We start from the raw sequence: 72,089 nt of genomic DNA, 5'->3' as shown, positions 1-72,089 counted from the left end.
CTCTAGATGGAGAAGAGAGCACCACAAGTGTGCTAGCACTCCCAAGGGCTCTCGGATGAGATTGGAAGAAGAAAGGAGAGAAAAAGAAGAAGAGGATTCTCATACACTTCTCTAAACTCTCTATGTGACTTTCACTTACCCTTTCTTCTTGGATTAAACTCACTCACCTTCACCCTTCTTGCTTGGAACTGTCGGCCAAGAGGAGAATGAGAACAAGAAGGAGCTAAAGAGGAAGAAGACCACACCACACCAAATCAATGCCAATGAATCTCATATTCATTTGGCTAGCTACACATGGAATTTCAATAAATTACATTCAATGTTAATAAATCTTGCATTCATATGGCCGGCCACACATGAAATGCCAATAAATTACATTCAATGTCAATGAATCTTGCATTCATATGGCCGACCACACATGGACATTCCATGCCTCTTGCTCTCCCTTGATGATGTGGAGATGATGTGTCAAGAATGTATTTGTTGGCCATGCCATGTAGGATGAGTCATCCTTCATGAAGTGACATTTAGTCAAGTCAAACTTGATGTTTCAATTTCCCATTTGGTCAAGTCAAACTTGACCACACATCTTCCTTGTTGAGTTAAATCCAATCTTTGATTCAAGTCAATTTCAATTTAATGAATCACAATTCATTAATATAAATTGACTCAATGAATCAACTCTAAATTAGACTTATTCAACAATTGAATCCAATTGAGTCTAACCCAATAAGTCTAATTCGGATTACTCTTAATCCAATTTTGGTTCATATGAACCTAATCTAATTGGTTCATCATATGAACCTAATCTCCATCCACTCGTTCTTTGTGTGTGACCCAATAGGTTCTTGTAATGTTGGCAATGTTTCTAAATCTTATTTAGAAACAAAAACAATGGGCGACATCTAGCAATACATCATTGCTACCCAAGTTACAAGAATGTTGAGATCCAACATCACCTTTGTGACTATTAATTGTGACTCTTCACAATATATGACAATGTCCTTCTATCCTTGACACCTAGATTGATCAATGTGAGGCTAGACCGTGTCATCCTCTAATCAATCTAAATCTTAAACTCCAAGTAGACTCACTCTAATCAAATGAGCTCAATATCTCATATTGACTCACTTGGGCATGACCATGCACTTAGTGGTCTCACTCTATCAAGAATAACGATGTCACTCCCGTTATATAGGAGGGATAGATCTCATCTATATCACTCACATCCCTTCGCATAATTTGTTACATACCAGGTAATCGCCTTTATAGTCCACCCAGTTACGGGTGACGTTTGACGAAGCCAAAGTATGTAACTCCTTATGTAGAGAACCATGGTGATTTCAGGTCCAAGGACTAATAGTCATACTAATAGCCACATGAGAAAGTATATGACACTCATATAACGATCCATGATACTTTTTCATAGTGGGTCATTCAGTATATATTCTCCAATGCATACCCATGTGTCAACTTGATATCTCTATATCCATGACTTGTGAGATCAAGTCATCGAGTTGACCTACATGCTAGTCTCGTCGCATTAACATTGTCCCTGAATGTTAATACTTGACTAGGAATGATTAAGAGTAGTGTTCTCTATATTATCTCACTATCGATTCAATCAATCGATTGATATAGATAAGAACCTTCTACTCAAGGACATTATTATACTTAGTTATTTGGCACCAATACAAGTAAGTATAATAACCAAAAATCAAATGCCTTTATAAACATATAGGAATATGATACATCGAGTCTATACAACAATCATCATATGATTGGCTCTAGGGCTCTAACTAATAACTAGACCTAGCTTTTTAGCCTCCTCCATCAGCCTTGCGTCCTTCGGATGCCTCATCATTTTTTACGTCTTGCTTTATGGAGCTTCCATCGGCCCTGTCATTGTTGTCGGGTCTTCCTTTGCCAAGTGGTTGCGCCTCTAGGACTTCATCCATTGCCAAGTCACACTTGGACTTACGTTGCCAAGACTACATGCTTGGACTTACACCGCCAAGACGCACTTTTGGACTTTCCTCCTTTGCCAAGATCACCCATAGACTTTCTTTGTTGTACTTGTATCCTACACACTCACAATGCATATCAAATACAACAATAAATCTAACTTAAACCTTTGCCCAAACATCAAAACCTAGGGTATCCAGATTGTGATAAACTTCAAGTAGTTAGTTCATGAGAATGAATTGACCCCTGACTATTACGTCAAAAATGTCATGCACTCACTATTTGTGCTACGCCCTAGTGGCCAATCCTCACCACTTTAGGAAAATGTAGATCCGCTATATTAACAGCCCCTCTAGTGTCGGCCCCACGGATATGAACAGAGTAAATGTTGTTAGAGTGTATACTGAAAGCCTAAGCTTTTGTAAACATTTATTTTGAATAAAGAATCACATTTGGTCAAATCATCTACATTTGTTGTAGTTGTTCAATTAATTTATATTGTAGATAACATAGTATGTGGTGTCACATACAGAAGATGATGTTATCAGTACCTTATAAATTATAAACAGTAGCTCACGACCAAAATGGAAAGGAACAAGTCATTGGAAAGTCGTAGTGTAATTTGGTATTAGTTTATCTTAACTATATAATTATACTAGTACACTTAGAGTGTATTGAGTAGGACCATCAGAGGTCGTTTTCTTTTATACTGACTTTATAAAGGAACAAAGACCTCAGTTATTATGGAAATGTGTGCTCTTAATCCTGATATAATAACAAGCACATATATTTGATATTTATTTCTTTAATTTATCAATGGGTGAGATTTAGTTCGATGAATCAATAAGCCCGATAAGTTGAGAAATGATATCACTTATAGTGTGTGTTGTTGATTATAGAAGGAAACTGTGTCCTAGTAATCTAGGTTGATAATGTCCCCAAGATGAGCTCACAAAGATTGTCATGTTAAACCCTATAGGTGGACTTAGTCCGACATGACGATAAGGTTAAAATATAATTTATTGGAGAGAATTAAAATTAAAATATCTCTTCTACAAAAGATTAAGAAAAGATATTAGATCTCTTTCCTTATTTATAGATAGGAAAGATATTTTATTTTTTCTCTTTGTAAATTATTCACATGTTGAAAAATTAAAATTATAGAAATTTCTTTTTATCAACCATGAAGGGATTTTAAAGGGAAATTTTATTTTTTAAAATTTCCGAAGACAAATAAGGAATTTTTAATTGTTGATTGAAAATTGTCTTGTTTGATCTCCATGAGGTGGCCGGCCATTACAAGGTTAATTGGGAAAATTTATTTTATTTTTCTCAATTAATTCATGTCAAGGAAAGTTAAGGAAATTTTATTATAATTAAATTTCCTTATTTGCCAAAGCCAAGGAATATAAAAGAAGGGGTTGGGGTGCCTTCATGTGACACAACTTCTATTATTCTCTCCCTCTTTTCCTTGGTGTTGTGGTCGGCCAACCTCTCTTCCTCTCTTCCTCTTTGTGGTGGCCGAAACTCTTCCATTGATTGGATCTTTTGTGGTGGCCGGATACTATTTGGAGAAGAAGAAGAAGAAGAAGGAGAGAAAGCTTGCATCCCTTGGAGTTTTGGTTGGTGTTTTCTCTTCATCCTTGGTGAAGCTCTTGATTTGGCCGAACCTAGCAAGGAGGAGAAGAAGGTGTGTTGGTGGTTTCTCATCTCGGAAGATCGTTGCCCACACAACGTCCGAGGTTAGAAGAGGAATACGGTAGAAGATCAAGAGGTTTTTCTAAAAGGTATAACTAGTATTTTTCCTTTCCGCATCATACTAGTTATTTTTGGAAATAATACCAAATACAAGAGGCATGCGATTCTAGTATTTCGAATATGTTTTTCGATGTTGTGTTCTTTTGTTTTTTCTTTTCCTTGTGATTTGATTGTTCCTTTCGGTTAACCTAAAGTTATTTTAGGAAATTAAATATTAGCTTTCCTTAAAAGGTTTTGTCTAGTCGGTGGTGGTTGCTCCCATATCCAAGAAGGCCATGTGCATCGCCACGTCAGTACTGGGAACCAATTTTGGAAATTAATATTTAATGGAATTAATAACTTAGGTGATTTGGATCAAACGTATAAAGTTCCGCAGGAGATCCAAGTCAAAACCTAAAAGAACAAATAGATTAAGTTTTGGATCAAACGTGTTAAGTTCCGCAGACGATCCAAAATTTAATTTAAAAGAACACATGGTAGCTAGGAAAAGGTTCAGACCTTTGTACAAAAATTTTGTACAGTGGAACCTTTAGGTTTTCCGAGTAGCAACCAACAATTGGTATCAGAGCTAGGGTTTTGCCTCTGTGTATTTGATATTAGTTTAATTATGCACATGTCATACATAATTTAGGCAGGTTAATAGTAGGTTGTGTTAACTTTGTGGATGCAGGATCCAACTATTATGGCTTATAGTTTTTATGTGTGTGATTGGACCCTTGGACCTGTCAAGGGCAATTATATGTGTGTGCATGATTGTATTATAAAATATAGCAGGAGCTGTATTTAGTTTTATTAGAATTTTATTTTTGATCTAGATACATGTACATTCCTTTTATGGAATGTAGGATCGATGGATGTAAATTTTTATTTTATGTTCGATCTAGTTTACATGTACATTCCTTCGAGGAATATAGGATCGAAAAATGTAAAATTCTATTTATGTCGCGGATCGAATCTTGCAAGGCGTGGAACCTTTTGAGGACCAGAGGCGCAGTGGAACAAGGAGCTAGACCCGGTAGCGGTGGCCAAATATGGCAGCAGCTTGGGATGCCAACACACGGAGGACAACCATAGATAAAAGCCATAATAGTTGAAAATTAGATTTTCTATTTATTGCTTTTATATTGTGCTGTGTGTGCATGTTATTGACATGTTTAGTAGGCTAGCATAGTTAAAATTCCTCATTTATAAATAACTAAGTGGGAGAGGAATTTTAAATAAATTCCACGGTCTCCATTACTGGTTTGTAAGTGATGCAAACAAGCTTGCGCGTTGGCTCTGAGTGCCTTCCTCCATATCGGATGAGCTTGTTTGTGGATCACTAGAACAAACTTCCATTTAGGATGACTATAGGAAATTAATTAAGAGCGTGTGATCTTCCCCATCGGAAGGGGCATAATCTTATTAATGGACTTAGTGTCAAGTAATGGTATACACTTAGGCACATCTAATAGTATCCTCCCCATCGGAGTCACTGCTATTATTTGTGTGACCAAAGGATACCAACTATTAATTTTATTTGTCAAAAAGTTAGGTTGACAAGATAATAAAATTAATGGGTTAAAACCCTCCTTTTACAAATGCTGAATTTGTATACGTTCACACTATCGTGGCATACAATATTCGCGGTGTTTTGAGGTGTTGGTTAATTTAAAATAGTATTGTTTGAGGAATCAATATTATTCTAAATTTAGAGTTCTGACCAAAAGTTATTTGTGATTCTTAGGATGACTTTCAACCCACTGTCCATCATACTACAACAGAATAGACTTACTGGTCCTAACTACATAGATTGGAAAAGGAACCTGGACATTGTTCTTACTGCTGAAAGCTATAAGTTTGTACTGACTGAGCCTTGTCCTGATGCACTCACTGGTAAATCTACCCAAGAGGAGATTGAATATCATAGGAAATGGGTAAAAGCAGATGAGATGGCGCGGTGTTACATTTTGACTTCAATGTCAAATGTATTGCAACATCAGCATCAAGATTTACCAACAGGCTATGATATTATGAACAATCTCAAGGAACTCTTTGGTCATCAGGATCGGGCTTCTAGGCAAGAAGCCATGAGAAAGATAATGACAGCCACCATGCAAGAGGGTACTCCTGTGAGGGATCATATCCTAAAGATGATGGCTTATCTGAACGAAATACAGATCCTTGGAGGAGAAATTGATGGGGAAACCCAGATCGATATGATCCTCCAAACACTGCCTAGAAGTTTTGAGCAATTCCGCCTGAATTACAATATGAACAAAAGGGTATATTCATTAACAGAACTTCAGGCAGCAGAAGGTTTGTTTCGTCACAATTCTCATATTCACTATGCTGAAAATGGTTCTACTTCTAAACCGAAAGGAAAGAAGAAGAAGAAACAAGTTGGTCCAGCAAAGAAAGTGAATAAATCTCAGAGTACAGGATCTAAAGCTGGAATGAAGAAGCCGAAGGGCAAGTGCTTCATCTGCAAGCAGTCAGGGCATTGGAAGGCGGACTGTCCTCTTAGGAATCAAAACAACAAAGGTATATCTCATGCTCTAATTGTTGAAACATGTTTAGCGGTGTTATCTACCAGCACCTGGTGTGTAGATACGGGAGCCACTGATCATGTCTGCAATTCCTTGCAGGGGTTTCAGGAAACCCGACGACTATCTGAAGGAGAAATTACCGTCTACATGGGCAATACTACTAAGGTGGCGGCTGTTGCAGTGGGAGACGTCTACTTATCTTTTAATAGGAATAGAAATTTGATTTTAAGAAATTGTCTTTATGTACCCAGTTTTAGAAAGAATTTAATTTCAGTTTCTAAACTATTTTTGGATGGATATTCAGTTTCCTTTAGTAACGATGTAGTTATTAAGAGAAATAAAGTGATTATCTGTTCTGGTGTATTAGTATACTTTAAATCCAATTTTTCCCACAAAGCAAAACATGGAAATTTATAACTCATCTTCTAACTCTAATAAGAGAAAAGAACCTTTGGAAATGATCAAGCATATCTTTGGCATCTCAGGCTTGGTCATATTAACTTAAGTAGGATTCAAAGGCTTATAGCCGATGGACTTTTGAGTTCATTAGAGTTAGAAAATTTTCCAACTTGTGAATCTTGCTTGGAAGGTAAAATGACCAAAAGGCCTTTCAAGGCCAAGGGGTATAGAGCCAAAGAAGTGTTAGAATTGATTTATTCTGATTTGTGTGGTCCTATGTCTGTCCAGGCAAGAGGTGGTTTTGAATATTTTGTCTCTTTCATAGATGATTATTTAAGATACGGATACATTTACCTAATGCGCCGCAAGTCCGAGTGCTTTGATAAGTTCAAAGAATACAAGGCTGATGTGGAGAAACAACTAGGTAAAAGTATCAAGACACTACGGTCTGATCGTGATGGCGAATACCTCTTAGGAGAGTTTAGAAATTACTTATCAGAGGTCGGGATTCAATCCCAACTGTCTGCACCTGGTACACCCCAACAGAATGGTGCGGCAGAACGAAGGAATATGACTCTTATGGAGATGGTTAGATCGATGATGAGTTATTCAGAATTACCAAATTCGTTTTGGGGATACGCTCTGGAAACAGCAGTGTACGTTCTGAACTTAGTACATTCTAAATCAGTTTCTTCTACTCCCACAGAATTGTGGAATGGGCGAAAGCCCAGTCTAAGACATATTCGGATTTAGGGTAGTCCAGCACATGTGCTGAAACCAGATGCTAATAAGTTAGAATCTCGTACAGAAGTTCACGTGTTTGTGGGGTATCCCAAAGGAACGAAAGGTGGTTTATTTTATAGTCCTAAAGACCAGAAGGTCATTGTTAGCACCAATGCCCAGTTTTTAGAAGAAGACTATATAATGGATCACAAGCCCAGTAGCAAAGTTGTTTTAGAAGAACTTAGAGAGGATACGTCTACTTCAGTACCAACAGTACAAGATGAAGTACCACAAGAGACTGCAACACGTGTCACACATGATACACAACCACAGACAGTGCCTCGTCGTAGTGGGAGGGTTGTAAGGCAGCCTGAAAGATTTATGTTTTTGGGAGAGTCTTCGGACTTGATCCCGGGTAAACATGAACCTGATCCCCGAACATATGACGAAGCACTCCAAGATATAGATGCAGCATCTTGGCAAAAGGCAATGAATTCTGAAATAGAGTCTATGTACACTAATAAGGTCTGGGAGCTCGTAGAACCACCTGATGGTGTAAAAACCGTTGGATGCAAGTGGATCTACAAAAGGAAAAGAGGGACAGACGGGAAGGTAGAAACCTTCAAAGCTAGGCTTGTTGCGAAAGGGTACACTCAGAAAGAGGGAATCGATTATGAGGAGACCTTTTCACCAGTAGCCATGCTTAAGTCTATCCGGATACTCTTATCCATTGCTGCTTATATGGATTATGAGATTTGGCAAATGGATGTCAAGACAGCTTTCCTTAATGGAAGTCTTGAAGAGAACATCCATATGAAGCAACCAGAAGGGTTCGTTGAAAAAGGCAAAGAGCATCTAGTGTGCAAGCTTAATCGGTCCATTTATGGACTGAAGCAAGCTTCAAGGTCTTGGAACATCCGGTTTAATGAAGTAATCCAGTCATATGGATTTATTCAGTGTCCGGATGAGTCTTGTGTATACAAGAAGTGTAACGGAAACGTGGTGGTATTTCTTGTACTATACGTAGATGATATTTTGTTAATTGGCAACAATGTCAAGGTATTATCGGACGTAAGGGTATGGTTGTCCAAACAATTTGATATGAAGGACTTAGGAGATTGTGCACACATTCTTGGGATCAAAGTTATAAGGGATCGCAAGAAAAGAATGTTGTGTCTGTCCCAAGCTTCATATATAGATACAATCCTTGCTTGTTTTAGCATGCAGGATTACAAGAAAGGTTTCTTACCTTTTAGGCATGGAGTAGCTCTATCTAAAGAGATGTCTCCGAAGACATCAAAGGAGATAGAGGACATGAAAGCAGTTCCTTATGCTTCGGCTGTAGAAAGCTTAATGTATGCAATGCTATGTACGAGACCTGATATCTGTTTTGCCATGGGCATGGTTAGCAGATATCAGAGTAATCCTGGACAAGGACATTGGACTGCGGTAAAGCATATATTAAAGTACCTGAGAAGGACTAGAGATTATATGCTAGTTTACCAAACAGACGATTTGCTCCCTGTGGGTTACATGGATTCAAATTTCCAATCAGATAGGGACAATAGTAAGTCTACATCAGGCTATGTGTTTACTTTGGGAGGTGGAGCCATTGCATGGAGGAGTGTTAAGCAGAAATGCGTTTCGGACTCAACCATGGAAGCAGAGTATGTAGCAGCCTCTGAGGCGGCTAAAGAAGCAGTATGACTCAGGAACTTTCTAATGGACTTAGATGTGATTCCTGGTTTGCCCAAAATCATCACAATTTATTGTGATAATAGCGGTGCAGTTGCAAACTCGAAGGAACCACGAGCCCATAAGGCAAGTAAACATATAGAGCGCAAGTACCACCTGATACGAGACATCGTGAAGCGAGGAGAAGTTGTCATCGCCAAGATTGCATCAGCAGATAACCTGGCAGATCCTTTCACTAAGGCCCTTCCGGCAAAAGCTTTCGATCGGCATGTGGAGGGAATGTGAATCAGATGTATGGCAAAAGATATGGCAGCTTAGTCATTAGTATAAGTGGGAGATTGTTAGAGTGTATACTGAAAGCCTAAGCTTTTGTAAACATTTATTTTGAATAAAGAATCACATTTGGTCAAATCATCTACATTTGTTGTAGTTGTTCAATTAATTTATATTGTAGATAACATAGTATGTGGTGTCACATACAGAAGATGATGTTATCAGTACCTTGTAAATTATAAACAGTAGCTCATGACCAAAATGGAAAGGAACAAGCCATTGGAAAGTCGTAGTGTAATTAGGTATTAGTTTATCTTAACTATATAATTACACTAGTACACTTAGAGTGTATTGAGTAGGACCATTAGAGGTCCTTTTCTTTTATGCTGACTTTATAAAGGAACAAAGACCTCAGTTATTATGGAAGTGTGTGCTCTTAATCCTGATATAATAACAAGCACATATATTTGATATTTATTTCTTTAATTTATCAATGGGTGAGATTTAGTTCGATGAATCAATAAGCCCGATAAGTTGGGAAATGATATCACTTTTAGTGTGTGTTGTTGATTATAGAAGGAAACTGTATCCTAGTAATCTAGGTTGATAATGTTCCCAAGATGAGCTCATAAAGATTGTCATGTTAAACCCTGCAGGTGGACTTAGTCCGACATGACGATAAGGTTGAGTGGTACTATTCTTGGATTAAGATATTAATTAAATGAGTTGTCAGTAACTCACTTAATTAGTGGACATTCGACATCTTAAACACAGGGAGACTAACACACTCATAATAAGAAGGAGCCCAAAAATGTAATTTGGGATTGGTGCGGTAGTTCAATAATAGTTCTCTAGTGGAATGAATTGTTATTGATAAAATTAAGTTGTGTGTTCGGGGCGAACACGAGATGCTTAATTTTATCAGGAGACCAAAACCAATTCCTCCTCTCGGTCCCTATCGTAGCCTCTTATTTATAGAGTACTATACCCATCTATACTCACCTTCTATACCCACCTAAAGGGGGCCGACCAAGCTAGCTTGGGAATCAAGCTAGGGCCGGCCTAAGCATGGTTTATGGGTGGCTGGCCCTAGCTTGAACCCAAGCTAGAGGGGGCCGGCCCTAATGAAATTAAAAAGAATTTTAATTTTAAAATTTTATTATGTGGAAGATATAATTTATTGGAGAGAATTAAAATTAAAATATCTCTTCTACAAAAGATTAAGAAAAGAGATTAGATCTCTTTCCTTATTTGTAGATAGGAAAGATATTTTATTTTTTTCTTTGTAAATTATTCACATGTTGAAAAATTAAAATTATAGAAATTTATTTTTATCAACCATAAAGGGATTTTAAAAGGAAATTTTATTTTTTAAAATTTCCGAAGACAAATAAGGAATTTTTAATTGTTGATTGAAAATTATCTTGTTTGATCTCCATGAGGTGGCCGGCCATTACAAGCTTAATTGAGAATTTTTTTTTATTTTTCTCAATTAATTCATGTCAAGGAAAGTTAAGGAAATTTTATTATAATTAAAATTCCTTATTTGCCAAAGCCAAGGAATATAAAAGAAGGGGTTGGGGTGCCTTCATGTGACACAACTTCTATTATTCTCTCCCTCTTTTCCTTGGTGTTGTGGTCGGCCAACCTCTCTTCCTCTTTGTGGTGGCCGAAACTCTTCCATTGATTGGATCTTTTGTGGTGGTCGGATACTACTTGGAGAAGAAGAAGAAGAAGGAGAGAAAGCTTGCATCCCTTGGAGTTTTGGTTGGTGTTTTCTCTTCATCCTTGGTGAAGCTCTTGATTTGGCCGAACCTAGCAAGGAGGAGAAGAAGGTGTGTTGGTGGTTTCTCATCTCGGAAGATCGTTGCCCACACAACGTCCGAGGTTAGAAGAGGAATACGGTAGAAGATCAAGAGGTTTTTCTAAAAGGTATAACTAGTATTTTTTCTTTCCGCACCATACTAGTTATTTTTGGAAATAATACTAAATACAAGAGGCATGCGATTCTAGTATTTCGAATATGTTTTTCGATGTTGTGTTCTTTTGTTTTTTCTTTTCCTTGTGATTTGATTGTTCCTTTCGGTTAACCTAAAGTTATTTTAGGAAATTAAATATTAGCTTTCCTTAAAAGGTTTTGTCTAGTCGGTGGTGGTTGCTCCCATATCCAAGAAGGTCATGTGCATCGCCACGTCAGTACTAGGAACCAATTTTGGAAATTAATATTTAATGGAATTAATAACTTAGGTGATTTGGATCAAACGTATAAAGTTCCGCAGGAGATCCAAGTCAAAACCTAAAAGAACAAATAGATTAAGTTTTGGATCAAACTGTTGGTTGCTACTCGGAAAACCTATAGGTTCCACTGTACAAAAATTTTGTACAAAGGTCTGAACCTTTTCCTAGCTACCATGTGTTCTTTTAAATTAAATTTTGGATCGCCTGCGGAACTTAACACGTTTGATCCAAAACTTAATCTATTTGTTCTTTTAGGTTTTGACTTGGATCTCCTGCGGAACTTAACACGTTCGACCCAAGTCTCCTTAAGTTATTAATTCCATTAAATATTAATTTCCATAAAATGTTCCCAGTACTGACGTGGCGAGGCACATGACCTTCTTGGATATGGGAGCAACCACCACCGACTAGACAAAACCTTTAATAGAAAGCTAATATTTAATTTCCTAAAATAACTTTAGGTTAACCAAAGAGAACAATCAAATCACAAGGAAAAGAAAGAAACAAAAGAACACAACTTCGAAAAACATATTCGAAATTCTAGAACGTAAGCCTCTTGTATTTGGTATTATTTCCATAAATAACTAGCATGATGCGGAAAAGGAAAAACTACTAGTTATACCTTCTAGAAAGACCTCTTGATCTTCTACCGTATTCCTCTTCTAACCTCGGACGTTGTGTGGGCAACGATCTTCCAAAATGAGAAACCACCAACCACCTTCTTCTCCTCCAAGCAAGGTTCGGCCACAAAGGAAAAACTTCACCAAGGAGAAAAACCAAAATACTAACCAAGCTCCAAGAGATGCTAGCTTCCTCTCCTTCTTCTTCTTCTTCTCCTAGTAGTATCCGGCCACCACAAGAGCTCCAAGGGAGAGGGAGAGGTTCGGCCACCACAAGAGGAAGAGAAGGAGATGATGGCCGGCCACACCAAGGAACAAAAGAGGGAGAGAAATAATAGATGTTGTGTCTCATGAAGGCACCCTCACCCCTTCTTTTATATTCCTTGGCCTAGGCAAATTAGGAAATTTAATTACAATAAAATTTCCTTAATTTTCCTTGACATGAATTAATTGAGAAAAATAAAATAAAATTTCCCAATCAACTTGTAATGGTCGGCCACAATCAAAAGGAGCAAATTAGGAGAGTTTCAATCAACAAATTAAAACTTCCTAATTTGTTTCCGGAAATTTTAAAATTTCTCTTTAAAAATCTCTTCATGGTTAATAAAAGGAAATTTCTATAATTTTAATTTTATTAACATGTGAATAATTTTAAAGAGAAAATAAAACATCTCTCCAATCTACAAATAAGGAAAGAGATCTAATCTCTTTCTTTAATCTTTTGTAGATCTTTTACAAGAGAGATATTTTAATTTTAATTCTCTTTAAATTATATCTTCCACATAATAATAAAAATAAAATTAAATTTATTTTTTAATTTAATTTGGCCGGCCCCCACTAGCTTGGGTTCAAGCTAGGGCCGGCCACCCAAAATCATACCTAGGCCGGCCCTAGCTTGGTTCCCAAGCTAGCTTGGCCGGCCCCTTATTGGTGGGTATAGAAGGTGGGTATAGGTGGGTATAGAACTCTACAAATAAGAGGCTACGATAGGGACCGAGAGGAGGAATTGGTTTGGTCTCCGATAAAATTAATCCCGTGTTCGCCCAACACACAACTTAATTTTATCAATGATAATTCATTCCACTAGAGAACTATCATTGAACTACCGCACCAATCCCAAATTATATTTTGGGCTCCTTCTTATTATGAGTGTGTTAGTCTCCGTGTTTAAGATATCGAATGTCCACTAATTAAGTGAGTTACTGACAACTCATTTAATTAATATCTAAGTCCAAGAGTAGTACCACTCAACCTTATCGTCATGTCGGACTAAGTCCACCTGCAGGGTTTAACATGACAATCCTTATGAGCTCCTCTTGGGGACATTATCAACCTAGTATCTCTAGGACACAGTTTCCTTCTATAATCAACAACACACACTATAAGTGATACCATTTCCCAACTTATCGGGTTTATTGATTCATCGAACTAAATCTCACCCATTGATAAATTAAAGAAATAAATATCAAACATATGTGCTTGTTATTATATTAGGATTAAGAGCACACACTTCCATAATAACTGAGGTCTTTGTTCCTTTATAAAGTCAGTATAAAAGAAACGACCTCTTATGGTCCTACTCAATACACTCTGAGTGTACTAGTGTAATTATATAGTCAAGATAAACTAATACCTAATTACACTACGACCTTCTAATGGTTTGTTCCTTTCCATTTTAGTCGTGAGCTACTGTTTATAATTTATAAGGTACTGATAACATCATCTTCTGTATGTGACACCACATACTATGTTATCTACAATATAAATTAAATGATCAACTACAAACAAATGTAGACAATTTGACCAAATGTGATTATTTATTCATAATGAATGTTTACAAAGCTTAGGCTTTCAGTATACACTCCAACACAAACGTGTTAAGTTCCGCAGGCGATCCAAAATTTAATTTAAAAGAACACATGGTAGCTAGGAAAATGTTCAGACCTTTGTACAAAAATTTTGTACAGTGGAACCTTTAGGTTTTCCGAGTAGCGACCAACAAATGTAAGTATGCAGGTGTTAGGCGTATGGCGGGTTAAACGTCAGGTCGTCAATTCTTGAAAATCGACCCCTAACCATTATGCCAGAGATATCATGTGTCTACTATTTACGCTATGTTCTAAAGATAAATTTTCTAATAAGCTTAAAAGTTCAAATGTATTTTAATTAAAAAACAATCTATGCCCTCATCAATATCAATATAAAGTAGAGCTTTTATAGTGAGACTTGGAATAATCTTCCAAGATAAGTTAAAAATTTATATTAGAGCCGTTAGAAGGGTCAACTTATGGTGTGGCGGATCGTTTCGTGTTGAATAAATCATTTGGTAGGGTGGGGTGGGCCGACCTATCATTTTGGCGGATTGGGAAATCTCCAACCTAACCTAATTCAAGATGAGTTACGGGTTACGCTGGCCAACCCACGAGCCCATCAAAAATTAAAAAAAAATTTAAAAAAATTATATCTTCAACATTTTACTTCGAAAAAATTTCATCAATCAAATATATCTAAAAATAAATATTTAAAGGTAAATGAACACAAATGAGTATAAATGTTTGATGAAAAGTACAGTTTTTATTTCAATATTATAACAAAAAAAAAATAAATTGACATAAAACTTAGCTTATATGTGTTTATTAATTTACGGGTCGACTCGCGGGGGTCGCGGGCCTTGGCAGGTCGACCCGCGATGGGATTGAGTTGATAAAATTCAAACTCAATCCGCTTAAATTGTTTGATAAGGTGGGCCAACCCGACAGTCCTAACCCAAATTGATAGCTCTACAAAATATATTAAATATGGTTTATATTTTCTAAGGTTTTATTAAACTAGATTCATATTTCCTAAGCCTTAAGAATAAAAGTGAGTTTAATAATGAAAAAGCATGCACAAGTATTAAAAGCAACCTCTTCAAGTTCCAAGAAGATTATCAAAAAGATAGTCTCTGGGGCAAGGTTGAGTTGGCTAGTGTGGAGTATAATTACTATCATAGGATAAGGGTTCAAATTTCAGCAAAGTTGAAAAAAAAAATCCTCCTCCGCACTGGCTAACTACAACTTCTTGTTGGAGGATCGGTGACTGACTAGAAGGGGGGTTGAATGGACGACGCCCCCAATCTCTCGCTTCCTACGTATTCGTTAGTGCGCAAGCGGAAATACAAATACTAATTCGAATACAAGAGCTAATGACAAAGAAAAGAACAAGCAAACCAATGCACGTCGATGTAACGTGGTTCGGAGATGATGCTCCTACTCCACGGCTGTCCGTAAGGTGGACGATCCCGATCCTTCGGTGGATTAGCCCCCGGCAAACTCCGGCTACTCAAGTAACTCCTTGTGGGTGGAGAAACCTCACCACAACACCAACCAAGAACACTTGGACACAAGAGACCTTGAGCACTTTGGTGACTACTAATTAGGCTTTAACCAAGTCTAATTTCGTCACCTTGGCCGACCATCCCAAGCTCCATCTTATAGAGCTTGGAGGAAATCAGAAAGCTGATTTGCCCGTTACTAGTCGACTGGTCCTTGGACCAGGTGTCAGCCCAACGACTATCTCAACGTCTCTCTACCAGTCGACTGGTCCCAGCCATTTCGGGCACAGAGAGCTTCTGTGCTCACCATTAGTCGACTGATCATTGTACCAGTCGACTGGTACAACCCTATACCTAGGGTTCCCATCCCGAGTATATTTCTCTCAGCACTCGGACCCTCACGACTCACTTGACTCTTCTTTGCAGCTTTGACCTCTTGCCTTCAAGCCTACTTCCTTTGGCTCTCGTCCCTCGGATGCATCCAAGCCCGCAGCTCGTCCCTAATGCCATCCTTCGTGTATGCCTCGAAGTCGCTTCCATCGGCCCTTGTCCTTGCTGCCTTGTCCACGGTCCCTCGGATGCTCCATCCTTCACCGGACCCGAAGCCGTCAACCTGAGTCACATATGTCACCTGCAGTCCTGCACAACTCAAGTACACATATCAAATAATGAGAGTAAACCTAACTTAAACCCTTTGCCCAAACACCAAAACACATGGTCCCACGGACCATTGGGATATCTCCAACAATCTCCCCCTTTTTGGTATTTGGCAATACGTTTAAGTTAGGGAAAGCATATAACAAATAAACATGCTAATAACAAATGGATTTACTGTTGGAGCAATCTGGGTACCCTAGGTTTTGATATTTGGACAAAAGTTTAAGTTAGGTTTATTGTTGTATTTGATATGCATTGTGAGTGTGCAGGATACAGGTACAACAAGGAAAGTCCAAGGGTGAGTCTTGGCAGTGTAAGTCCAAGCATGTAGTCTTGGCAACGTAAGTCCAAGTGTGATCTTGGCAAAGGAGGAAAGTCCAAGGATGAGTCTTGGCGGTGTAAGTCCAAGCATGTAGTCTTGGCAACGTAAGTCCAAGTGTGATCTTGGCAAAGGAGGAAAGTCCAAGGATGAGTCTTGGCGGTGTAAGTCCAAGCATGTAGTCTTGGCAACGCAAGTCCAAGTGTGACTTGGCAATGGATAAAGTCCCAGAGGCGCGACCTCTTGGCAAAGGAAGACCCGACAACAATGACAAGGCCGATGGAAGCTCCAGAAGGCAAGACGTGAAGGATGAGGAGGTATCCGAGGGACGCAAGTTTGATGGAGGAGGCTAGAAGGCTAGGTCTAGGTTGGTCGGGCAAGAACGAGTGCTGAGTGAATGTACTCGGGGTAAAATTCCAAAATTAGGGTTTACTGTAGCAGTACTGTAGTGTTACTGTAGTAGTACTGTAGCGTTACTGTAGCAGTACTGTAGTAGTCGACTGGTGGTTTCATCAGTCGACTGGTGCAGTCGATTGGTAGCGAACAGAGGGTTGGTATCGAGCCGTTGGGCTACAACGGTCGAATTTCCACGAAGGGCATTCGACTGCATGTTTTGGCAGTCGACTGGTAGGCGGAGTTTTCTAACCCGTGGCCTATATAACCAAGCATTGGAAGCTTGGTTCAAGTTGACGAAATTAGTGGTGGTTAACCCTAATTAGAGTCTCCAAGTGCCCAAGTGATCTAGCGTGCTTGTACGAGGTTGTGGCGAGGTTTCTCCACCCACAAGGAGCTACGCGAGCTAGCCGGAAGTTCTCCGGGGAATCATCCACCGACGGATCGGGATCGTCCACCTTACGGACAGCCGTGGAGTAGGAGCTTTATCTCCGAACCACGTTAAATCAACGTGTTAGGTTTGCTTTCTATTGTTAGTGTTTATCTTGTATTTCCGCTGTGCACACTAACCATTGTAGGAAGCGACAATTTGGGTGAGACGCTATTCACCCCCCTCTAGCGGACGTCAAGGTCCCAACACTTACGTCGCCAAGGCTACACACTTGGACTTACACCGCCGAATGGACTTACGTTGGCAAGGCTACACACTTGGCAACCGCCGAATGGACTTATGTTGCCAAGGCTACACACTTGGCAACCGTCGAATGGAAATGCAAACATGCATTAGAACCTATCCCAAGGCTCCCCCTACACCTAAGCTCCCCAATGAGCTAGGATTTTACCACAGGGATTTTTAAGAACCTATCACAAGGCTCCCCCTACGCAAAGGCATTTAAGGTTTTCCCAACTAAACCTTACTTCTCCCCCTTTGCCTAACATCCAAAAAGCTCTCCAACAATATCCCAATTGTTGAAAATTCATCATCCAAACTGACCCTAAACTCATGTATTAATCCCCCTTGGATCCCATACATCTAAGCGAGTTGACATGATCACAAACCAATGCTGAAAATAATTTCAGACTGGTATCAGTCGACTGCCCTAAGTGCCAGTCGACTGCCCCCTTCGACACAACCTTACAGAAATATTCCGTGGTCGAAAACACTGTTACCAGTCGACTGGTATCTGCACCAGTCGACTGGCACCTTAATTCTGCAAAAATCAGTCTTTTCAGGCCAACTTCAGAAATGCACCAAAAATTTCTTAGACCTCAAAAAATTCCCAAATTTTGTGGAGAGGTCTATTATACCCTTGTCTACTTGGGAAAAATATATTACAAAATGTATCTATCATCAATCCCAAGATTGACACAAAATCCAAAACTAGCTAAATGGTTCAATTGAACCTTGACCTAAAGTCGTAGTTTTGACTTCCTCTTGATGTATTTGCCCATACCAACCCATAATGCATCCCTAGCATTGGTTTATATGACATCTATATATCCAAAATCAATTATCATGCTATATGACCCAAAATATCATATTTCTTGCATGAAACATAAACCATGTGTGCCAAATCCCTAGGTTTGAGACTCAAGTCCGTCTCCAAACCATTTGGCACACTCCATGGTTCCTCTAGACTCCCAAGTAGTACCCACTTAAGATCCATTTGCCATGGGTCCCAATTTGACTTTTTGAGCTCCCCCTATAGCTCTTAACCTTAGCCATCTTCTTAGATGCTTTCTCCATTATGGCTAAACCACAGTGGTGCACCTTGGACACATCATCCTTGCCATAATCATATGCAACCCTAGCATATTTATTCTCATTGACTTTAGATGACTCTCCCTTGCCCTTATCATGTGCCACCCTAGCACATAATCTCCTTTTGACCTTGGAGGGACTAGATCGGTATCCTAAGCCCGATCTATCATTGTTGTGTCTTTGACTACCCAACACCATACTTAATTCCTTAGATCCAACATTGAATCTCTTAAGGAATTGTTCTAACTTATCAAGCTTTTCCCTTAAAGCTTGATTCTCCTTCTCTAGATTCCTAACCCTAGAGTTAATTTGTCCACCTTGGACATTCCTAGACCTACCCTTCCTAGGCATATATCTCCCCTTTTTGGGATTAATGCCTTGGGTCTCCTTAGGTCTACCATTTCTAGAGTTATCATGAATTGGTCACCTAGGGTTATGATCTACAATTACCCTATTCCTATCATGATATCTAAAACCAAAATTTTTCATTGCTACATAATGATAATCATTATTTTTCCTAGCATGCATGAGAACATAAGAATTTGAATTTGAATTATGATTCAAATTAGGGTATACCTCCCTTACCCTTGAAGCTCCCCCTTGACTCAAGCTCCTCTTCTTCTTCTCTCATTTCTTTAAATGTGCAAGCTTCTTGATTTCCCTCTTCTTGGGGCATTGGTGTGGTAGTGCCCCTTCTCCCCACACGTGAAGCATATAATGCTCATTTTCTTTCTTTGGGCTTCTTCATTCCTACAACCCTTGTTAGTGTCTAAAATAACTTGATTGGGTTTAGGAGTTACCTCTTTCTTACCTAAAGGACACCTACTCTTGTAGTGTCCCTTCTCATTGCACCCGAAGCAAATGATATGGTCTTTTGACTTTGCTTCGGTGGAGGTGCTCATAAGGTTGACTTCTTCCAAGATTTCTTCTTCATTTGTCTTGGACTCTTCTTCAACCCTTGAGGATGTAGATGCTATCTCATCTTCCTCATCCACACTTGTGGATGACCTTTCTTCATCCTTCTCCTCCTCAGAAGTTGAGCATAAATCGACTTCCTGTTGCTCCTCCTCTACTTGAGTCACTTCATCCTTTTCTTCGGATTTTTCTTCTTCGTGTGTAGGCAAAAATTCCTCCCATGAAAATTTATTCACTTTGCTCCACAACTCGTGGGCGTTCTCGTATTCACCTACACGACTCATCACATCATTAGGCAAAATATCAATTAAAATTGATATTACCTTTGAATTTGCCTTTGCTCGTGTGATTTACTCTTCCGTCCAATGTCGTGGTCGGAGTTTCTTCCCTTTCTTATTCTTCGGGACTTCGAACGGTTCATTTACCACCATCATGGTGTCCCAATCCGTGTCGAAGAAGATCTCCATTTTCATCATCCAATAGGTGATGTCCCCAAGGCTTCCTCCTTCAAACTTTGGAGGTTCAATCAAGCCGGTCATCTTCTTGTATTTGCTCTTCTCGGCGATTAGTCCAGTGAAGTGTGACCTTTGCTCTGATACCACTTGTTGGAGGATCGGTGGCCGGCTAGAGGGGGGTTGAATGGACGGCGCCCCCAATCTCTCGCTTCCTACGTATTCGTTAGTGCGCAAGCGGAAATACAAATACTAATTACGAATACAAGAGCTAATGACAAAGAAAAGAACAAGAAAATCAATGCACGTCGATGTAATGTGGTTCGAAGATGATGCTCCTACTCCACGGCTGTCCGTAAGGTGGACGATCCCGATCCTTCGGTGGATTAGCCCCCGGCAAACTCCGACTACTCAAGCAACTCCTTGTGGGTGGAGAAACCTCACCACAACACCAACCAAGAACACTTGGACACAAGAGACCTTGAGCACTTTGGTGACTACTAATTAGGCTTTAACCAAGTCTAATTTCGTCACCTTGGTCGGCCATCCTAAGCTCCATCTTATAGAGCTTGGAGGAAATCAGAAAGCTTATTTGCCCGTTACCAGTCGACTGGTCCTTGCACCAGTCGACTGGTGTCAGCCCAATGACTCTCTCAACGGCTCTCTACCAGTCGACTGGTCCCAGCCATTTCGGGCATAGAGAGCTTCTGTGCTCACCATCAGTCGACTGATCCTTGTACCAATCGACTGGTACAACCCTATACCTAGGGTTCCCATCCCGAGTGCATTTCTCTCAGTACTCGGACCCTCACGACTCACTTGACTCTTCTTTGCAGCTTTGACCTCTTGCCTTCAAGCCTACTTCCTTTGGCTCTCGTCCCTCGGATGCATCCAAGCCCGCGGCTTGTCCCCAATGTCATCCTTCGCGTATGCCTCGAAGTCGCTTCCATCGGCCCTTGTCCTTGCTGCCTTGTCCACGGTCCCTCGGATGCTCCATCCTTCATCGGACCCGAAGCCGTCAACCTGAGTCACATGTGTCACCTGCAGTCCTGCACAACTCAAGTACACATATCAAATAATGAGAGTAAACCTAACTTAAACCATTTGCCCAAACACCAAAACACATGGTCCCGCGGACTATTGGGATTGCTCCAACACTTCTGACTTACCTCCTCACAGATGGTCGTGGGGCCGACCGTGTAGGGCCGCTGAGGTGGAGGATTCCACCTTTTGCTACCAAAAGATTATCAAAAATATTATCAAAAAGTGTCCCATCGGGGAGGTGCAATGGTTAAGGCATGGGGTGTTACCACATGAAGTCTTAGGGTCGAAACTCTGCGCATCCGAGCATGCCTACTCATATGCCTTGGCCACTTGTACTAATGACTAGTAGCCACTCATGATTTACCTCCTCTGTGTTGGCCTAGGAATGGGTTGACGGGGGCACTAGGAGCGAGCGAATCACCTTTTGTTACAAGAAAATTATCAAGAATACCATAAATGTCGATTGACTCTTTTCAATTTCCAAGCAATAAATTCTTCCCAAGCAATATGTCTTTCCTGAACAATATATTCTTCCCGAGCATCATTTCCATCCTAACAAACTTCAACTAAAATGATAATAACTTTATGTAGGAAAATTATTTTTGAGCATCATTTTTTTTAAAAAAAAAACTAGATATCCGTGACTTTGGAATGATATATAACTTTCTTTGTAATTGATTCCCAATAAAAATAGATTAATTTCAGAAGTTGTTACTAAAATATGAAATGACTTCTAGGAGTGTTTCCTTGTCAGTCTCCCTTGGTTGGAAAATATTTATCCTTGAATTAAGATTGGGTTTAGTAATGACATAAGGGGAAAGGTTAGTAACATTGAAAGTTGTAGAAACACCATAATGTCTGGGCAACTCAATTTTGTAAGTATTATCATCAATCTTCTTCAACATCCAAAAAGGACCATCAGCTCTAGATTTCAGCATTCCATGTCAACCATGAGGAAAACATTCCTTTCGTAAGTGAACCCAGACCAAATCTTCCTCTTAGAAAACTGATTGCATTCTATGCTTATTCACATTTTGTTGATATTTTTCATTTTACTTAACAATTTCTATCGAACTTGTTCATGTAATTTCTTATATTGTGCATGTTCTTCTCCATTACCACTGAAGTGATGAGTGATAGGAATGAGAGTCAAATCCAATGGAGTGATTGGATTATTACCATATATAATCTCAAATGGACTTTGACTAGTAGTACTAATAGACCGATTATAGGCAAATTCTGCTTGAACCAAAATCATATTCTATTGGCGTAGATTTTTGCCCACCAAACTTCAATTCACTATCTCTGTTTGCCCATTAGTTTAAGGATAGTGAGAGGAATTATATTAGAGTTGAGTGCTGAGCTTCCGGCAAAAAGTGCGCCAAAAATGACTTAAAGACTTTTAAACTTTGAATCCCGATCAGATGTGATGGTTTTTGAAATATCATGAAGTCTTACAATTTCTTTGAAATAAAGAAAGCTACATGAGTAGCATCCAAGGTCTTGGCGCAACGAATAAAATGGTCATTTTGGAAAACCGATTGACAATCACCATGCCTAAATCTTTGTTTCTTTGAGTGTGAGGATATCCGACTACAAAGTTCATACTTAAATCTTCCCAAAGACATGTTGGTACTGATAATGATGTGTGTAGCCCGATATTTTGGCCATGACTCTGGGCAATATGACAAATTCTGCACATTTCAACGCATGCTTTGACATCTTAGTCCATTCGTGGCTAATAAAAAATTTCTTGAATAAGTGTAAGAGTCTTGTCTCTACCAAAATGTTCAACAAGACCTCAACTATGAGCTTCATTGATGATTGTATGCCTTAGGGAACAATTGGGAATACATAAACATGTCTTTGAAGAGAAATCAATCTCAAAAAGAATTTGAATGGAGCTTTTAAGCATTCTTTCTAAATTTTGCCAAAATATGGATCAATATTATAGAGATCTTTGACCACCTCAAAACCAACTATTTTTAATTCCAAAATAGACAAAAGAATATCATCGGCTAAGGGCATCCGCCACACGATTAAGAACACCAGACTTGTGCTTGAAAACAAAGTTGAAGGCTTGTAGAAACTCCACCCATTTGGTATAACAAGGGTTCACTTTTTGTTGAGTGTTCAAATACTTTAAAGTTTCATGATCCGAGAAAAGAACAAACTCCTTGTGCAGAATATAATGTTGCCAATGATCCAATGCTCGAATAATGACAAAGAACTCCTTGTCATATGTAGAATAATTGTGTCGAGAATGATTCAACATTTCACTAAAGAAAACAATGAACTTTCCTCCTTGGCTAAGAACATCGCAAATTCTCACATTTTGAAGCATCACAATCTACTTGAAAAACTTTATCAAAATCTGGCAGTTGCAATATTAGAGTTTCTGTAACATTTCTTTTAAGAATTTCAAAGCTTTGTTGTGCCTCCTCCATCCATTTGAAGTTGCCACCTTTCAAATATTTAGTTATAGGTGCAATAATAGTGCTAAAATTTTTAATAAACCTGCGATAGAATGACGTTGAACCATAAAGACTTTGAATATCATGGAGTGACTTATGAGTTGGCCAACTTAGAGTAGTTTCAATTTTATTCTCATCCATCCTGATGTCATCGGAGGAAATAACATGGCCCAAGAAAACTAAACTTTTTGTGAAGAAATTGACACTTCTTCTAGTTAGCGTACAACTTTTGCTCCCGTAATAATCAAAAACCTGTCGAAGATGGTTTAAATGTTCTTCTTGGCTAGTAGTGTACACAAAAATGTCATTAAAGTAAACAATGATAAATTTTCAAATGAATGATTTAAAAATATGATTCATAAGCCGCATAAAAGCAGAAGGAGCACTAGAAAGGCCGAATGCATAATCAACCATATATAAAGACCATCCCTTGTTTTGAAGACATATTTCCATTCATCTCCCGATCTCATACGAATTTGATGATAATCATTACGAAGATCAATTTTGGAACTAATCTTGAATCCATGAAGTTGGTCAAAAATATCATTAAGGCGGGGAATAAGGAAGCAATATTTTATAGTAATTTGTTCATCGATGCACATACGCCACAAATCATCTGTCTTCAGTATAAGAAGGAACGGGATAACATAAGAGCTCTTGCTTTTTCGGAGAAGTTCTTTATGTAGGAGCAGCGGGACCGGCAAGAGGGGGTGAATTGCCTACAACTAAAAAATATTCCCTTCTCAAGAACTTTCAACTCAAAAATACAGCAACAATAAAAAACAGTAAATAAAATAAAATAAAATAAAAGCAAGAAGACTCAGCGATTAATTTGGTTACAACCAAGAAGGTTGTTAATCCAAGACGGTGGAAAAAGCGCACTAAGAAAGTCTCCTTTACTGTAGACGGAGAAGCCTTTTTACACTGAGAAAGCTCACAAGCTGCTAGAAATTGATTACAGAGTTGAAATACTTGAATGAATGATTAGAACTAGACCAAGGCTATAATTTATAGCCTTGGCCGGGGTACCTTGAAGGGTTCCGGGTGCCCTGACGGGATAAAATTTTATCCCCCAATGAATATATCGCGGTTTGACCGCGATCATGATAAGAAGGCATCCCGGGCGCCCGAGATGGATTCGGGCACCCGGACTATGAAGTTAACCAAGTTGACTTTTCGTCGGGGCCTTCTGTTCTGTATCAGCTTGCCTCGGTCCAGGTCTCTTCTGCTCCGGTTCCGTTTGCTTGGGTGATCTCCGCTATCCTGAATAGGGCTCACCCGAACCCAACTTCCGGTCTTCTCCTCGAGCAGCCTTCCTTCCCGGTTTCTCGTCCCTTGAACGCCACGTACGTTCTTCTTGTCCACCGGTGTACTCTTCCGCGGTCACCTCGTCCCTCAGACGCACCGAGCTCGTCAGTTCTCTTCCCGTGTCATCCTTCTTGCTAGCCGCGTCTTCTATTCAACTTCCTGCGCTCCTAAGCTCCTACACACTTAGACACAGGGATCAAATAACAAGCAAGACCTAACCTTAACTTGGTTGATCACATCAAAATAACCACGGGGTCCAATACTTTATCCAAAAGGTCCTCAATTTGTCTTTGTAACTCTTCATGCACCTTAGGATTCATTCTATAGGTTGCCTTGTTTGAATTGAAGCATCGGAGACTAAATCAATGCAATATTAAATATTTCACATTGGAGGCAGTCCGGAGGAATTGCTTCAAGCACCACATCTTGAAATTCTTGAAGAAGAGGTTGAACTTGTGAATGGATAGCATGACCTTGTTCATTCTCTTCTAACACTACCAACACAAATGAACTCAACAAATTCACAAATTTCTTTTTCAACTTGAGACTTGGAGAATAAGGTATTTCCATCCCCTTTTGAAGGTTTAGGAATCTTTTCGACCATAGTTGGCCTCAAAATAATTTTCTCACAATCTTTAATAAAAGTGTAATTATTTTTGAAACAGTCATGATGAGTTTTCCTATCAAATTGCCAAGGTCTACTAAGAAGCAAATAATGAAGAGTCTATTTGAAGTGGAACTTCCCTTTGGTCTTCATCTGCACCCAAATCGAAGTCGTGCTGATAAACATCCATAGGAATAACATTGTACCAAACTTCATCGTTATACTTATTGCCAATAGAAAATTGAATAAGGCATCTCTGAGTTACCTTCAACTCATTACCTTTCGAAGCCATGATAGCCTATAAGGTTGAGAATGATCTTCAATTTTGAGTTTCAACTTCTCCACCATTGTGGTAGCCACAACATTCTCGCAACTTCCTCCATCAATGATGATGTTACACACTTTATCATGGGAAGTGCAGTTAGTGTGAAAAATATTATTGCAAAGCTATGACAGATCATCAACATGAGTAGTATTGAGGCTACATCGCACCACCAAAGTTTCTCCATGATCTTTATAAGAAATGTCTTTTTCTTTATCAGATTCATCGTAGATAGGTGTTGTCTCATAAGGTTCCTATTCGTTTTCTTTCTCAATAAGAGTAATAATCCTACGATTGCTGTAGCAAATTTTCCAAATCCCTTGCATTTGAAACATGTCTTTTGATTGTTAGGACCATTCGGTTTAACAAAACCTACACTGTTCAACTTGCTTGCAACAACCTTTTGAATCGCCTCTTTTGATGTGGAGGTGTTCTTTGAAGTAGATGCACTCCCTCAGTTAGCAACACCACCACTAGAAGAGAAACAATCACCAAATTGTTGACTCTTTTTGGTAGTTTTCCACCTTGAGAGCTAACTTACATACATCATTATAAGTCCAATATGATTGTAGCTGGACAACATTTCCAATCTCATGTTGAAGTCCTCCAAGAAATCGAGTAATAGATTGTTCCTTTAGCTCCACCATATCGCATCCATCATAAGATTTTCAAAGTTAACAATGTAGTCTTCGACGGATAGATCCTTTTACTTGATATTATGATATTTGAGAAAAATATCTTGATAATTATTCGGCAAGAATTTCATGTGCAACTACTTCTCATAGAGGCATATTTCTTTAACTTGATGGCATCACTTTACAATCCTCTAAAATTTCTTTGAATTCAAAGACCCTTTCGATGGAATTGATCTAATCAATGAATTCATTAAGATAATTTCTTCCATCAAAATATGGGATGTCAATTTTAAAATCAAAATATTTCTCATGAACATTGTTCCTTCGATACCTTCGACTTTGAGATTCATTATTGCTGGAATTATCATTTTGTTTGACATGAAATGGATTAAATCCCATTTCCTGATTTGTATAACTAGCCTCTAAACCATGACCCTCAACGTCATGCTCCAAAGGTTTGTCACGTGCGACACATTGCTCAAGTTGTTGCACTTGTCTCCTAAGGTCATCCAATTTGATATCACGAAGGTCTTTTTGACTAGCTATAGGATTATCACCATTTGACCTTTGTCTTCTACGACCAACCATTAGGAACCTAGGCTTTGATATCAACTTGACACCTAAAAGTGTAGGAGAAATAGGAGGTAACACAAGGCATACTCAATCCTCACCACTCTAAGGAATCCACCAAAGAGTTGAGAGAAGTAACCAAGAAGATAAATCTTCTAACAAGCTTAAAAATTCAAATATATTTTAATCTTAAAAACAATCTCCACCCTCAATAATACAAAGTAGAGTCTCTATAGGCGAGACTTGGAATAGTCCTCCGAGATGAGTCAAAATATATTAAATACAGTTTATATGTCCTAAGACTCATTAAACTAAGTTTATATTTCCAAAGCCTTCAGAATAAAAATGAGTTTAATAATAAAAAAACGTTGCAGAGGTATTAAAGGCAACCTCTTTAAGTTCCAAGAAGATTATCAAGAAGTCCTCATGCAATGATCATTGTTTAAAAGGAAAAAAAAAATCATTCGTGTTTTATCTGTCTATAAATGACTATGGGACTGATCATATAGGGCGTCCGGGTTCAGCATATGACCTTTTGCCACCAAGAAGATTATCAAGAAAATCATCAAGAATACCAAAAATGTCGAATGACTCTTTCAAATTCCCGAGCAATATATCCTTTCCGAGCAATATTTTTTGAGTAATATGTCTTTCTCGAGCAATATATGTTATGACCAAAAGAATTAAGATATCTCTATAATGGTATAATATTATCGACTTTGGACTTAAACCATCATGATTTTATTTTTAGACTCTACCTAAAATGTCTCATATTAATGGAGACAACTTTTTTTTATAAGTTAATGGTCATTTTTATATTTTCAATGTAAGACTTTGTTTGCAGTCATTGCAACCTAACAATTCCCCCCTCAAACGAAGGACCGCTCCCTTAAGCCTACCCTCTTGATGTCATTTGATCCTTGATCTACCAGGACTTTTCTACCCCTCAGTCCAACCGACCTATTATGACTTCCTTGACTTTCCTACCCCTCGGTCCAATCGATTTACTAGGACTTCCTTGCCTCTCAATCCAACCGACTTACTAGATCTTCCTTACCTAACTGTAACTAGGACTTCTCTGCCTGGTGTATGATCATCTTGATCCAGACATGGGAGCCCCCACTTCCGTCATTAGAGATTAATATTCCACTCACATGGCTTGATTGGACCATGACTCTTGCACATAGTCGACAGTTAGTTTTTCTGGCAGTTTGAGCTCTGATACTAATTGTTAAGATAAAAAAAATTAAGTATCTCCATAATGATATGATATTATCTACTTTGGGCTTAAACCCTCATGATTTTATTTTTGAGCTCTATCCAAAATGCCTCATACCAATAAAGATATCTTTCTCTTATAAGTCAATGATCATTTACATGTGTTTTTAATGTGAGATTTTATTTACAACCATTGCAATCCAACAATATATCCTTCTTGAGCAATCTTTTTCGTGTCTCCTCGGATGAGTCTAGTGGCTAGCACATGAGGTGTTGCCACCATGAGGTCTGGAGTTCGAATCTCGACAAAGCCGAGGTACAAGCCTCCCTTATGTGCTAGTCACTATTCTAAAGGCTAGTAGCCGCCCGTGATTTACCTCCTTTGTGTTGACCTTGGGACGGGTTGACGGGAGCGCTAGAGCCTAGAGACGAGCGTATTCACCTTTTACCACCTTGAGCAATCTTTTTCGAGCAATATATCCTTCCCGAGTAACATTTTTATCCTAACATACTTCAACTTAAATGGTCATAACTTTATATAGGAATATTATTTTTAAGTGCCTTTTTTTTTTTTTTTTTTTGGAAACCAGACATCAATGCTTTTTCATTGATATATAACTTGCTTTGTAATTTATTCCCAATAAAAAAAAGATTAATCTCAAAACTTGTTATTAAAATCTGAGATTTCTTCTAAGAACATTTCTGTGTTAAATTCTGTTCAAGTACCAACTCAATAGTTATACGTGCGGAGGTATTTTTTTCTCAATCCCATGTTTCTTTGTTGTGATGTACGTGCGGAGGTATTTTTTTTCTCAATCCCATGTTTCTTTGTTGTGATGTGAAATAATGGTTAAAAAAAGAGAGTTATTGGTAATAAAAAATATAATTATTCTTGAAAAAATAACATCTTTTTAAAGAGAATAAAAGTCATTTTCTTTCACTAACAAATCATTCACCCTCTTTCATTAAGCGTTCGTATATTTTAATGTCCCTAAACTATAGTGCATTGGAAGAGCACCTAGTTATCATCTAGGTATCCATAATTCAATTCTTAATTATGATATATTTGTAGAAATTTTTCCTCTAAATGGAAAGCACAACCAAGAGATGCTGGACTTCTGGCTTCTCGCTACGAGTACTTCCTGATTTACCCTGACAGTTGATAGAAAACTTTCATAAGACTAGATCGGCCGTCCCAAGTTTGATATTACATGACATGATTAATTATTTTTTTAAATATATTTTAAAATTTCTTGTTCTCGATAGGTTCTTTAATCACATCAATGATCATTTTTATCCATATCTTTATTTTTTTAAAATTTATTAAAATAATATTTCACTCATAGTTTAATATCCGAAATGCCCATTCTCCATCTCGCAGTAATTTTGATCAAAGCTACTCCAAAATGTATGAGCTATGGGTGAACTCTCAATCTCTGTCGTAGTTGATGCATGAAAATGTATGATATATGATTTAAAATTTATCAAAATATGATGCATGAAAAAGATAAATCCTATGTTATATTCATTACAAATTTTCAAAGAAAAACAATACAAACACAACATCAAACCTTAGAAGAATATGAGAATATAGACAATGACAGAGCTAAGAATTATAATTTACCTAGACTAAAACTGACTTCCGAATGAATGTCTAGGGTAAAAGCCTTTTCTTTTAATTTAGAAATTTAAAACCAAAATTAAAATAACCTTCAGTTGAGCTCCCGGGCTATATAGCCCGGGTAAGCATATACCTATCTCCGCCCTTGAATATATAGAGAAAGATGAGATACCTATACTCCATGATGGCCAAAAGTTGGAAGACCAAAAATGCTTTAATCCTCTAGAAGTTTGAAGAAAAGGGTTGGGTATAAGAGAGAGTGATGACCAAGTAGATGTTAAATCAATATGTAGTAATTAAGTTGACTGACCCTAGGTTTGAATATATGGATATTGCTAATTTGTTCGACTAGAAATATGGATTGGCCAACCAAAAAGGATAGATTTGGTAAACCAAAACAGCTTTGTTTGACTAAATTTTAATCTTTTGAAATATTCAAGTATATTTAGTGAGTTGTAGTTTACGAAAAATAAGTCTTTGGAAATCAATTCTTAGTTGCATATCATATGATTAACTAAAACCCTAATAAACTCAAATAGCAAATTTTACAAATCTATAGACAACTTGTAAAAATTCTAAAAATCATGAGATTTTGAAAACATGAATAATTCGAATCATCTACCCAAGCTCTACATTTTGATTAGTCCTAATACAAATTCAACTTTCATGTGAACAATCAACGTTATCAATCAAAACCTATCATCTAACGGCCATTCTAGACTAAAATATTTAGCAAACTGTTCAACCTAATGCATAAATATGAGATGGATATTCTCCAATAATTTGTGTTTGAGAAGATATCCTATAATCATTTTTTTTTACTTTCTGGAATCATATCATCAATGTTATTGATACTATCAACTCCATAGCTAAGATATTAAGAATCTAATCAATCTAGCTCAAGCAACAATCAATTATGCTCTGTGCATTATATAACCACCAATTTTGTAATACATCCTTTGTTGTTAGAGCTTGATGTAACTATTTTTGCTTTGGTTGGGAAGTGCTAGTCAAGCAATTATTTATTTGTACATGATAAGTGTGACCCTATCAAGGCATTTGTCTCATGGTTGATGATGATGTGTTAGTGCAATCGGGGAAATTGAGATGCAATTGACCTCTAGGAAGATTGACTTAAGGGAGATGTTATTCATGTGGTCATACTTCAGTTAGTCTACTTTTGATGTGGTTGGCCGAACTATTAGAATTTTATCGAAGTTGAGAAAAAAAAACTAATTTGATCTTATGTCAAATGCACAAATGTAGGATTTTGACAATAACTACATGCACAGTTTGGCCAAGTTTGACAGGTGAACGTTCAAGAGGTGGGGTCTTGATAGGTATGAAGTCACGAAGAGTGAGTTTGTGGTGAAGTACAAATAGGACAAGGAGGACTTCCAATCAAGCATGAAGTCTAGGAGGTAGACCCTCCTAGTAAATAGAAGCTTCATAGTTGGAATTCCTAGCAAATGAAGTCCCAAGTAAAGGAGGATCAAGTAAAAAATCTCCGAATTAGAGTCCCCAAATTCATCTACTTAGAAAAGATGTCAGTTCAAGTGATCCGGATCAAGCATGACTTGAAGGTTGGAGGCTTGTCAAGGAGATCTTGAGGTATAGAATAAGATCAGCTTGAAGATGTGTGATGAGCGTTTGAAAGAATTGTATTTTGGTTTTTAGGTATATGCCTTATACGTAGGTGCATATTCAATTAGAGAACATGTATTCTAGGTCAAAGATGACATATTTGCATGAGGTCAAACATGATCAATTTATTGATATGCATATTCATGCAGTCGACTAGTTAGCAATGTTTGACAATATAATCAAACGGTTCGTTGCTTGAGAACAAAAAGAGCTTTTGTTCTAGCTCGAGTTGACTATATGGAAAAATAATCGACTGAAGTAGCTTGAGTAGACTGATATGCTTAACTTCAATCGAGAATGATCGTCTAACTTTATATATCTACAAGATAAGCTTGTAGCGAAGAATTTAATTAGTTAAGCGAAAGCAACGGGACTTGATTGACACCATGTTAGTGATGAAAGAGTCAAAGGTTATTCAGGTTATTCAGGTGAGTTAACTATTGGATACAAGGGAACCAGTCACTAATCCATTATCATCGTTAAACATTAATCGAGAGGAGTCGATTGGAAAGCAATTGAGCTGATTAGGGGATCAAACAATTAACTATTAGTAGATTTAAGTTGATTGGATGAACATATGAACAACCACCACTATGGATAGGGTTCTTATATTAATATTGAATCAGTTGACTGATGCAATCAATTTTGTTCTATAATTACCAAGCAAAAACGCATCACTTAGGACATCCAAGACATCTCCAAGCATTCATTTTCTTTGATCAATCGAGGAATACTAACAAGGCCACATACTACGACATTACAGCAAACAATGGGCAAGCTCACAACAGGATCATCATACCTGAAATTTGTGCTGAAACAGTAAGACAATGAAGCATTCTAAAGCCCCCAAGAATGTGGATCAGTGGTAAAACACTCGGAGGAACAACTTAGAGAACTAATATTCGAATATCAATAGAGACAAATATTCTAAAAGCCAACTTCTAAATATGCATAAGTTGTGTTTCGGACTTACCTGATAGACGAACCAAGGGGTTAGATCATCTACCTAATATCAAAAAAAAAAGTATTTCAGAACTTTGAGAAGGTTAGGTTGTGATTCTTGGACAGAAAACAAGGGTTATAGATATTCATTGGGCATGAATTTAAGTTACAGCTTATGAAAAAGAATCAATATTTAAGGAGAAAAAAATGAAGTTTAATCATGATGCTCCAACTCCATCTGAGTCGAAACATAAATAAATCCAATGTCGTCCCAGCTCAAGTGGCCTTGAGGACGCTGCACAGAGAATTGTATGCGTCTACACACAGCTTGAATTTCTCAGCTGCTTTAGCCTGCATCACAATGAGGATGTTGATATGGTTAATGGCAGAAGAATCAAGGGTCACTAACACACGGAAAATTTTATTTTACTCTCCAAAGTTGACCTCCTTTTCAAAATGTCCCCAGGAGTTTCGAAATTGTGAAAATAGTTTCGAAATTGTGAAAATACTTTCTAAATTATCTTTTTAAATAATTTTTTTTTTTCATGGCAAAACTGAAGGATGTGAGACAGGATCATTATAAATTACTGAAGTACAGACAAGAATTACCAAGTCCCTACTCTCATTTTATTTACCTGATAATTATGCACACTCAACTCCATTAATCTTCAGAACTCTGTAGCATCCCTCACTACTTTAGCTCTCCAAATCTCATCTCTAACCAACTATTCAAGCTTTATCTTGCATTTTATAGTATCCAATAATAGGTATAAGAGGCTAAACAGTTGGAGTTGGCTGCAGATGTAGATTGCACCAAAAATCGAAGGAATGAAAAAATTTTGCAATTGTTCAAATTTGGTCCAGCAACCATGTGTAGGCAAACAATCAGGAGCAATTGATTCATACCATTTTCTTAAGGGTAAAGAAGTGTACCTATAGAAGTTTAAAAACTTAACATAAGTGCAGACCTGTGAAGGGCCTTGATGCTTGTCAGGATGCCACTTCAGAGCTGAAACCCTAAAACTGCATGCAACAAAGTCTGATTGAGTAAAATGAAAAAAGGGAACCGGAGCTTGCAAGAAAAGTTTGAGAGATTTTACGCGCTTTTGACATCAACTAACTTCAATGGGCCAGTTGGTGGTAACCCAAGAGTAACCCTATGCAAGTGTAAGCCTACATCAGTTGACTCATCGTCATCATCACTTCCACTCCATGCACTCCTAGTTCTCTCCCGCTTGGATTCATCCTTCCATTCAAATTGCTTCCCTGATTTATTAAAATGAAAATTTTCCCATGCCTCCTGTGACCAGCTAAAACCTCTGAATCGACCAAAGTCAGCTTCGTAGATCGTCTCAGGATGTTCACGATAGTGTTCATCATAAAAACCCTTCTGTCTGCCTATTCAAGAATATCTAGTCAGCTTCAAGAGCAAAAGATACAAGATACTTGTTTGTTTATGATTCAAAATGATTTGCAATATGTGAGAATAATTAAGGAAACAAGGCTAACCACATCAAAATTTTGATTACAAAATAACATAAAACAGCTCTTCTACAACTTAGTTGCAACAATACAATTGGTAGTTGATGCTCGACATTCCCAAATCTAAAGCTAGTGAAAATATTCTAGAAGATCAAATGGGCTTCCAAAACCACCCTTTGAATATGAGAACAACCATTGGTCATATGGATAAAACATTCACAGAATCATCAGTAATGTGGGTAAAATTACCCTCTCCAGCTGCCAGTAGGATGTTGCCATGTGGGAATGGTGGTTTATCAATAGTGTGTATAGTGAATCTGTGTATCAAGGTTGTAATGAATGGGAAAGTGACATGTGGCCGGTCAAGTTAGTTAACAATCGAGGCCCATGGCATGGGCAAACTAGATTTACTTGAAGACTGACTCATGGAACTCTACTATTGGATGAGCTCATTCTGAGGACTAAAAAGATAGGGCAGGCACCATGTTTTAAGGGACCTCATTTGATGACCTCCTACAGTAGCCTAACAGCCAAGGTGATTCTGGACAACTAATTCTCACCTTCCTCCATCTCAGCTACCTTTAGCCAACTTCTGTTAAACAAGGTATGTTGGTTGTCTGTTTTCATCTTCAACTCTCATCTCCCTCGCATGGAGTTGGTTGTCCTCTGATTCCTGTCCCTAGTTTTTATCCCTTTAGCTACTTTTCTGAGTTTGTTTTTTCTCTTTCCTTTCAAGCCCTTACTCTTTCATTCCCTTATGCCAACCAAGTAAGGAAAAGCAGTTTAGCTCTTTTAAATTAGCTAGGTCATACATATTTCACAACAAAATAACTTATGGCTAGGCCCAGTAGATCTTTCGGGGATAGAGATATATCTTCCTTGCTATAGCAATTGTATGCACTAGTAAGTGAGAAATGGGCTTGCATCGGCTGCATTAACTAAAATAGAATGCCAACCAGAATGGCAAGTGCTCTACTATATCATTCTGACACCCTTAATGTCAACTTTATCACTTAGCATGAATGCAATTGCGCCATTTGCTCTTATCTGCAGCATGAATGACAATGTGCCTTCCAAAGCGTGAATGGCATTGCATCATTGACTTTTTCCTTCATTTGCTTCTTTGCAGTCATCACTAAGTATTCCATCAATTATGTTGGATCAATAGTGCAATAAAGGTTTAGTGGCAAGAAGCTAAGGGGAGTGTGCTAATTTCCACAAGTAAAACTAATAGTTCGCATTTTTCCCTTGGTTATTGAAAACTGTTACCGAACCAAATGATTCAGGAGAAGGATTTTGGTTTGAGGCTTTGATTAAATTCTGTCCTTTATGACGAACATGGAATCCAGCAGCTTGATTTCGTTGACTTCTTGATCACTACCAGGAATCTATCAACTCATGAGGAAGGTTGTATGACTGTTGTATTATCTCATAAGTCAAAGAATCTATCTAGATCCTATGAAAAAAGTGCTGATCAACATGACAGCAAAGAAGATAAATTCAAACTATTGAAGCATCACCTACCAGAATTCAGAAACATGATTGCTGCAAACACAGTATATAGAAACTAAATGCTCAATTAATTTCTTTGGAACTTCAAAATTCAGTTAATTGAATATCAGTAATTATATGAATTCCTCACATTCAATCATGATAGAGATCGACTCATGAAGTCTGGGGTTCTTATCTCGGCAAAGCCGAGATAAATGTCTTCCTTATGTGCTAGTCACTATTCCAAAGGCTAGTAGTCGCCCGTGATTTACCTCCTCCGTGTTAACCCTGGGACGAGTTGGCAGGGGCCTGGGGGCGAGCGTATTCACCTTTTGCCATCATGATAGAGATCGACTCAAGCAACATCATCAAATATGTATTAAGTGATCCAGTAAGATGGTATTATCTTCAACATAATAGGAAGGTTGCAGCTTTATAACAAGTGGTTAGGGTTTGAACATCATAACATGCAGACAACCATCAGTCCGCAAACAAAAACGGTTCGGCATATTGACCCTCATGCACTAGCAATTTCCTAAACTTAACCTTTGTGCTGTCCTTAAGAACAATATTTGAGAATAACAGACAGACAATCATGAGTTCCAAATGACTGAACTCTGCCTGCTGACATCATTAAACCTCAAAGGACATCGCCAGCCTGAAAGGTTAAGAGAAAGAACTCACCTTTGCTCCTTCCATGCTTGCATTTCCCACTGCATGACGAACTGTGAAAGTTGACTTTTCTTCCACTTCCAGATGTTGAAGTGGCATCAAAATCATAAGCACCGTTTTCAGTGTTAAAAGTTTCTCTAGCTCCACCTATAAAATCACGGAAGCTTTCATCCTAACCGAAATTTCCAGACATCAGCAAGCTTAAGCAATGAAAAGTTTGATTATTCTTAACAATGCAATAAAATGTCAAATTGATCATGAGTTTTAACAAGTAGAATGCAACAAGATATAAAAATTCTTAAAAGAATACACACATATAACCTAGTTTTGTATTTACTTAGTGCAGTTTTCTTATTTCTAGATTAGTTAATTATTTTAGAGTCCATAAATATATTTATATATAAAGATTGTAATTCAGAGCCTACTTAGTTGTGCCCTTCCCCCCAACAAGATTATCTCGTCTGCCCAGCTCACTTCACAACCTCTTCCTTCCCAAGCCACCACACTCCAATTCCCTCTCTACCTCGGCGCAACTAGGTCCATTATCCCGATCCCCTCATTTAACACCCTCTCGCAACAACTTCCAACCCCCTTCCCCGGACGTGTGATTATTCTGCTCCCTCATGACCATTTTTATCCAAAATTTTAAAACACTAACATGAAGAATTTCAAGTTGTAAAATTTCTATTCGGTCTAGTTGGTTCCTATAGCAAAGTTCACCCACAATTATTGTTGATATTTTATTTCACTGTACGTGTTAAACACCTTTGCACGAATCCTTTATGCAACCCTAGCACACATCATTGTTGCAATCGTGCCCTAGTGGTCCGCTTTGACTGTGTTGTTTTGATATGTTAAGCAAAGTTTTCAATTTAAGTCTACTTGTATGTGTGCATTGAGTTTTGCAAGACTTTGTAAAACACAAACAAAGGTTAGTTGGATCGATAGCTCGAGGTGCACTGGAGCGAAGAAGGATGGAAAAGGACATCCAAGGGACCACCGGACAAGGAGTATCAAGTTGGCAATGTTTATGACATTCAGAAGGAGGTAAATTACATAGGTGAAGCATGAAGGATGGCAAGTTGTAAGCTTGATACATTTGAGAGACGAGTAACCTAGTAGGAAATGGCCTTTGTTGCAAAGTCAAATTATGGATGGAAACTCTTAAGCAAGTTGTGAGAGTCAAGTGGTCTATACTAGAATTTAGGTAGATTCCTATTTAGGTGTAAGACTCAACCAAGAAACAATGTGTGTTTCAGGGTTGTATTTGAAGTTTTAGTCTACTAGAAGTTGACTTCAATCAACTAATGAACTGAGTTGACTAAGGCTGAATTTGCTTCGAACAAAATGTTTTTGTTTGGCTTTTGTTCAGGCTTAGTTGACTAGCAATTGACAATTGTGATTCCACTAGTCAGTCATTTGAAGAAGACCTTATCCAATTGAAACCAACATCCAAATTTCAATCGATTGGCGGGATAACTATATCAAAAGTTTATGTAATAATAATAATCTTCAATATATGCATTAAACATTTACTTTTTTCTATGTTTTACAAGGCATCATCTACCAACCACATACACCTACACATCAAAACAAAATGGTGTGCTTGAATGTATATATTGGAATCTTGATATTGCAGGCCTTATGATGTTTAATTACTTATCCCTTGTTTATATTAACCCGGACATAACAAACTTAATCCTAGCATTACTTGCATCTTTATTAGGCACTCTCATACCAGAAAGAGCAAAAAAAATTATAATCTAGTAACTTATTAGTATTAGTCTTATTGCTACTAATGTCACCTTTTTCTTAAAACTTCGCCATATTTCTTGGACTCTTCTTTATTGTCAACTAAAACAATACCATTATCATAACCAGTCAAATTCACCTCTCCATTAGATGGATTCATCACTCCACCACTAATGTATTATCATATAGAGGCATCTTCAAATTCTCAGCTTTCACCAACAATTTTGCAAACATCAAATCCTCCATTAGATATTGACTTGCCTATTGCTCCTTCATTTTGGAAACATGACATGCATGAAATGCATGCTCTTCCATCCTTCTGCTATAACATCAAGTGTATCTTATCAATGTGTATTCATAGTTAAGTATTTTCTTAATGATCATAAAGTTAATTACTATTAAGTAAAACTTGTTCCAAGCATACCTAGGGAGTAGACCACTTTGAGACATTCTCACATGTTGCTCTTCTTAATTCAATATTTTCCCAAGCAATAAATCTAAGTTGAGGGATATTTTAAATGGATGTCCTAATGCATTTTTTATGTAGAGTCCTTCTTAATGAGGGATATACAAAGTAATCTCTTGGTTATGATGCTCAAAGAGTGAGTAAAATATGCAAACTAAATTTACTATCTTAAATAAAGTACTAAAGTGCGAATCTATTCTCTCAAAGAGTTACTCAAGTTGACCTCAAGTGAAGGAAAATAAACCATTCAACCTTTGTTTAACATAGTACTACAATCCAAATTTTGACAAATTATGTTGATAATATTATTAAAACAGGAAGAGATGTGTAGGGCATCATAGGCAAACAAAAAAAAAATCTTGAAGACAAATCTCTTTTTAAATATTGAAAAAGATTGCATTACTTTTGTAGTTGTTTATAGCTCTTAAAGAACATTTTATCAAAGAAAGTATGCATGAATATTTTGCAAGCCGTCAGTAAACTTGGATGCAATATAGTAGAGACTCCAATTATGCAAATCCTAATCTATGGTTAGAATAGAATGACTTTGAAGACTTATCTTGTTCTTAAAGACTAGTAGGAAACTCATCTATGTCATATTAACCAACCTAAAAAATCTCCTTTTCAATCGATGCCACAGATCAATCAATGAAGCAGCCTAAGAAGTATCACTAAGAGGCAGTGTCTTAAAGTTATAAGGATTCTTCAATACATTAAAAGATATTTGAAGCAAGAAATATTTTACCAGAAGAGTAGACAACTAAATATTAATGTCTTTTTAAATGTTGATTATGTTGGATTGAGTAAGAAAATCCACCTAGGGATTTCATACTATGTTGGGGACAACATTATAATGTTGAAAAGCAAAATGTGACAGCACAACCTAGTATTAAAGCAAAGCACAAGACAATGACAACCGTACAACTTGAAATGTGGACAAAATGCTTCCTTAAAGACCACAATTTTCTAAAGTTAAGAAACCAATTGATATGCATTATGAACAATTATCTATCTTACAAAAATCCAGTATCCCGTGAACATAGAAAGCACATTGCGGTGCATTGTTACTTCATACATGATGCAATCACGTCTATGAAAATTAAAACGTCACAAACTTCTTTCAAATAAAAAATCATCAACGCCTTTATCAAACCTCTCTATTGCTCAATTATCTCTCTGTGTAACTAGCTGAGCATGATAGACACCTATACCCCGATTTGAGGAGTATTGGAAAGAATAGGCACACATTACCTAGTCTTATATTTATCAGTCTAGTTTCCTTACTTTTAGATTAGAAGTTATTCTGGAACCTATATACACATGGATTGTAATTCGATAAAATATAAATGATAATAATAAAGATTAACAGAAAAAAATCCCACAGTTCAAAAGACATATCACACCTGAAAGTTCAGCTTGGATGTTTTTCCATAAAAGAGATAAACTTTAAGAGCTTTCTTTATTTCAGCACGCTTTTGGCGAACAGCATATCTGATATATGACTGGTAAATGCATGGAGTTAGAAAAGCCATGACGTATGATATGTTGAGAATAAGGCTTGAAATTCTGAATGACTAAGTTGGAAAGCAGCTCTGCTATAATATTTTTCCCCTTTTTGAAGGAACTTTTAGTAATAAGGTTTGTCTATCAAGTGCATTAGTGAAGAAACACTTAAATTCAGGACTCTTATATTTCAGTGGCCATTACTAATCATGATGATAGATAGGTATGATAAAAGTCCCTTTTGTGGTTCTAGATAATAGAAATGCAGTACAAGAAAATTTGTGGGCTCAACTTGATTCATGCCTTCATCTTTAATGTAAAACTATTTATCCAAATAAAGCTCAGAATACAGTGAGTGAACAGCATTCAAAATGGTTATTTTTCATCTCCATTCACACAGTAATGACTAACGAACATGAATTGCATGATAAATAAAAGAATTCTGTAAATTGAACTACAAGAAACATAGGAGGTCTAGATCATACCTTTGATGGCTTGGGCCCATATTTGTCAGCCTGTGAAATACATGTTTACAGAATAAGCACTTGCAAGGACATAGACAATAATAAAAGAATATTCAAGAAGAGTGGCAACTTGCACTAGAGGATTGCCACAAGACTCTAGCAAATCATAGGGAAACAAATTCCATCAGCTAATTTGTAATCACATTAACGAAGTCAAAAACACTAGCTCGTGATATTTATTCTAAAGAATTCATAGTGATATCTTGCAGTGAGGCCGGGTTAGCCTAGGCTTCTTCAGTTTCCATGAGGAGAGACTCAGAGGAATGGTGATCTTATGGAATTGGTTCTAGGGTGGTAGGGGTTCAGATATTTTAAGTATATATGCCTTTGATCTCTTTAATAAAAACAAAACTTTCATTCTGTGAATTAGTTGTACATTAAACCAAGTGATCAAATCTAAATATGCTCAGTTATTGCTTAAATTGTATATCTACTATTTGGTGTCACTATCTTTTTTTTCCTTCAAACAGTCATCCTCAGTTGCATACAACATGTTAAGGGTCAAGTTGTCATGATCAAGTTCCTGCTTAGAAATGGTAAGATGTTCACAGGATCAACCGATTCAGATCATGATCAAACTGTAGATCATAAGATCCTAGAATTTGACAATAAAAATAAAAAACAGTTTTCTTTGCACTATCCTAATATCATTAAAGTAATATGATGCTTCAAGTTTGTACCTAAGAATGATGATGGGACATATGATTGGATGTAAGATCCTAATCAGTTTCAAAAACCCAGATGGGATATGGATTGTCTTGGCTTATTTGGATTGGAACATCATAAAAATCAAAAGGTCAAGATCACAATCTTGACAGCCTTTGTTCAGGGAATTGCTTCACTTAAGATATCAGAACTTCACGAAAGATTTTGCTTCTACAAAGGTCTATCTGATGGAAAATTGAGCTCGTCAATTTTCATAAGGTAAAGATCACTCTATTGTGCTTGGTCACTCATAATTCAATTCTCAATAGTCTACCCGTATCACTTGAATTTAGCCAAAAGGCCCCGTAAGGTATAAAGTCTTCCACATCCTAGTTAGGCGAAAAACAAATCTTCCAGTGTCTATAAACCAACGATATTTGCTTAGCAAACGTCTCAAGCAACTAGTGAGCTTCAATCTTTACCGTAAGAATGAAAAACATTCAAAATGCTGCTCAACTCGTATGTCTATCGATGTCAACCTCTGACTATTAATCCTAATTTCAGTATATGATAATAACATAGGAAACTGTTCCTGCATCTCAACATAATCTCATTGGCATGAACAATAAAACGTTGCTCGAGTTAGATGGACGACAGATGAAACAAAACAGACAGCCAACATACAATATGCAGGAATCCTAGAATCCAATCATAGCAGCGGGGGGGACGTCTTCAAATTGAGCAAGATGGGGGGCTGACCTTACAATCCCATTTAGACTTCCGTTTGGCAGCGGCGACGGGAGTGGAATGGAAGGCTGAGAAACAGAGCGGCGAGCGACAGTAGATGATCCGCGCGATTGAGATGCCATTGGGTAGAAGCGATTGCATGGTTTCCTCCGGCGACGAGGATGATAAGAATAGGGCGGGAGGGGATGGCTCCAGTTCAATTATAAACATCGGGGTTCCGTCGATCTGCGGAAAGGGATGGCGTCGCCCGATGCCCACGGCATCGCCACGGGATGCCGATCTCGTCGGAGCGACAAAAACAGGCAGAGCGGAGCCGCCCACCAAATCTCAAGACATGCGTAAGTTTAGATATCTTGACGAATCGAAACCCCGGTTCATCGGGAAAAAATATATATGAAAAAAATTGGTAATTTATTGAAAAATATTAATTATTATTTTTTAGATCAACGGTATATTAAAGAAAATTTATTTATTAATTCACTGTCCTACCATCGCTGCACCATTTTAAAATAATAATAATAATAAAATTCAAAATATAATAGTTATAAAAATAAATATAGCAAATGAATAATTATCGTCATTGTTTAATATCAAAATATACATAAGAATCATCCGTATCCTCATCTAAAATCTAAAATCTAAAATCTAAAATCTAAAATTTAGAGTAAAAGAATTATTTTATTAAATTTAGATATTCATTTTTTACTACATGATCCATCAACTTCTCTATAATTTGCCATATATTTATTTTTTATTATTTTTTCTCTTTCCTTCATATTTTTTATTATTAGATGGAGGAAAGAGATAGATGAGAGAGAAATTTTTTATTATTAGAGGAAGGAGAGAGAAATTTTTTATTATTAGAGGGAGGAGAGAAAAATAGTATTTTAATATTTAGGAAATGGAATTCATTTCCTAAATTTAAAGAATTACTATTGATCCTGTCCGAACGCTGAATCAACGGACGCTGGGCACGTGGCGCTCTCCTCGTTGCTGACGTAGATTCTCGACCGGTCACACGGAACTCCGGCGAACCTGCAAAGAAGTCAAGCCGGGAAGGGGTTCCCGGCGACGACCCTCCGACGCTCAAGTCAGGCAAGTGGTCAACAAAGAAGTGGCTCCAAATATCGTAGAATGCGTACCTCCAATGAAGTGTGAGGCCCTTTATATAGAGCTGCGAAGAGGCTCATGCACACATACCGAGGCGTGTACGTGTCCTCAGCCCATACCTCAACTTGGGCTTGTCAGACAAGCTTACCTGACACCATACTGCTACAGTCCGAGCACGTCTCTGATGGGACAACGAAACCCTCTGTCATAAGATCCTGCTTATGGCATGCTCGTTGGGCATACCCGCTGTCAGAAGATGTTTCCTTGTCCTTTTCTCCTTACCCCATGCCGAGTGTCTGACTGGTCAGAAGTCCCATTACGTCCGGCCGGTCATATGTGGGGGTCCACTTAGGAGATTCCCGGTAGTGTGCTCTGTGAAGACTGTTCGTAGTATTGCTACTTTATTTCTTCGGCCGAGCGGGCTACCCGCTCGGCCGTACGATCCTGTTCAACATGAGCGTCGGAACCCTAACTTCCGTCGGGGTGCCTTTGACTTCAGTTAGCCACCGGTAGCCGGTCGGTCCAACCTTTTCCGGTCGGCCGGTCGGCCCACCCTTCTCCGATAGTCCTTTTGACCTCCACGTAACGTTGACTTCTTGGAACGGGGGTCCCATGTTCTTATCGTCGGATCAACTATTCATAAAATATATATTTAGGGAATGAGTAGGGTACCTGATGCGGATATTTTTTTAATGTAAAATATAAAATTTAAAGTAAAAATTTAATTTAGGATAATTAATATGGATGCTCTAAATATCATAGTACAATGAAGTATGGAAGTCATAGAGTCATTCCATCACAGTAGGCAAATCGTCTAACAAGATCCTTGTAGGTTCAAAGTCCTTAGGTCATGCAACATTTTTTATTACTATATGATGTGGAATGAGATGAGAGATGGGTTGGCTCCTCGATGTATCCGTGATGGAGTTCTTTCAGGAAGTCGGATGTGTATCTGAATGGTTCTTCTAAGATTAGTTTTTGTCAAGTAGCTCTTATCAGATTAGGCGGTTATCGGGTTGGCAATCGTCGAATCAACTCTATTAGACAAAGCGTTGCAAGGACTGTGGCGAAGGTTTTCACATCGACGATTGAAAGGAGCGAAAAGCAATTAGAAGAAGGTCAAGATTATCTTGATGCTCTAATGCTCAAGTCAAACTTAGACGAGATTTGGGTTGAGCCCAGTCTTAAGTTCGGTTAGTCGGACTTAACTCAGACACGATTCAAGCTGACCTGACTTGAGCTCGGCCATTAGTCGGCTGATTAGACTTAGGTTGGACATGTGCCGAGTTGACTTGAATTGAACCCGAGAGAGCCGGTTCTAACTCGAGCTCGTCACGAGTTAGGCCGATTTAATTCGAGCTCCGTCTTGAATCGGATTGATCGGGATTAACATTCATCAAGTCCTAGACCTGCTACGTGGCACTTGTTGTTCCGCCACATCATTACCTATTGGAATGATTTCAGAGAACTACTCTATCTACCCTACACAAGATGGACACGTGGTCATCATAATCTTATATATCATTTCAAAATTGTTGTTGCGGGATTTGTATCTATTCGATCCAATTATCTCCGATTAAGTGATGAGTGTGGTATGCTGTTGGTGACTCAATCCAATGAGGTTATCAATATGGTGGAGAGTAGGTCTGATCCATATTTTTCAGATAAGAAGATTTGAACTTTAACAACATGGACTATGTCCTTTAGGAATTGTCAACAAATCTTTTCAAATTCTTAGGTGGTTGTCCCTCCTTAGTTGGAAAGATCAATTCTTATGGAATTCATTCCTTTAAAAATTTAATATCCTCCCACCTAAGAAGTAATTTTATACCATGATTCATTTATTTTTATTTCATTATGGGATTGACGATAAAAAACGGAAATGAGTAAAATTATCTTTTACTTTATCAACCATTTTATTTTTTTATCAACACACGCTTTCAAGTAGATTTACCCATTTGAGTAATAGTTTCAAAGTCGAGACAAAGCTTGAATTCTTTCACAATATTGTCTTGCCCAAGTATTTATATTTATCAGTAATCATTTTTTTTTCAAAATACAATGAATGACCTTCTACTCAAAATACATACATTTTAAATTTTAACTCCCTGAAAACTTTCAAAGTCTTGGAACTTTAAAAATAAAAAACGTGAAGAAGTACACGATAATAAATTGAGAATAGATAGATTGAGCGAGTGGAGTGGAATCTCTTTTATAATGGTGAAGGAATGATCCTTAGAATTTCTTATCCTTCCAACAATAAAAGTTGCACATACAAAAGAAGGGGATTACAAATAAATATGGAGATGGGTATCTTATCCTTCTAACATGATACAACATTAAATAAACAAAGAATAAATGCTCGAAGTCCGGAGGTATCTCAGGACAATACATTCAATTAAATCAAAAGCAAGGAAAAAAAAGGATTTGCAAACTTTATTTAGATAAATAGGCATAGTAGATGCCACAATACTTGCCAACTTAATCAAGAACCATTTGTTCCTCTGCCTTGGTATTTCTATATAGCAACTATTAAAATTGTGCAGCCAATCTACTGCATCGAGCTTTGATGTAGATATTCAACATAGAGATCCCTACAGTTATAATGACATAACCAGCCATGAGTCTTAATCATTTAAGAACAGCTATCAACATAAAAATCTAAGAAAGTTATAGTTAAATAAATAAATTATAGATTAGATCAACTTCATGAAATTAAAGGATTTAGTTATTTGGGGTATGGTATCTTCATAAATGTATTGGATTCTTTGTTTGGTGGTGCGTAATATTTGAGTAAGCTTACATTGAGGTTCGGATGGCTTTCTGAGCACTGCTTGCAGGCAAGAATTTATCTACTGCGACCATTTTCTTCTCATTTTTCTTATCTGTAAGAGCTTGTCAAGGACTTCATCACACCTGTGCTAGAGGCTTAGTGCAAATATTAAAAGATGGGCCTGAAAGGATACAGTCTTCAAAGAAGCTCTTTATCTCTGCAAGACGATGGGGAGATAACTCGCTAAGGTCGTTGATGTGACGGAACTCAGGATCGTCAGCACAAACTGCAATGATCTTATCATCTTGCTCCCCCTGAATTTGAGTCAAGTCGGTCAACAATTGAAGTAGTAAAAAAGCATCAAGTAGTAAAGCACTGCTTACTTTATTTCTATCCAATTTCTTACCTGATCAATCATAGGCATAAGACCAATGGCCTTGGCTCGTAAAAAGCACCCAGGAATAACTGGTTCCTAATCAAATAAGAGTACTATCCATTAAACAAACTCCATTCTCATAAATGAAACATTAGTAATCCGCTAAGCACCACCGAAGATAAGTAAACACAATTTGTGGAGATAGTAATAACAAACTAATGCAACAAAAAATACAATAATAAATCACACAAAAAGACATGCACCGTTCAACCTGCATGAGGACCAAAACATCCATTGGGTCATTGTCTTCGCAAAGTGTACGAGGAATGAAACCATAGTTATGAGGGTACACCACTGATGAGTACAAGACCCGATCGACCTGGCAGTGGCAATGGAAATACATCAAATGCAAGATAAATCAACAGAACAGTTAACACAAGAATATGTAATGACGTATTTAATATCTCTGTTGACTGTCTACTGTTTATATTGACAAACTTTAGAAGAATATAAACAAACCTTGATCAGCCCTGTTTTTTTGTCAAGTTCATATTTGACTTTGCTTCCTTTTGATATCTCCACAACCTAATAACAAGTGAAATCACTCAATACCATCAGATTAATAGACATATAATTAAAATGATACAAGAAATATCAACATCAGATAACAATACAAGCCTTACGCTGTATTTCATTGTCTATGGCCTATTGCATACAAGGAAACTTATTTAAAAGTTTAACTAAGTGAACAATGTACTCTTATTGCCTGAGGCCGTCATTTTTCATAATGCACCGGAGGTAAGAAATGAAAACAGGCCAAGCAGCCTGACAAAACAGAACTGGAGGCAGCCTGACACACAACACTAACTTATCTTTGACAATTAGATTAACCACAATTCACCTTTGGTTCTTTTAAATGAGCATACTAGCAAATAAACTTGAACTCCCCAGAAAAAGTTCTTTACTCTCTAAGAAAATGAGAATGCCATATATCTAGCAAATTGTTGAACTTTTGGCATTGTCACTTCTGGGAAATCATTCCTCTAATATACAGCCAAGAATAAAATGTCAAAAACAAAACAAAAACAAAATGGTAACTAACATATTTAAGAGGAATTCTTTTCATCTAAACATTAGCCTACATGAAACAAAGTTGTTTAACTCATTTTTTCACTTGCCTAAACCAATGCTGCTAATTTAATCCTCGAGTAGCATAAACAGGTTATGAGTCATTATCATTGTACATGGAGTTATTGATGAACTGTCAGAAGACTATTTATCTTTTAACAAAAAAAAATGTACAACCTAATCCCATTAGTGATATGACCTACATATAATAATTGATACATATTCTAAAAAATGAGATGGGTTACAAATATTTGCAAAGGCAAAGAAGTAGATGGAAATAAAGTATTTTAGGTTTTTGTAATAGAATTGTTGCAAGCTGTTAAAGGTTGGAGGATAAGAAGGGTTTAAAGAAGAGATTAATTTGCCTGAATCTAGTGAATCAAAGTCAAATGCCTACCAAAGTTGGTTACTATGGATGTGCTTTCAACATTTTAATTTAATTAAGGGTGAGTTTTGTGCTCAAAATGGAACAGAATGTCATCAGAAATTCCTGTTTGTTGATTGAGCACTCACCTTGACAGCCAAGTTCAAGTGACAAAAACTCAAAGTTCTTATAAAATGAACATAATATACTTCACATTAGTTTGCCTTTCTTGCATAAAATACATAATTCATTTCTGCTACTTGATTTTGTACATGCTATCAGTTCAAAGGAATAAAGAATGCTTACCACATTGAACACAGCAGGGGCCTCTTTACCTAGAGACAAATTAATTAATGTTCAGCAAGAGATACTGATACGAATCAAATGAGATTTAAGTTGTAGTGGTAGCACTCTTTTTTGTTTTAGGTCACAACCTATTTCAAGATCATGCCAAGGATGGGCAGCCACTGTTCTCTTGGACAATGATGACAATATCCTTTCATTCAGCTTTGGAGTTGCAACTTTTCCCTCTTGTCCACTCATATTTCTACATACATAGCAAGTAAAAAAATTTGGAACTTTAGCAGCATGGCAGCTGATAGCAAAGAAAGCTGCAAATCCAATAAGATGACATTTTGTTCCCCTATTATGGAAGTTGTCCAACGATTGAACTTGTATAAAATCCAAAAATAAAAATACTAGACAAATATAGCCAATTAGCAAGTAGAAAAACATGCTAGTATTCCATTTCTAAGGTTTCATAATCATAGTGTTACTTTATTTTCCTTGCAATTAGGAACGGCTTTAAAACTCTCAATACCTTGTGTCAATCGAAGTTTACTCACATTAAAAACACTCTACTCTTTTAGATGCTTAACAAGACCTCATGAAAACGAATCCTTCATCAAATTCACCAGCATTACTACAGGAGACTGGTATAACGAGTAGTTCAATAATTTCAATTTGAGAAACTGATTCAAATCAACATCGGGAAAAAGAAGGATCGGCCTAAGTCAAAACATCATTGCACATTATCACCTTTGTCACATCTGCCGATACTAAGATTGATCAAAATTGGGGATATCAAGTTATACGCGGAGATCACGCTCGCAAACGGAGACATGGAAAATGCAACTAAGCATAGGCTTTACCTCGACGAAGGGAAGGGAGCGCGGAGGGAGTGGGATCGGGGTTCGGAGAGAGAGGTCGTCGCTGTATCGTCGGAGGCGGAGGCCAGGAGAAGACGAGAATCCAGGGGCGTTTTATAGGCCGGATCCCTGCTTCTCCTCCACCACTTTGGAACGACGAGCGAGGGCGGAAAGCCGCGCGTCCGCGTGTGGCTTCTCGAAGATCTAACGGAGGTATTCTCACCGGTGGTGATTAAACTTCCTAGTTCCATCTCGCATTCCAAATTAATAGAATTATTAAAAAGGTATTGTTTATTTAAAAAATAAATAAAAGGACATGTCATTATATTTTTAACATTAAAAATATTTTTTCGAAGTATTGTACAACGTATTAATAAATCAATTTAGCTTGATTCAAATCGATTTAAGTTGATATAAAAATATTATATATAAAATATTTTTTATAAAAAAAAAAAAAACCTCCACCATCCTATCTGTAAACAATGGAGAAGGCATACTAGGTAGGTAACCTTAGTATTAACTTTGTGAAGAATCCAAGCTAGAAAAAGTGACTGAACGGTTTTATGTGTCCAAAGAAGTGTTAGCAACGGGGACAAGGAAGGGATCCTGATGTAAACCCTCCGATGCTCAAATTAGTAATGCGATTGAAAGCGATGAATAATAAATGAACAATGGTTATGAGTATGTAAAGTTATATAGCATCGCATATCTGTGCCGGTAGATGAAAACCTCCTTTTATAGTGTTACTGTTTGTTTATGCACGAATCTCAAAGCACTTTCAAAAAAGAACAAATCATAAAGATACTCTGATACATTTCCTAAAATGGATGCAGAATCCTTACATTTGACAGGCTGGGAAGCTTTTGGTGTACAGTTTGCATACAGAATATCCTATGTTCTCCGTAGTACAAAATACCAAAAATGGATATGAGGTCATTGGGTTGAGGGATCCATAATATGCTTAAATGGCAAATTGACTAAGTCCTTCGTAAAGCCTGATCGACTATTGCTTGCAAGAGTCACAAGGTCGAATTTAGGAGATGTTGGGGATTTCTCATCCGCTCGGGCTTTCAGTTTGACTACTGAGTTCGATCAAACTAAGTGTTCAGTTTATCTGATCGGACCATAGGTCTATTCGGCTAGATAACTCGATCGGAATAATTTATCATGGTAATTACCTCAGTGATGAAGAGGACTTTGCTCCGGAGGGTATTGACTCGGTTCAAAACTCTAACCATGGTTCGATCGGCTAAAGGGTCCGATTGGATGAAGGGTTCGATCAAATGACCACTCGATTAAGACAATCTGCACTGCTCCTAATGCAAGCCTAGATCTCCTGTCCACAAAAAAGTGAACCAAGGGATGAACTACTTATGATTGCGGTTTGATTATGGTCGCAAATGGTTGTGATATTTCCCTTAGTTCACTACCCCCAGGTTACAGCTTGGGTCGGGGTGGTGCCCGGAGGCCACCCCGAAGCCGCCCCCCACTCGACGCCAAACTTCCTGGCCACTTACCCACTACTGGTGCCCTCCAGCCATCCGTCCCAACCCAAACTATAACTTAGACGGGACGGTAAACTCAAGGAGGGATCACAACCAATTACGGTTGGATCGCGATCATGATATGACCACAATTACAAGTGGTTCATCCCCTGATCCATTTCTTTATGGACCAGAGGATCTACCCCCAATGCTGACACTCCTTGACTTTAACTGACATGTCAACCGACCTCTTTAACTTTAACCCGACTTACCTTATTCGTCGCATCATCTACCAACTTAATTAAAAATTTTTAGTTCCCAGGGTATAGCACAGCTGGGGGCGCATTGTTTCATGGCCGAGAGGTTTAGAGTTTGATCCTCCGGATATCATTACCTAGGTTAGTATCTTGATCATGCATTTTTAACTGTGTACATATATTTACCTTCTTCCATATCTATAGGACCAACGCTATACATCTGTATTTATCTTTCTACATATCTATAGGACCAGTTACAGGAGGCGCTTATTTGACAGTTTCACATTTAATTAAAATTTTCTAAATTTAATCAAATATTTTTTAAAAAAAAAACACTATAAAATTATTCTCACAACTGGTAAATGACTATTATAAAATTGTAGCAGCCAATTAATGGTTGCAATTGCATTAAGTAATTTTGATAAGTTTAATTTTTTTTAATTAATTTGATAAACAATTTCTTTTATTAAAAAGTATTATATATATAGTTTTAACTACGTCGATTTTTTAAAAAATAATTTACTTTACCACGTTTTAGCCGTTATCAATCTTAAAATAAGAATATTTTTAATATGAGAAATATGCTAGATGCCATTTGATTTTTTTTTTTAAAAAAAATATGCTTTTGATGATTTATAAATAAGGGCGTCAGCATGATTTTTATCCAAATAAACAAAATGCAAAATAAGTGGAAAAAAAAGGAGATACATTTTAAAATGCAAAATAAACAAAATTCCTAAAGAAGTTTTTGATGCAATTATATTATAAGTGGCTGAGTTTGACCAATCAATTTCGATGTATTTGAAAAGAGATTAAGTTATAGTAATATTTTGTTCGTAATCGTAGATGAAGTGTATCAAATGTGCATATAATATTTAACAAATTACTACGGGCCATGGGTTGAAAAAAACCAAGTAGATATAAATTAATCGGCAATTGTTCAAAAAAAAATATTTAAATTATAAATTTTTCATTTTAACATATCACCGTGATATTTGAAATCATTTTAATATTGCATTTTTAAATAAGAGTACTATTTCGGTACTATAGATCCTAAAATTAGCTTCAATGTGGCTTTTGAAAAAATAAAAATTAGGTGTGTCTTTTAAAAATTCTATAAGTTTACCTACACTCTTTGGTCAATTGCTATAAATTAATCAAATACTTAAGTCCAATAAAAGTTAGTGACAAAAGGTCAATAAAATTTAGTGAATACCTAACACACAAAAAGTTCTACACAACTCCTAGTAGACAAAGGAAGTCTTAGAGGTGAGTACTCTTTGGATGTGAGTTTTTATGGGTGATAAGTATTCCACTTTTAGGATAGATATAGGCATCAGTGACAAAAGGTTGTATTTGGGTTCGAACCACTAATATCATGACTGGTGATTGCTTTTTATTCTTTGTGTTTGTTTGTTTCTTCTTTCCCTTGTGTTTATTCTTCAATTGTTCCTTCTTGACAAAGGAATTTTATACGAGTGACTTTCTAACGAAATGTTAGGTCGTAGAGTAGTATTAGAGAGAGGGTTTGAACCACGTTAAAATAACTTGTTAAAATTATCCTATTTTACATTTCACTTTTTTTTTAAAAAAAAAATATTTTAAAACTTATAAAATTTGTTTTGTCTTGATATGTATTCTTTCAAAATAAATAAAATTTAAAATTATATCGTTAATATATTTTAATTTATTTAGTATTTTTAAAATTTTATAAAATACTCTATATCATTTATCTCTTTGTTTTTTTTAAAAAATTTATTTATTTTATTTATAATTATTTATTTATTTATTTTTTAAAATCTATAATTTGCATAACACCTTTAAGCCTTTAACCAAAATTAATATATGAATTTAGTCATGTTAGATCTATTATTGGTTTGTAGAGTTGATTTGAAAATATTTATACTAAAAAACTTTCATTCAATTAATAGATATTCACTGGCAAATTAAAAAATACACCAGCACGCCATAGCAGTAGCACTATCATATCATGCCATACATCTGTTAGAGATGTCGACAAAAAAAATTATATGACCAAGAATATGAGGAAATATAAGTTTGTAATTGGAGTAAAGAAAAGTAAACAAATAAAAATGGAAACATAGATTTTTTTTTAATAAAAGATAAATATATATAATGATCTAATAAATATCCAAGGACTTGTATATGTATTTGTATTTTTTTTTAAGAAAAAAACCATCTCTATCAAAACTCATACCTTCAAACATATAGCAGTTCCTTGGCATTCATACCTCGTGAATCATGGACGTAATAAGCCTGTTCGACCCATTGCCGGAGACACCGGGAATATATTGAATTAAAAATTATAGGAATTCAAATTTAGACTTATCTCAATTAAGATGATTTAAGTTGATGATTTCAAACTGCTAAGCTGAGTTGTTGGGTTTTCCGAGTTGTCAAGTGCTCAAGCCGATCGTGTAGTTGTTTGTCGGATTACTAAGTGAACTTGTTTGAGCCCAAGTTGAAGTTGCTGATCAATATAGATCAAGTACTCTCGAGTGGTACGTGTGTGCTCTCGAGAGGCACACCCAATGCTCCTAAGTGAGACTTCAAGTACTCCCTAGTGTTGTGAGGTCTGAATGGCCCGAGTGTTCCTCAAGCTCGAGTAAGAAGTTGAGAGTGTAGCGCGAGTGGGTTGCATCGCCCGACTGCCAACTATTGAGTCAGATGAGTTCGAGTGGGTCGCCACTACTTGGGCACTGAGTGCTCGAGAGAGGAATGCTCTTGAGTGGGATGTTGAGTCCCGAGTGTCACGAGGCCCGAACGACCTGAGTACTTCCCGAGCCTAAGTAGGAAGAGTGCCAAGTGCCAAGTGCAACCTGAGCAAATTGCATCACCCGACTGTTGACTGTTGAGTCAGCCGAATTCGAGTGGGTCGCCACTGCTTGAGCGTCGAGTGATTGGGAGAGGAGTTTAGTTGGTCGAGAAGTGAGATCAAGTAACCCTGAGTCTTGAGTGCTTTCCAAGCTTGAGTGGGAATCGAGAAGTCACGTGTTTGACTATTGAGTGGGATAGTGAGATGTCAAGACCTGCGTTTAATGTACTTTTCTTAAAATAGATTCGCCCGCTCCAATGGTACTTTGAGGTTACGTTGAATGTCTATTTCCTAGGATACAATGACAAAACTAAACATTGGTTATTTGTAGCGAACTAGCTAATGCCCGTGTGTTATCGTCAGAAGAGCTCAAGCTCGATTCGAAGCTCGAAAAATTCAAAAATTTTAATTTGAGCTCGGTTTGAATTAGGGCTCGGGTTCGAGTTTGACTCGAAAGATTTGAATATGTTTACAAATTATTTGAATTATTGCTCGAAAATAGGTACTCGAAATGTTTAAAATTTATTTATTTAATATATATTTAATTAATAAAATATTAAGGATCACGAACTATCGAACAATATATTTTGGGCTCGAGTTTGACTCGAAAAAAATTTTGAACACGTTCGAGTTCGGCTTGAATTTAATAAATTCGAATACGAATAAATATTATTCGAACCAGTTCAAAAAAAAAAAACTCGTGAGCCGGATTAATTCATTTGCACCCCTAGTTACTACAATCTAGACGTTAAATTTACATCCCCTCCTACAAGTGTGCTCACGTTTAGAACTACATTTGTAATTACAAATCATCCTTAATGTCACTTAACTACGAGACTTGTGCTCTGTCTACTCTTAAACGCGGATGAGAAAAAACAAAGATGAATGACACAAAAATTGAAATGCTTTCCCTTTTTACCTGCGCAAAAAATAAAGGATGGATGAATTTCAAATCCATCAATTGATAATTTTTTATCTTTATTTTTCATCCTCTCAAAATGGGGCGGAAATGAGTGGATGGTAGCAAATGAGAAGCCTGCAATCTCAAAATCCCCTTGGCCTTCTCCTTCGACTCTTCACCAGAGCACTCACCTGCAACACCGAGTAAGCTTCCCCATCCCAGAGTCGATCCGGTCATCACCACCTCCTCTTCTACTTCTCTCCTGCCCCTCTACTTCTCCCCTCCTCCACCGCCAGTAACCACAACAGGGGCAGAGGATCCGGTGGCCCAGGTTGTGGCAATTTTGTAGAGGAAGCAACGACGGTGCAAACGAGGCCGGTGGAGAAAGAGATGACGTCGACGAAAAGGAGGAGGAGACGCGGGACTCGTGGGTGAGGTTGGAAATTGAGGCAATTGTGTAGAGGAAGCGACAGTTGAGGAGGAGGCAGTTTTGGAGATTTTGTAGAGGAAGCACCGGCTGTGCAAATGACGCTGGTGGAGAAAGAGACGACGTCGACGAGGAGGAGGAGGAGGCGCGAGACTAGCGGGTGCGGTTGGCAGTTGAGGCGATTTTGTAGAGGAAACGACAGTTGAGGAATGAGGAGACGGCACTTTTGGCAATTTTTTAGAGGAAGCGGCGGCGGTGCATACTCCTCGCCCATGACTTTCTCGAATTGACTTTTTTTTTTCTTCCCGACGTGCTGTAGCCTCTGGGGTTCCAACTGTGGCTAATGTATGCTATCAGATTAGTATCTTCTTCTTCTTGACGAGGGAGAGAGAGATGACCGAAAAAATAGTGGAATTGTAGTAGAAAATTTTACCAAGCGAATCGATCTGATTCAATATATGTATATATATATATATAGATAATCACAGAAGTTGAACTGGACTATACATGAACACCGAGTCTTCTCCTCCAAAGCTTCCTCCGGAATGCAACAATGGCTACTTGGAAAAACAAAAACAGAGAAGCTGTTAGCTCTCTGTGGTTCTCTATAATTTTACTCTCTCAGCTGCACCTTCATTTAGGCACAAGATCTCCATATTTGCCCTTCCAAAGAGATCACAATGATGGAAATATCATCATGGTATTGCCGTCGGTCACCTTGCGGAATCTCAAGCAATTCATGGAAATCCATCCCTGCGAAAGAACACCAACTTAAGTAACTCTGGTTCCACACCATTTCCCAGTCAATTTGTGTATCAGGAATTAAGCTATCTATCTATCTATCTATCTACCTGCTTTCTTTGCGGCACGAAAAAGGACTTCTTCAACCAGATGCTGAGCAGGATCCCCTTCAGGCGTTGTGGCAATGAACATTTCGAGTTGAGCGACTGCTTCTTCGTTAGTAAAATACTGGTAGAGTCCGTCAGAGGATAGTATCAAGAACTTGTCCTTGGGACCAAGCTTATGGTGGCATAAAAATGGATTGCAAGTGATGTATGGAGAGGATCCAACGTAGTCGACTCTGAACATCTCGAGCAGTGCATTGTTCCACTTGGGCTGAAGAGAAGGAATCTCTTAGAACATATATTTATTTGAAGCCTATGGCTGCGGAGGAATTTGGGAGAATTGCAGCTAGCGTTAATTGATTACCTGTTTCAGGAAGCCGGAGCCGAAGGCTCGTGTAACCTTCAATGATCCTTTCACGCGATCATTTGCGATCGCCGAGGAATCGTCAGGGTGCTCATTCTTGATCCTATGAACTTCCTGGGAGGTGAAAAAGCGATCGATGTTTGAGAAAAAAGAAAGAAAGAAAGTCGAAGAAGATGATCGACTGACTGAATACCTCTTCGATACAAGTGCTGTGTTCGACGGTCAGTTGCGTGGCTGATAAATTTGGGCACCCGTAAAATACTTCCACATCGCTTGCGATATCTTCGTTGATCTTGCGGAGATCCAGCTTGGGCTTCGCCGGCGAAATCGCAGTCCAGAAATCAGAATCCGACTTTTGTGCCAAAATCGCGCGGCTGTCCCCGACGTTCATCAGGTAGACGTCCTCCCCCTTTAGCAGCATCACCAGAACGCATGATCCCATCAACGCGAGCTCAGGGTTCTCGGTGATCATCTTGTCGGCGACGTCTAAGTAGTCTTCCTCCGTCTTCTTCAGAGCACGAGACAGAGCCTTGAGCACTTGAGAATGGTTGACCTCCCGATCCTTGCGCCGGCCCTCAGGATCCGAATTGTAGTGCTCCCTTTGCCACTCGCAAGTGTCGCTCTGCTCTCCGGCTCTGCAGCATCCGAATTCCGCGGGGTAAACAGGGACGGCGCCGAGCGGCTTGGAGAGGAGATGGGAAAGAGTGCCTTCTTGGTCGTCCCACAGCAGCCCCTTGAGCTCTCGGTGCACGGCGAAATAGAGATTCGAAAGGAGGTAATCGGTGGCGTCGGGACCGTTGAAGCCGTCGTAGATGCCTACGAAGAGCCAACCGTGCTCCTCCGAGACGACGACATGGATTCGGTCCTCCCCTGCTTTTCCCTGAGCCCACTCCAGGTTGCCTGCCGGTGAATCCGGCGAATCTGGCCGTGGAATTGGAACTCCCTCAGCCACCAAGGCGGGAACTTTGGGCGGCTTGATGGATCTTTCGGCTGGAACGGTGGAGGATATGGTGCGGGAGATGGCTTTGGTGAGGCCGCGGAGAAGGGAGGTGGCGGCTGCTAGGCGGCGGGGTCGGGAGAAGCTGTGGGAGATACTGCGGCGGAGCTGAGCGGGGATGGAAGGCGGATTTTCGACGGGGCCGGAGAAGAGAGCGGCGCGGTGATCAAGCGGCCCGGACATGAACCCGCGCTCGATGGGACCGGACATAAATCCTCTGTCCGCAGCGCCGGCGATAGGGCCGGAAAGCGGCCCGGAGAAGCGGGGAAACGGCTGGAGCGCGAAGGCGGAGAAGGACGTGGAGCTCTCGAAGGCAGCAGAGGCCGGGGCGCCGCATTCGCCGGCAGGGTCCACCAGGAGAGCTGCGGTGGAGAGCTGCGTGGACGGGTTTGCGCTCAAGGACGCGCCGGATATAGTACGGAAGGTGGTCGTCTCTTCCGAGTGGTGAACCTTGGATGATGCCGCAGCAGGGGCGACAGCGGCGGAAGAGGAGAATCCGCCGCCGCCGCCCCCGCCGCCGCAAGCCGAATCAGGACGAACGTAGCAGAACGAGTGACCAAAATACTCATCGTAGAAGTCGGAGGTATCTGCCACGTGTCGGAGACGGCGGCGGCCGCCGCAAGGGGGCCTGCCGCAACAGCAGGAGAAACAGGTCAACCTCGCGCAGCAGTTTCCCATCTCGCGAAATCCGAAACGAAGAGCGCCGGCCGGAGGAGGAGGAGAAGGTAAAGGAGGCGGATAGTGGATGGTGAGTGAGCGAGAAAGAAAAAGGATTAGGTGGTGGTGTGCGTGATCGAAAGAGAGAGAGAGAGAGAGGAGGAGGAGAGTTGACTTAACTGCATGTGGTAGTGGTGGTGGTGGTGGGGCAGTCGAAATCTTTGGAGAAAATCTCGTCGAGGAGTTGACTACGAGTGCTGGTTCCGCAAACCAAAGTCTCGGGTTAGGAATTAAAAGAATCGGCAGGGCAGTCAATGGCGCGATGTCAACGACGGTTTTGCCTCCCCCGAAATGGACGAAGATCTGTCGCAGTCGCAGGCGACTAATGATCTTCTGACACGTCGCGCAAAGGAAATCTTACCCCTCACTGTACTCGACATATGGAAGTAAAATTTTACTGTGCTCCAACGACACCGAAAAGGACTCGCGGCCTTCGCAATCCTCAGGCTATTTATTCATCACACTGAAATAACAATAGTTTTTTTAATATTATTTTAATTTTTTAAAATAAAAATAATAATCAAGGATGCTATTTAATTTTTACCCTTCTTTTAATACGGACGACAGAAAGCGCAGATCATTAATACTTTTGGGTGGCGAGTTAAGTGCAGCGCAGTGCAGTGATAGTTAAGCTAACAAGCTAGATGGAATTGAAGAGGATCAGTTGAAAGGTCAGAGGATGGATAATAGAGGTGAGTAAAATCTCAGTTAAGTCCAACAACAATCGATTGCTATATCATATTGCTAAAAAAATTTAATTAATTTTATAAACTTTATTCGTTCAATTTTGATGATAAAATTCAATGGATTCAATTTGTCTTAAAAAAAAAAATTAATTTGTTCGATTTTAATTTAATCTATTCGGTCAGTGACCATAGAATAGATGGTGGAGAGGAATGAAGGAGGAGCATAGCATTATAAATATATGTCTGGCCTGGCGTCCATTTGAATTCCATTCCATTTAAAAAGCGAGGGGTATGAGTGGTTTGGTCTGAGGGCGGACAGCTATCTGAGTGGGAGGAGTGGGATGCCGGACGTGATGCGAGTGTGTGTTGCACCTTATGAAACTTTTGACCAGTGCCCGTGAGGGGGATAAAAGTGGATATGAAAGATACGAGTGGTGTATATAGAGGTGGAGTGCGAGTGTGTCGTCTTCTCCTTCATCATATATTAATTTTAATGGGGTAAAAATTAAAGGGACCACCTTGTTATTACTTTTGTGAAGAGGGTATTATTCTTTGTCCGCATTGATCTCAAAAGAGATATGTGCTCTCGTAGTCACTGATGATCTCGTGCCCTTTTCCTTTCTCGTTTGTATTTTTATACTCTTTTTTCTCCCGTCTATTAAGATAGTTTTTATTTTTTATATAACATAATTTTCTAAAAGAAAAATATTTAAATCTTATTTTTTTTAAAAAAAAAACATGATGTGTTATATGATATTGAAGATTTAAATTTGTTTTCAAAATTAAAATTTTTAAAAGAAATAATAAACCCATAATTAAAAACAACACTTACTAAACCTTATAAAAACATTATTTTAACTTAAAAAAACTACTAGCAATACTTATTAGTATAATTTCAACTATTTTTTTTAAAAAAATTAAAATTAAAAATTCAATTAGTAATTTTGCATCTTAAAAAGTTAGAAAATTAACTTAAATATAAACATGTATTTTTTTTAAAAAAATATTAATCTTTTAAAAAATATTGAATATTTAAATATTTTTTACCTAGGCTTCAACTGTTGATGCAACCTTAGGTCAGGGTTGACCGGGTTGACCCGACTCGAGTTGACTTGACTCGAGGTATATTTTGATGTTTGACGAGAATAGAAAAGTTGTATCTTGATGTTTGACAAGAATACAAACTTGGGAGATTGTGGGTGTAACCTTTGGTCAAGGTTGACCTGGTTGACCAGACTTGAGTTGACCTGATTCGGGTAAAGTCCAAGTATGGAGACTTGACACGGAAAAGTCCAAGCAGGGAGCTTGGCACGGGAAAAGTCCAAGTATGGAGACTTGGCACGGAAAAGTCCAAGCAGGGAGCTTGGCACGGGAAAAGTCCAAGCAGGGAGCTTGGCACGGGAAAAGTCCAAGTATGGAGACTTGGCACGGAAAAGTCCAAGCAGGGAGCTTGGCACGGGAAAAGTCCAAAGTATGGAAGCTTGGCATGGGAAGTCGGAGAGGGCTCGGCACTGCTTCTCCGGACCAGTCGAGAGGGCTCGGAGCCTGCTCTGGACCGACGAAGTCGGAGAGGGCTCGGCACTGCCTCCGAACTAGGTCGAGAGGGCTGGAGCTCGCTCTCTAAACCAGATGAGGAAGCCTGAGAGGGCTCGGTGGCTCGCCTCCGGACTAGGTCAGAGGGGGCTCAGTTCTCTGGACCGAACGTGGAAGCCGGAGAGGGCTCAGTGGCTCGTTCTCCGCACTAGGTCGAGAGGGCCTGTGAGCTCGCTCTCTAGACCGGAAGGCTTTAGGGGTTTAGGTCGAAGTTTATATGGATCGGTCCGGTGACCGATCCAGGATACTGATTGTCGGATCGGCCGGTGACCGATCGCAACCAAATGTAATGTTTCGTGTTAACCGACGGTCCAGACCGATCGTAGCGATGGACTTCAGAGAGCGATAGAGGGGATCGGTCGTGGACCGATCCATTTATAGTCCGATCGGTCCACGCATCGATCAGATTGCCAACTCTCGCGAGAGTTGGTTGATCGGCCTAGGGACCGATCGCTTAGCCTGATCGGTCCACGCATCGATCAGAGTCTCACCGATCAGCCCGATCGGTCGTGCCCAGCCATTGCGACACAACGGCCAGATTTCATTGCTCTTTGTCTTCTTCACAGTGTGCAGGATATATATCGAGGTCGAGGGCCTCTACAGTAACTCTTCTTCTTGTTCCTCACTCTTGCGATCTGAGCTTTGCTGAGCTCTGTGTTTCTGAAGCTTCGTGTGAGCTTCCCTCAGCTGGTTTGCTGATCAGTTGCTGCTGGCATCGTGAAGTTGTTGCTTCATCGAACTCCAGTCGAGAAGAAGGCAAGCAAACTTGGTAGAGTGTATTTACATTCATATTATCCATTGTTTCTTGCTTTATTTCTTGTACTCCTTTATTGCTGTTGCAAAAGAGATTGTGGCGAGGTTTCTTCTCCCAGAAGGAGTTTTTATTAGCCGATTTTTCGGGGTCTCATCCACCGACGGATTGATAGGATTCGTCCACCTTACGGACACGCCGAGGAGTAGGAGTATCATCTCCGAACCTCGTTACATCATCGTGTTTGAGGTTTGATCTTCTCCACTTTCGTTTCTACATTGTATTTCCGCTGCGCTAACCTAAATTGTAGGAAGAAACGATAATTTGAGGTCGGCTATTAACACCCCCCTCTCTAGCCGCTATCCGAAGGTCCTAACAAGTGGTATCAGAGCGAGGTTGCTCTTCGTCGGATTAACACCCGGGGGAGCACAAACTAGAGAATGGATCTACTTGGAGAAGACATCACGATTCCACCCTTCTACGATCGCAACGACTTCGCGTATTGGAAGGTAAGAATGAAGTATATATTTTCTTATGACTAACCTAGTGAATTGGAATTGTGTACGAGTAGGTTTTACTCCTCCGGTGGATAAAAAGGGAGAACCTCTCGAGAAGAAGAAGTGGACGAAGGAACAAATCCACCAATCCACAATCAACGACGAGGTAACGAAAATCCTTGAATTTTCATTACCTAATGATATCTTGTGTAAGATAGGTGGATACAACGATGCCAAGGAGTTGTGGAACAACTTGACTAAGTTCCATGAGGAGAGCTCCAATTCAAGTCATGAAGAGGAGTCAAGTGAGCCAAGTAGCTCACATCATGGAGGTATGGAATTAGAAGTTGAGGGCTACTCAACATCTAAGGAAGAAGAGGAGGAGAGTTCTTCATCAAGATTGGTGCAAGAAGAAGCCTCTACCTCCGGAAGGGATGAAGAAGAGAGCGTATATCCATCCTCAACCCTAGGTAACTCAAGCAACTTAATTTCAAATAAATTACATATAATGTGCTTTGAGTGTAGGGAATATGGGCATTACAAGAGTAAATGTCCAAAGAGGATTAGGAAGACTCCACCGGCGCCAAGGGTCATTAGGAGGGTTGCTAGGGAAGTCATGCCTAGTGAATATTTAGTGAACCCAATGAGCTCAAATAGGTTTTGGGTTCCTAGGAGCGTGATTCCATCACGCTAGATGAGTTAGGGTGTGCCAACCTTAATTGGATAGGTAGTTAACCTAATCATGGCAAAAGGTGGCATTTTAGGAATTTTCAAGGTGTAATCAAGCCTTGAAAATGAAATTTAAAATTTTACTCATTCCTAAGGTGATTAGGATGTGCCAACCACACTTGAGGAATTTTCTAGGGTCAATTTAATTGGCACATAGTGATCTAAAAATCTTTAGTATATGATTTTAGATCTATTACACTTAGGAATATAGAATTTATGGTAAAATGATCAAAATTATCAAAAATGGCAACTAAAGCTAGAATTAGGTATTTTCTATACCTTTATATGTTATTTGCCATATATTGTTTGCCATATGCCATGTCATGACATCATATCTAATTTACTATCATTTGAAATGTCATGATAATGCTTAAGTTAGTTATATGTCATGTCTTATTTAAGTTTCATACTTTATGCCATGACATCATGACATTGGCACATGTTTCCACTTATGATATTATTTTATGCCATGTCATCATCTTTTGCATGTATGATCAATTAAATTGATTTAAGGATAAAAACACAATTTGATATGGAGATCAAATTGTTGTTTAGAAAATGCATGAGAACTTAGCTTAAGATGACCTAAACCCATATCTCACATCAAAATTGACTTGGATGTGTTTGATACACCTTAGATGTGTGTGAGATATTAGGATTATGAGTTAGGATCAAGGTGCATAGTTCTTGTACCTAGATGAGCCTAATTCGAAATTGAGGATCATAGGAAAAACTTGTGTACAAGTCATGTACATTTAGTCCTAAGATTGTGGTCCTAAATTGAATGGTTTAAAATCATTTCAAAATTGATTTGAAAAACCTTGATGAAGCTTTTCTAGTGATAGCATTCATCATTGAGCAAGTTGATACAAAGATGGATTAACCTTGAGCTATTTCAAAGTCTTTCGAAGTTTGTATCAAGATTTAAAAATGGAAGTTATTTTCATAGAAAACTATTTTTCCATGATAATACATGTTATGAGGAATGTATCCTCAAAATTTTACAATTTTTGGAATTTTCTGTGAATTTTTAGGGGTTTCTGAATTTCGGGAGAAAAATCAGAAATTCCTATCAGAGCTTTGTGGACCAATCAGAGGGGATGCTGATCGGTCCAGGGAGGTCTGGATCGGTCACTGGACCGATCCAGGTAAGTGTGGATCGGTCTGGTGACCGATCCAGTAAAGGGTTGAGCGTGCCAAAATGCTGATTTTTGACTGATTGTCTGAAATTTCAGCTGGAAGTTGGTATTTTAGATTTCTAAAGGATTGAAACTCTCCAAGACATTGTTGGTGCAATGGTCAAGGGGGAGTTGACCTTTAGGGGGAGTTTTACCTATTAGTCAAGCAGGAGTTGACTTTTAGGGGGAGTTTTTACTCGTCAAGATGAGTGATATGGGATGGTCACTATGTTGATTGTTGTATTTAGTATCAAGGGGGAAATTAAGGGTTTCAATGAAAGGTATGGGACTTTCATTAGGAAGAAACTCTTGACCTTGATTCACTCTTTTTGATGTGTGTCAAAAAGGGGGAGAATGTTTAGAAAATGTTCAAGGAAGAACATTGTAGTTTGGGGAGAATGTTCAAGGAAGAACATTGATTGGAGAACTATTGGAAAACCTAAGTTAGGTTATCGGGTTAATCTAACTTGATTATGGTTTTTGTCAAACATCAAAAAAGGGGAGATTGTTGATGCAACCTTAGGTCAGGGTTGACTTGGTTGACCCGACTCGAGTTGACCTGACTCGAGGTGTATTTTGATGTTTGACGAGAATAGAAAAGTTGTATCTTGATGTTTGACAAGAATACAAACTTGGGAGATTGTGGGTGCAACCTTTGGTCAAGGTTGACCTGGTTGACCCGACTTGAGTTGACCTGATTCGGGTAAAGTCCAAGTATGGAGACTTGGCACGGAAAAGTCCAAGCAGGGAGCTTGGCACGGGAAAAGTCCAAAGTATGGAAGCTTGGCATGGGAAGTCGGAGAGGGCTCGCAGCTGTTCTCCCGACCAGTCGAGAGGGCTGGAGCCTGCTCTGGACCGCACAAGTCGGAGAGGGCTCGCACTGTCTCCGAACTAGGTCCGAGAGGGCCCGGGAGCTCGCTCTGGACCAGATGAGGAAGTCGGAGAGGGCTCGGTAGCTCGCTCTCCTGACTAGGCCGAGAGGGCTCGGTAGCTCGCTCTCCGGACCGGACGGGAGAGGGTTCGAGCTGCCTCCTGACCAGGCCGAGAGGCCCTGGAGCTCGCTCTAGACCGGACGAAGTCGGAGAGGGCTTGTAGCTCTGCTCCTGACTAGGTCGAGAGGGCCTGGAGCCTGCCTCCGGACCGGAGGAAGTCGGAGAGGGCTCGGTAGCTCGCTCTCCTGACTAGGTCGGAGAGGGCGGGAGCTCGTCTCTGGACCGGATGAAGTCGAGAGGGCTCGGCTTGGCTCGCGAAGTCGAGAGGGCTCGGTAGCTCGCTCCGGACCGAACGTGGAGAGGGCCTTGCAGCTCGCTTCTCCGCATCAGGTCGAGAGGGCTCGAGCTCGCTCTCTAGACCGGAAGGCTTTAGGTTTAGGGCCGAAGTTTATATTGGATCGGTCCGTGACCGATCCAAAGGATACTGATTGTCCGGATCGGTCGGTGACCGATCGAACCAAACGTAATGTTTCGTGGGTTAATCGATCGGCTCAAGACCGATCGAAGCGACGGACTTCAGAGAGCGATAGGAGGGGATCGGTCCGTGGACCGATCCATTTATAGTCCGATCGGTCCACAAACCGATCAGATTAAGCCAACTCTCGTGAGAGTTGGTTGATCGGCCGGGGACCGATCGCTTAGCCCGATCGGTCCACGCATCGATCAGAGTTCCTGCACCGATCAGGTTGGAGTCTGATCGGTCCAGGCCTAGCCGTTGCGACACAAGGGCTAGATTTCTGTGTTGCTCTTTGTCTTCTTCACAGGTGCAGCAGGTGCAGGATATATATCGAGGTCGAGGGCCTCTACAGTAACTCTTCTTCTTGTTCCTCACTCTTGCGATCTGAGCTTTGCTGAGCTCTGTGTTTCTGAAGCTTCGTGTGAGCTTCCCTCAGCTGGTTTGCTGATCAGTTAATGCTGGCATCGTGAAGTTGTTGCTTCATTGAACTCCAGTCGAGAAGAAGGCAAGCAAACTTGGTAGAGTGTTTTTACATTCATATTATCCATTGTTTCTTGCTTTATTTCTTGTACTCCTTTATTGCTGTTGCAAAAGAGATTGTGGCGAGGTTTCTTCACCCAGAACGAGTTTTTATTAGCCGATTTTCCGGGGTCTCATCCACCGACGGATTGATAGGATTCGTCCACCTTACGGACACGCCGAGGAGTAGGAGTATCATCTCCGAACCTCGTTACATCATCGTGTTTGAGGTTTGATCTTCTCCACTTTCGTTTCTACATTGTATTTCCGCTGCGCTAACCTAAATTGTAGGAAGAAACGATAATTTGAGGTCGGCTATTCACACCCCCCTCTCTAGCCGCTATCCGAAGGTCCTAACATCAACAACTATTGAGATGACCTGACTCAAATAAAAATATTTTTTTTTGGATAAGAAATATACTAGGCTGTTATTTTGAATTTCTTTTTTTGAAAAAGGATGTTTTTTTTTATGACAATAATAATAGAAGGTATCATTGTGATTTTTGTCCTATTTTAATTGTTCATGAGTTATGATTTAGTCAGTTCGGTCTAGTGGTTAGCGCATGAGGTGTTGTCATCATGATGTCTAGAGTTTGAATCTCGGCACAGCTGAGGTAAATGTCTCCCTTATGTGCTAGTCACTATTCCAAAGCTAGTAGTCGCCCGTGATTTATCTCCTCCGTGTTGACCTGGGACGGGTTGACGGGGACGCTAGGGACGAACGTATTCTCCTTTTGTCATCATAAGTTATGATTTAGTCAAGAATTTCTATTTATAATTCAATCCATCTAAAAGGAAAAAAAATTCAAATTTAAAGAGGAATCATGGTTACCTCAAATAATTTACAAAACATAATTGTTAGGTAATATCCGTCCGCGGGAGTTAGTGTTGAATTGTTGATTATTGTGGTTTGAGGATTACTAGTATTGGATTATTACTCATGAATCATTTCGGTAGATCTTCAAGTGTTTATATCTCTCCCGACTATAAAGTTAGTCAAGGATAGGTCATTTTCTCTATCAGAGATAGAGTCATCTTCAAATTTTTCTCTTTTTTTTTTTTTTTGGATAGAATCACCTCAAAAGATTTTTCTCTATTAGGGACAAAGTCGCCTCTAAATTTTTCTCCATATCAAACAAAGTCAGCTCCTAATTTTCTTCTGTCTCAGATGAAGTCGTCTCAATTTTTTTTCCCTGTTAGGATAGAGTCGCTAACAAAAATTTTTCTATTGAAGATAGAGTCTCCTATAAAATTTCCTTCGTATCAGACATATATAGTCACCTTAAGTTCGATTGTATTAAAATAATTATGAACATAATCAGTATCTTCTTCCCTCCGACGCTTAGTTAGTTCAACCTAATCAAGCCAGTTGCTACATCCTGTTGTCCTCCATACTCTAATCGAGTCGCACGCTACAGCTCCTCGATTAATCTTGGAGGCGTGACTCATAATATTGTCGGTATCTAACCCATACTAGGTTAGCAAGATGCACCTACATGGCTCCATCTCAAGCTAGCCAAGTCACTATACTGAGCTAAGCAACCTATTGCCAAGCCTAAGCTCGAGCGAGAGCAACCCAAGTGGGTTGTGTTCCTGTTTGCCCGAATCTGAGTGGGTTACAAGCTAAGCGCTAATCTTTCGAGCATTAATCGCTCGAGCTCTTGAGTGTTGGTGCAATTTTTCTTGGGTCAAGGTTAACTAAGCTCGAATTGGCTCGAGCTTCAGTTTCGATGTTTGGACAATATATGAATGAGAAGTCAAGTAGATCAAGGTTGACTGGAGATTTGACTGACAAAGTCCTAACTAGAAGTTAAGCAAAAATAAAGTCCTAGTGGACTAGCAAACCTAATTGGGAACTAGGTTAAGTCGAAGGTGGGTTAGCTGGGAGCTAAATACTTGTCACAAGAGAAGTCCTAGTGAGATTAGGCAAACCTAGTTGGGAACTAGGTTAACTCTAAGGTGAGTTAGTTGGGAGTTAAACACTTGGCATAAGTGAAGTCCTAGTAGAACTAGACAAATCTAGTTAGGAACTAGGTTAAGTCTAAGCTAGGTTAACTGGGAGCTAAGACTTGGCACGAGAGAAGTCTTAATTGGAAACTAGATAAGGGAAGTTCAAGTGGATCAAGGAAGATCACACATTGACAAAGAAAAGCACTAACTGAGATTAGGCATGGTGAAAGTCTACTGAGTAACTAGTCCTAACTGAATTTAGGTAAGAGAAAACTTAAGTGGGCTTAGGAGGACCACACTTGGTGATCGAAAGTACAATAAGAAGATGGCAAAGAGAAAGTCAAAGTGGATTGTGTTAGGATCCTTCGTACGGCTAGAGAGGGGGGTGTGAATAGCCGACCCCAAATCTCTCTGTGTTTCTTCCTACAATTCGTTAGTGCAGCGGAAAATACAAATAAACGAAAGAGAAGAAAACCAAACCTTAACACGAGGATGTAACGAGGTTCGGAGATTAGGGCTCCTACTCCTCGGCGTGTCCGTAAGGTGGACGAGTCCAGTCAATCCGTCGGTGGATGAGTACCCGGAGAACCGGCTAATACAATATACTCCTTGTGGGTGGAGAAACCTCGCCACAAACGTTTGCAACAGCAAAGCAAACAAAGAGTACAAGAACAAAGAGTAAGCAAGAAATACAATAAGAATACACAAGCACTCTACCAATCTTGCTTTCTCGTCGACTGGAGTCCGGATCCAAGCGCCTACAACAGCAGGTGACCCAGCCAAGGGAAGCTCACGCTAAGCTTTGGACGAGCTCAACAAAACTCAAGCACAGTACAACAGGAAGGAGGAAGAAGAGTTGTCCCACGTAAGATGCCTCGATCCTTTTATACCGCCAAGAAGACAATGAAAACTAGCCGCTGCGCAACGGAACTCGATCGGCCGCACCGATCGTGGAGGAAGTGGATCGTCACCGACGGTCCGTGGACCGATCAGAGGTCCGATCGGTCCACGGATCGATCGGCGCTTTCTCCGAACTCCGCTATCGTGCTTTGATCGGTCGTGGGGACCGATCAGGCCGATCGGCCCTGTGCTGATCGGACGGCTCCACAGTTGCCACTGCGTGGAATCTGATCGGTCCCGGACCGATCCCACTCGCCCCTGATCGGTCCCGGACCGATCAGGGCTCCGATCGGTCCCGCACCGACCGCAAGCCCACGTAACCATGATCGCTTGTTGGTTATCCGATCGGTCACCGCACCGATCGATACCAATCAGACACCGATCGGTCTGCAGATCGATCCGAGCTTGGTTTTGCCCAAACCAAGTCCCAAGTCTCCTGAGCCAACATCCGGTCAACTTGACTGTTGGTATATCATGCTTAGCATCCGGCCACCCTTGACCGCTAAGACTCTCCACCAAGTGTCCGGTCAATCCCTTCGACCTACTTGGACTTTTCCACACCGGATGTCCGATCATCCCCGATCCATCTGGATTTTCTTCTTCGTGCCAAGTATCCGATCACCCTCGACCTACTTGGACTTTTCAACACCGTAAGTCCGATCATCCCCGATCCATCCGGATTTTCCAACACGAAGTCCGATCATCCCCGATCCATCTGGATTTTCCCTTGCTCGGTTTCACTCACCAGGACTTTCCAACCGCCTAACATCCCAGTTAGGACTTTCCCTTGCCCGGCTTCACTCACTGTGACTTTCCACACCGCCTAACATCCCGCTTAGGACTTTCCCACCGCTGCTCCACTCACCGGACTTTCCACACCGCCTAACATCCCGCTTAGGACTTTCCCACCGCTCGCTCCACTCACCAGACTTTCCACACCGCCTAACATCCCGCTTAGGACTTTCCCACGCCAAGCTCCTCGCTGACTTTTCCAAAGCAAGTCTCCATACTTGGACTTTTCCAGTGCCAAGTCTCCATACTTGGACTTTTCCGTTGCCAAGTCTCCATACTTGGACTTTTTCCGAATCAGGTCAACCAGGTCAACCTTGACCTACGGTTGCACCTACAATCCCCCAAACATCTATTCTTGTCTCACATCAAGAATAGAACTCTCTCACGAGTGTCAAACATCAACATGCAACTCAACTAGGTCAACCTTGACCTAAAGTTGCATCAACAATCTTCCCAAGTCAAACATCAAAATACAACTCGAGTCAAGTCAACTCGAGTCGGGTCAACCTTGACCTAAGGTTGCACCAACAGATTGAAGGTTGACCGAACACTTGATGGGGAAGTCACAATAAGTATGATTGATCGGATGTTGGGAAAGAGAATCCTAGACTTTGATCAAGTAAGTTAGGGTAGGCAATCTATTAGGGCAATTGACTTGACCTAAGCTAATCGATTAGGGTAATTGATTAAAAGGTCCTCGTGAGAACACAAAGTGGGTCCGAATCGATTGATCAATCGATTAGGGTTATTTTCTATAAGAGGCTTCTCTGCCTTCATCAAAGGAGATATTTTTAGTGGAACTTTGTAACCGCCTTGGATTAACAACCACCTAGGTTGTAACCAAGTAAAAATCCTAGTCTCTTATTTTTAAGTTGCTATTTATTATATCATATTTGGTTAACTAATATTGTATCCTTGCTAAAACTAGCTCGAGATTCTTCTAACTTATTTCACCCCCCCTCTTATCGGTATATCTGCCCCAACAAGTGGTATCAGAGCCCAACCGTTTTAGAAGGACTAACCACCGACTGAAGCACAAAGATGATGGTTGGACCCAACATCTACCCGCCTAAGTTTGTTATGTGAAAGAAACTATTGGAACCTTAATGCTCGTCTAGAGGGGGGGGTGAATAACCGATCACCCACGTTGTTCGCTTCCTACACTTGTTAGTGCAGCGGAAATACAAAACAACAAGTATGAAAGCTAAAGACTATGAAGAAATACAAACAAACCGCTAACATGTTCATAATGTGGTTCGGAGATTAGGGATCCTACTCCATGACTGCCCGTAAGGTGGATAATCCTAATCCGCCGGTGGATGACTCTCTGGAAAATCCAGGTTAACTCAAGTAGCTTCTTGTGGGTGAAGAAATCTCGCCACAACCTCGTACAAGCACACTTTATCACACAAGAGTTTGGAAGACTTTAATAGACTTTAACCAACTCTATTTCATCAATCATGGTCGCCCACCCCGAACTCTATTAAATCGAGCTTAGGAGAAAACACAAGTTGTGTTTCCCTCCACCAGTTGACTAGTAAAGTCACCAAACGACTGACCTCTATGAAAAAATTGACCGTTACACCCTAATGACTCGATACGAGTCGACTGACATATTTAGCAGACAACTGCTATAGCAATTACTACAGTAACTGTCAACTGGTAAAGCCGCCAAACAACTAGCCTCTATAAAAAAAATTGACCATTACACCCTAACGACTCGATACGAGTCGACTGACATATTTACCAGTCAACTGCTATAGCAATTACTACAATAACTGCTAGAATACCCGTTAATTGCTATGGTACTAGTTGACTGCTATAGTGTCAGCCAGCTGGCTACAGTATCAATAGATTGGTTTTCACAATCATTGGGCACAAAAACATTTTAAACCCTAAACCTAGGATTTTACATTGAGTACAATATCTCATGCACTTATCCTTGTCCGCACAACCTCGACCTTACCTTCTAGCCTAATTCATCAACCTTGCATCCCTTGAATGCTTCTCCATCCTTCATGCCTTGACTTCAAGAGTTTCTTTTGGCCTTGTTCTTTGTTGTCGGGTCTTCCATTGCCAAGAGACTCCTTACCTACGGGACTTTATCCTTTGCCAAGAGCTCCTCGCTCTAGGGCTTCAACCTTGCCAGTCACACTTGGACTTACGTTCTCAAGACTATATACTTGGACTTACGTTGCCAAGACTACATACTTGGGCTTACATCGCCAAGATTCCACTTAAACATTCACCATTGCCAAGATCACACTTGGACTTTTCCTTGTTGCAGATGCATCCTGCATATTCACAACCCATATCAAATACAACAACAAATCTAATTTAAATATTTACCCAAATATCAAAACTTAGGGTCACATAGATTGCTCCAACAGAAACGGATGGAGGTATTTTTTAAAATAGATTTTAAATTACTTTTAATAATTAAATATGATTTTTAGTTCCCAAGGACCAACAAGGAGCTAAAAAAGAGGAATACCAGTGGACCAGAAAAGAATAAGCCGACTTCATAGCGAAGGGCGGGCCGAGTTCCACCTGTTGAACGTAATTTTACCCTACGAATTTAGTTGAATCGGAGCTTACGAATTAGCAAAAGAACTTTGGGAGAAGTTCTTGGAGCTACACGAAGGAACATCCGAAGCAAAGCTCGTGAGATGGGACCTGCTCCGGAACCAAATCAGCAACCTCCGGATGGAAAAGGGTAAAATGGTTGCTCATCTACATGGAAGAATCAAGGAGCTAATCACCGAATTAACGAATCTCGGAGAAATGGTAACTAATCGGGACTCACAAAGGTATGCTTTAAATGCATTCTCGAGAACACAGGAATGGACATCTATAGTAGACTCCTATTATATCTCCAAAGATCTCGAGATAAGTACACTAGAAAATCTTTTTTCTACATTTGAATTACATGAGTCTTGGTGTGTAGGACAAAGAAAGGGGCCAAATTAGAACCTAACACTATAAGCCCAGAAGAGCGGACCGGATTCAGACTCATCGATTGACGAAGATGAAGCAGCCTTCATGGTAAGAAAATTCTCTAAGTATTTTAAATCTGACAAATTTAACAAGTCACAAGCTAAGAAGTTTATTTTGGGAAAACAGAAAGTAAGATGTTATAACTGTCAAGAAGAAGGGCATATCAAGAATGATTGCCCAAAACTGGAAAAGAAGGAGAAAATAAAGGGCCAAGCAAACTAAAGCACAAAAATCTAAAGGCAATGTGTGACGAGTCATCATCGAAGTTCGAGCTGGAGGAGTATGTTAGACTAGCACTCATGGCGAGTCACCAAGAGGAGAACATCGATGAAGGAGAGGCTACATCGAGGGAAGCAATAGCGAAGAGGGAGCATCCAACTTCGAACATGATATGGTAAGTGAGGTATGTCTTCTACCTCCTTATCAATTTTATTCTAGAATAACATTAATGTCTAAATCCTTATGTAAGCTAAAATTTAAGAATAATAAATTAAAGAAGAAAAATGTTGATTTGAAAAGAAAATTAGCTAATGCATGTCCACTAGAATTGTTTGATAAAATTAAAAATGAAAATGAAAAATTAAGAGAAAAAGTATAATCACTCAAATAAAATTCCGCATGCTCAAATACGTCTCAATAATCAAATG

At 39.1% G+C, this 72,089-nt stretch overlaps 3 protein-coding genes across 5 annotated transcripts; all 3 read right to left on the bottom strand.

Annotated features, from left to right (window-relative positions):
* Positions 1 to 32,153: 32,153 nt before the first annotated feature.
* On the bottom strand, positions 32,154 to 42,039 carry LOC122017845. 3 transcript variants are annotated; one of them, XM_042575551.1, is made up of 8 exons: positions 41,687 to 42,039; positions 40,244 to 40,273; positions 39,659 to 39,757; positions 36,050 to 36,209; positions 33,493 to 33,790; positions 33,361 to 33,415; positions 32,424 to 32,456; positions 32,154 to 32,249 (listed from the first exon to the last, which is right to left on the bottom strand). In XM_042575551.1, the coding sequence occupies exons 1-8, from the start codon at positions 41,882 to 41,884 to the stop codon at positions 32,244 to 32,246; spliced, it is 879 nt and encodes a 292-aa protein (XP_042431485.1). In that variant the 5' UTR covers positions 41,885 to 42,039; the 3' UTR covers positions 32,154 to 32,243. The 3 variants fall into 3 exon arrangements, with proteins under 3 accessions (XP_042431485.1, XP_042431484.1, XP_042431486.1); XM_042575550.1 differs by lacking the exons at positions 32,154 to 32,249; positions 32,424 to 32,456 and adding an exon at positions 32,487 to 32,743; XM_042575552.1 differs by lacking the exons at positions 32,154 to 32,249; positions 32,424 to 32,456 and adding an exon at positions 32,487 to 32,743 and having other exon boundaries at positions 33,497 to 33,790.
* Positions 42,040 to 45,036: 2,997 nt separating this feature from the next.
* Positions 45,037 to 48,737, bottom strand: LOC122016406 (soluble inorganic pyrophosphatase-like). The gene is made up of 9 exons (XM_042573689.1): positions 48,577 to 48,737; positions 47,860 to 47,972; positions 47,732 to 47,760; positions 46,453 to 46,518; positions 46,205 to 46,312; positions 45,964 to 46,029; positions 45,751 to 45,871; positions 45,588 to 45,669; positions 45,037 to 45,378 (listed from the first exon to the last, which is right to left on the bottom strand). Exons 2-9 carry the CDS (start codon positions 47,966 to 47,968, stop codon positions 45,336 to 45,338), a joined length of 624 nt encoding a protein of 207 aa, XP_042429623.1. The 5' UTR covers positions 47,969 to 47,972; positions 48,577 to 48,737; the 3' UTR covers positions 45,037 to 45,335.
* A 6,188-nt stretch (positions 48,738 to 54,925) lies between these two features.
* Positions 54,926 to 57,736, bottom strand: LOC122016596 (probable protein phosphatase 2C 4). Its single transcript, XM_042573951.1, has 4 exons — positions 55,881 to 57,736; positions 55,688 to 55,801; positions 55,330 to 55,594; positions 54,926 to 55,231 (listed from the first exon to the last, which is right to left on the bottom strand). Exons 1-4 carry the CDS (start codon positions 57,360 to 57,362, stop codon positions 55,116 to 55,118), a joined length of 1,977 nt encoding a protein of 658 aa, XP_042429885.1. The 5' UTR covers positions 57,363 to 57,736; the 3' UTR covers positions 54,926 to 55,115.
* Positions 57,737 to 72,089: the final 14,353 nt, after the last annotated feature.

Source organism: Zingiber officinale, chromosome 8B (genome assembly GCF_018446385.1).
Source record: "Zingiber officinale cultivar Zhangliang chromosome 8B, Zo_v1.1, whole genome shotgun sequence".
In the NCBI taxonomy this organism is placed as follows: Eukaryota; Viridiplantae; Streptophyta; class Magnoliopsida; order Zingiberales; family Zingiberaceae; genus Zingiber; species Zingiber officinale.
This window is presented reverse-complemented; position numbering and strand designations above follow the sequence as displayed.

Excerpts from the sequence above, each read along its gene's own strand:
- LOC122017845 (XM_042575550.1), bottom strand. The coding sequence starts at position 41,884 with ATGTTTATAATTGAACTGGAGCCATCCCCTCCCGCCCTATTCTTATCA. Across the intron at positions 36,210-39,658 it reads CATCCAAGCTGAACTTTCAG|GATGAAAGCTTCCGTGATTT; the intron begins GTGTGATATGTC and ends AATTTCGGTTAG. Across the intron at positions 32,744-33,360 it reads AGCATCAAGGCCCTTCACAG|GCTAAAGCAGCTGAGAAATT; the intron begins GTCTGCACTTAT and ends ATTGTGATGCAG.
- LOC122016406 (XM_042573689.1), bottom strand. The coding sequence starts at position 47,968 with ATGAGTGGACAAGAGGGAAAAGTTGCAACTCCAAAGCTGAATGAAAGG. Across the intron at positions 46,313-46,452 it reads AAAAAACAGGGCTGATCAAG|GTCGATCGGGTCTTGTACTC; the intron begins GTTTGTTTATAT and ends TGCCACTGCCAG. Across the intron at positions 45,872-45,963 it reads TTATGCCTATGATTGATCAG|GGGGAGCAAGATGATAAGAT; the intron begins GTAAGAAATTGG and ends ACTCAAATTCAG.
- LOC122016596 (XM_042573951.1), bottom strand. The coding sequence starts at position 57,362 with ATGGGAAACTGCTGCGCGAGGTTGACCTGTTTCTCCTGCTGTTGCGGC. Across the intron at positions 55,802-55,880 it reads ACAGCACTTGTATCGAAGAG|GAAGTTCATAGGATCAAGAA; the intron begins GTATTCAGTCAG and ends TTCACCTCCCAG. Across the intron at positions 55,595-55,687 it reads GCTCCGGCTTCCTGAAACAG|CCCAAGTGGAACAATGCACT; the intron begins GTAATCAATTAA and ends CCTTCTCTTCAG.